Source organism: Ischnura elegans, assembly GCF_921293095.1.
Source record: "Ischnura elegans chromosome 13 unlocalized genomic scaffold, ioIscEleg1.1 SUPER_13_unloc_1, whole genome shotgun sequence".
In the NCBI taxonomy this organism is placed as follows: Eukaryota; Metazoa; Arthropoda; class Insecta; order Odonata; family Coenagrionidae; genus Ischnura; species Ischnura elegans.
Window position 1 is genome coordinate 15,616,251 of NW_025791657.1, and position 72,089 is coordinate 15,688,339.

The 72,089-nt window shown below is 38.1% G+C and overlaps 3 protein-coding genes and 1 long non-coding RNA gene across 4 annotated transcripts; 2 read left to right on the forward strand and 2 right to left on the reverse strand.

Moving 5' to 3' along the window:
* Positions 1-712: 712 nt before the first annotated feature.
* Positions 713-15,286, reverse strand: LOC124172109 (zinc finger protein 41-like). Its single transcript, XM_046551515.1, has 6 exons — positions 15,269-15,286; positions 14,605-14,709; positions 13,431-13,598; positions 8,890-9,009; positions 5,727-5,799; positions 713-1,887 (listed from the first exon to the last, which is right to left on the reverse strand). Exons 1-6 carry the CDS (start codon positions 15,284-15,286, stop codon positions 713-715), a joined length of 1,659 nt encoding a protein of 552 aa, XP_046407471.1.
* A 260-nt stretch (positions 15,287-15,546) lies between these two features.
* LOC124172312 lies at positions 15,547-21,432 on the reverse strand. Its single transcript, XR_006868122.1, has 3 exons — positions 20,997-21,432; positions 20,749-20,886; positions 15,547-15,582 (listed from the first exon to the last, which is right to left on the reverse strand). It is a non-coding gene; the product is annotated as an uncharacterized LOC124172312 (long non-coding RNA).
* A 1,166-nt stretch (positions 21,433-22,598) lies between these two features.
* LOC124172301 (zinc finger protein 3 homolog) lies at positions 22,599-50,706 on the forward strand. The gene is made up of 9 exons (XM_046551742.1): positions 22,599-22,632; positions 26,017-26,184; positions 30,703-30,822; positions 31,225-31,344; positions 33,239-33,361; positions 34,259-34,384; positions 40,871-40,996; positions 45,550-45,613; positions 48,967-50,706. Exons 2-9 carry the CDS (start codon positions 26,068-26,070, stop codon positions 50,640-50,642), a joined length of 2,472 nt encoding a protein of 823 aa, XP_046407698.1. The 5' UTR covers positions 22,599-22,632; positions 26,017-26,067; the 3' UTR covers positions 50,643-50,706.
* A 5,794-nt stretch (positions 50,707-56,500) lies between these two features.
* On the forward strand, positions 56,501-56,977 carry LOC124172110 (protein PXR1-like). The gene has a single exon (XM_046551516.1). The coding sequence runs from the start codon at positions 56,501-56,503 to the stop codon at positions 56,975-56,977; it is 477 nt and encodes a 158-aa protein (XP_046407472.1).
* The last annotated feature ends 15,112 nt before the right edge of the window (positions 56,978-72,089 follow it).

Genomic DNA, 72,089 nt, shown 5'->3' on the forward strand with positions numbered 1-72,089 from the left:
CCAGGCTTTCTTCACCAGTTATTTTCAGTCAATCTTTGGAAGTTCTCACAAGATTAGCAGATGAATTCGAATTGCTAGCAGAGAGAAACCAAATATCCTGAGAAAAATATCCCTTCATCTGTAACTGTTACAATACATTTATAGCATAACTAATAAATTGTAACTTGATATATATTTGCAAAAAAATACCCCATCAACTTCCCAGAAGCTCGGCTGCGAGGATATCGAGTTTCGCCAGAATGCAAAGTCTCCGTCGTATTTGGCATTTATTTCTTTATGTAAATGCTTAAATAAAGTAAGAAATATGTTGTGTTTGGTCTTATTCTTTTTTTACATTATGCACACATTACTAATATTTGAATCCAATAAAGGTGTAATATCAATTACCGAAAGTCATTGTTAGACACCTTTTGGGTTAGAAGATAACTCACGCAGCAGTTGACCTCCAGAAATGGGGAACTTTGAAGCAGGTGAGCAGAAAAAGGTCAGTGGGAAGAAAGAGGGAAGGGTGAAGCATGATTTTATTATTCTCCTTCAACTTGATATTTTCTTTTGAAGCTTTTCATTTATGGTCTTTGTAATATGAACCCTGCGCGAGCTGGGGCCTTTTGTTCGATTTTGGAGAGGAGGAAAGCATCGGAGAAGGGGCCGATGGCTGATGGATTGAGGGGGTAGCGGATTTTGGGAATTGTGCTATGTAGTTACTATCTCACTATCGCATTGAGGTTCTCCTGGTGGAGAGGAGGTGGAGAAAGGGCTTCTCCCCCGTGTGGGTGCGCATATGCGTCATGAGGTTGCCTTTAACAGAGAAAGACTTTGCACATTCACTACATGAAAAAGGCTTCTCTTCCGTGTGCGTGCGCATGTGTTGAGTAATGTGAGACTTCCAAGCGAAAGACTTGCTGCAGATCGTACACGGATAACGTTTTCTTTCTTTGTGCGAACGCATGTGATTGCCAAGAACGCTCCTCTGCGGGAACGACTTGTTGCAGATGCTGCAATTGAAAGGCCCTCCTTTTGCACCTCCTAGTGCATCATTTCTGAGGTTTCTCGCGCAAGAGGTCGTGGACTCTGAGGACATTTTCTGCGTGTATGGTTTCCCATCCCCATCAGAACTTCCCACTCGTTCCGCAGTTTCCCTCTCTCCAATTCCACCACAGATTTCTAACACAGGAGCTTTTACTTTTTGCATCGGCCCTCGTCTTCTCCTTTTCAATCCCGTCAATGTCTCAGAGGTGGACGACTCACGAGAATTATTACTTTCTTCTCTTGATGCGGGGACTGTGAAAGACTCATCTTTTTCTATTGATGATTCAACACTAAGATCCAAATTGCTGGTAGCAGAATGAATTTCCATGTGCTTGATCAGATCATCATTGGTGTTGAATCCATATCTGCAGTGGGAGCAATAATATAACTTTTCGTTTGAATTTTTACCATTTCTAGGACTTTTGATGAAGCAATAACTCATCTCTTTTTTGTTTTCCATTTCTGCCTCAATGCCACTTCTTCTGTTTTCACTGACTCTGATCAACCTAAGGCTACCTGTGATATTTGGTGCATCCCTTCTATCCCCTACAACAGTCATTGTGGCTCCCTTTCCACTGTTTCTAGATGCTGGAATGTGTTTCATATAACTGTGTCCATCATCAGGAATTGAGTTAGACAGTACCTTGTCAGCACGATGGGCAATGCCTTCTTTCCAATCTTTATCCATCGAATTCGTTCCATCCCAACAGGGGGATGCCACAGTCTTGGTTTGAATGTGTGTCACTGAGGCTGATGAACCAATACAATCATCATTAAGGTCAATCCATACATTTCTTTCTGCCAGCAGGTGTGAAGTTGGTGTTGTTTCTACCAGCACTTGGTCAGGAGTTGATAGCCCTAGAAAAGAAAATCATATTACAATCTAGGACTCACAGATCTAATTTTTAAAAACCATTTGATAGATTGAAACCTATTCCCTTTAATTAATATTTTTGCTGGTTGCTAAACACAAATAAGGTGTCATTCTCTTTTGGCAATATCAATATTGGTTCAATTATGTCTGAAAAGGGATGGCAGGCATCCATAATAATCACTATTGAAATTGTTGATGAAAAATGAAATCATCCCCTATACAAATTTGTTCATTCAAAAGACAAATGTGTGCTCAGTAATTTTGTATTATGTAAATTGTAATGTTCTTGAAGCTGATATTTTAAATGACAAATAATTTTTCATTTAGGAATACTTAAGGAGAGAATAATGTTTTCCTTTCATTCCTTTGCAAGTAGATCAGAAGTCAGTCTTTTTTGGTAATTTCAATAAACTATAATTTTGTCGAAAAAGAAAAGTCAGGCATCAAGAATTATCTCATATCAAGCTTGAAATTGCTGAAGAAAAATGAAATCATGCCCTTTTCAAAAATATCCATTTAAAATACAAAAACATGTGTTCAGTGGTTATGGATTATACACATCGTAATGTTCCTTAAGTTAATATTTAAAATGGCATACATTTTTCTTTTGAGAATACTTGAGGAGAATATAATGCTGTCATAATCCTTCTACATGAAGGAACAACAATTATCAAAATATTTAAGAAATATAATTCCTTTAATGTTAAAATGCTCCAGATTTTAAATATGAGTTTACTTTTAGCAGCTACATAATACTTTTCACACCAATAAGAAAATATTTTTCAAAAAGTACTCAGCAATGGAAATCACGTGTGCCATGGAAGAGGCCACAATTCATGCATTTTTATTTAAAATTTCACACCACATTTTTGTCGAAAAAGGAATGCATCAACCATGAATCAAGGGTAGTTAACAATCAGAGGTAAATTTGATTAAAAAAATAAAATTTCTTAAAAATTAAATAATTTCCTCCTTTTGTCCGTTTGAGGATAACAGTGAAAAAGTCATAAAGGGAGCAATTACATTTTTCCATGTTGAATATGATATCCATCTAAATCATTTCCTGATCAACCTCCTGATGAGATCCACATAAGTATATTGAAATATTAGGGATTATCATTTTTTTTAATCAATAGCAGCAAACTGTAACACATTATTTATTAAAATTGAGTTGTGCTGCAACTTAGCAGTATTGATTTGTCTTCTTGTATTTATTTCTGAAATCCATAATATATCTACTTACTTTCTGTTACAAAGTATTTTCTGACATGATTCACTGTTACACCTAACCAAGCAGTTGCCATGCCTACAAAAATAATTCAATAAGACTGTGCATTACAAACTTCAAGCTAATTTTATAAATTCAACATGCTAATACCACTTATGGACTTACACTCTCAGTACATTGTGTTCACTAATTTGGCTGTAATTAATGCTAGAAATCCATTTAAAATTCAAAAATACCTATATAATGCTAGTATTTCTTTTGGAAGAATAATTTTTTTTAATCAATTGCAATATTTTGTATAAAATTGCACTAGCAATGCAATGAGTTGAATGTGGATTCGTGCTAAGAAAGGGTTCTACGGTCCATTCCAGTGGTTGGAGTAAAGGACCGGCTGGGTCCCAAATAACAAGGAAAATGATACAAGGGTAACTCAACCCCAAAAATAAAAGAACTCCATGCGAAGAGGTTTCAAATATTATCATGCTACCCATAGCACAGAAAACGTTTTCCTTCCATAGACGCAGGCCAGAAAGAATTCAGAATGACATTTGCGTGTCAAAACTAGGCAAACAGTAGGCGGTGGAGTAGTGCTTAAATGGGTGGAAAGTACTACCGGTGTTATGTATTTCAACATGGATGTATCGCATTTCTGCCAAAAGAAGTCGGAAAAAATTTCATTCAGTCATTTCACTGAATTCCACCCACATGTTTTATGCAAATGCCACCCTTAGTTGCACAGGCACTGGTTTCTCATGCTAAGCACTCGTAATGGATCATTAATAATTAGAAATTTTTGTCTATCACACCAGTCATAAAGAACTCATTTGTTAAATTTCATTGACTGGACTAGTGATCAGATCTTATACGAATGTTTCACGGCCATTAACCCTTTAGCTGCGGGAGCGTCAAAATTTTTCTGCCACTGTGTGCGGGACATGAACAGGGAAGATATTTTTCCGTCGACCCCGGGCGTGTGTCTAGCAGGTAGTGGACCCTCATAATCCGGGACTACCCACCCTACCCCGTGACGACAGACCATGAATACAATTGAGCCCTTTCTAAGAATCATAATTGGAATTAAAATATTTGAACGTTACTTTTTCTAAATTGAATGTAAATGAATTTTTTTCCTCAAATTTGGCCAGCATGATATTTTTATGAGCGATTTGATATCAAACAGTAAAAAAATCCATTGATATTTAACCATATTCCTCAACATTTCAACCATACTTCAGCCGATTTGAACTTTGGGGAGCATTTGGAACGTATGTTTGGATGCGATAGGTAAAGATAATGGATAATAAAGGATAAAATAGGCATTCTCATGAAGGTGGTCCGATATTACACCAGATGAGGAGCTGTCGAACTGGAAAATCTGACGAGTAAAATCATCAGTTCTGGACCAAGAAGATGATGCGGATTCAATGTCTTCAGCCAAATTGAATGGACCACCATCGCCGGAATCATTTGCATCATCCTCATCCGTCTCAGTATCCCTGGTAGACACAGACACATCGGAAAAATTTCCGTCCTCACTCTTACAATCAGAGTCGAATAAAATATTGAGAACTTCATCCACGAGAGAAACCTTTCTCCTTTTTGACCGAGATGGCAAATTTTCACTATCCATAGTGAAAATAAATGAAGAGATTCACAAAATGTAGTCACTCGAGTAGGTACTTGATTAGGAGCAAACGTACACCACCGAAACTCTGGAAAAACTGAGCAAAGACCAATAGAGCATGTGGAAAAGACGGGAAATTCGAAGGGAAACCCATTCGGTGGGAAATCCAGAACGAGATTATAATACTCAAAGGTAAGAAATGTCCTTGGTAATTACGCAGGTGCGACAGACCCACCACCGAAAGTATAAGAAAGAATAACCAATGCTTTAAAATAAGTTTCCCCGGCTAATGGACAATGACAAGATTAAAAAATTCCTAGGAAATGCAAGGATTCATTGGAATTGTTTTCTTCGTGAATGTGCCGCGGAGAGCAGAGAGACCTCTCTCTCGAAGAAGGGATAATCTGGGTAGCGCTCCCCGTGGTGAGGGTGCCCAGTCCTCGAAAGACGCCTTTGTGCTCTCTGCCACTAGGTTGGGTCGAGTTCAAGCAACCGCGGAAAGGATGGCAATAAAATCCTAAGGGAAGTCTGCCAGTGGTAAGAAAATCTGGTCAAACGTAGAAAAACGTTTTTCCCGCACTCACCATGCAGAACGTTTAAAAACGTTCCCGCAGCCTAAGGGTTAATGCAATATGTCACTAAAATATGAAATTTTACTGGTCAATGGTCGCACAAGTTAAATATTGATAGACTTCAGCAGAACAAAATATTTTACATTAAAAGGACTTCTACTATACATAAATGTTGAAGGAAATTGTGATAATTCATTACATTAAATACATTATATTTCATATTATTAGAAATCCAGACAACACAAATGTAAAGATAAACATTCTCTCATATTTAAGCGACATGTAAACTAAATAAAACAAAAGTTACACATCGATGACTAACTTAGGTTCTTCATGCTTCAAAAAAGTTACAACACCCTCTCCACACACATATATTTGCAAGACCTAGAGTTTACTCACCTATAGCCTCAGTCAGAGAGTCATTGGTCATTTCAGAATTACCAATCACTTTTTCGTCCTCAGTAAACATATGCTGAAAGTAGGAATCAACTCATTAATCAATGCACATAAGAATCAATATTCTTTTAATACACCATTCTTTTACAATATAGAACTATCATCCACACATATACAGCAATGAACAGTTTGTAATTTCTTTGAACAATGAGACAGTCTTTGAATAATGATCATTCTAAATTGAATAACTGTGCCATTCCTGTAATCATTTATACAATTTTTATCGTTGACTTCATTTTCTCATGATTCATACCGAATGTAGAGCTACTTTTATAGCAGATAGTAATTCCATTACTCAATGGAAAAGTAGCCACCGTCCATGGAAGCGATATACATTAATAACATTACCAACCCTACAAAGGTTATAATTCCTGATTCTTCATTACTTCTGTGGGTACACATCAGACTCCCTTGAGAAAGCGACCAGAATCGGTCGGTTATTTTGGGGCATCCCAGTAATTTATGCGTGACATAGCCCAAAAGTTTTTATTCAACAGTAATAATTCCTGTGCTGCAAAGAATAAAGGCTATAGTTTGGTACAGGGCAATCCTTTTGTAAAGTAAATATCTGTGTAAACGAAGCAACAATTTTTTTTGGACCTACAGTGAGTCCTCGTTTAACATCACTTACCGTTCCTGAAAAATGTGACGATAAACGAAATGACGTTAATCGAAGCACAGTATCCCATAAGAAACAATGTAAAAAGTGAATATCGGCTCCTAGACCTCACAATTCCTACGCGAAAAAATTTTAGCGTATCATATTTGGGCCATTTCTTACGATGGGAATGCCAAACTTTGGCATAAACACGAGTCCCTGTCTTCATTGACGGCAATGCCAGCAGCGACGTACATCCTTCTCCATTTTTGTATCCTCCCGCGTTTGTTTTTTCGGCTTCGCTATGGTGGTCACCTGGGCATCATCATCGCTGAAACATCGTCGCAGTTACAGGAACCAAGATTATTGAGAACACGGCGAAAAAGTGACGACCAATACTCCGAGTTCTACACGGAAAAATTCCTAGAAATCACTTTTCAGGTTCCAGAAAACCGTTATGTCAAGTAAAATTTGCTAAAACTTTACTTGACATTTACGCACTTAACATTTGCGCACCTACCTAAGAATTCATTTTGCATAAAATTTGCTATAAACGTAATCGAAATTGACAATAAACACACCGTTTTACACTTCGTTTAGACTGACTGCATTACCGCCCACAAAACGAACAACCTGCAACGCCCGCCGCTTCGCATTTTTTCTCGCGCGAAATTTAAAAGACCTGACCAGACCTGACGTTATCGCGAAGCAAAGGTGCGATAATCGAATGACGGTCTCAAAATTTTCGTGACGTTATCGCGAAATGACGTTAAACGGGGTGACGTAGACGAGGACTCACTGTATATACAACTAGGAGACGCCATATTTATTTAAGAAAATCATTCACTTAATTGTTTACCCAACCGCGGTCTTAACCATGGTCAGTAACACCTTAGGCCAACACCATCATCTGAACAGGATTAGGATGGTTTCCTATTATTTTTTATTGCCTAAATCGAAAGATTATTACCTCTGGAGTACGCATTTAACACTTTTAGATTTTTATATGACAATATCTATTTTTTGGGATTAAATGAATTGAAAATTTTCAAGTGCGCAAAAGTGTGACAGCTAAGTATGAATGATGGGAAAAGCCCACGTGACTTCATTCTTGTTCCCGCTGCCATCGTAGGAGGTGGCCTTGTGGCGATGATATGTGAGCCGCTGTGATGCAGGCTGCTAGCAGGGAGCAGAGTACCCAGCTAGCTAGTAGTGCTTGGCTTAAGTAAGGATTATAATAACCTTATCAATCAAAGAAAACTTTCCAACTTTAGCCAGTTTTAATAGGTGATTTGTAAGACATGTTTCCTTGAGCTCTGTGCCTCGTGCATGCATTGGTAATCTCAGAGATTGTAATACTCCTATAAAAACTAGGTCCCAGTGATGTCACATGGATTGGCATCGCATGGGTGCCAATCTGGCCTTTTTCAAATCACTTTCAAATGGACCATTGCCATGCGTCTAAACTGGGATTTCTAAAACGAAATAATTTGTATATTATGAATTCACTTATGGTGGGTAATGAATTGTACCAATGCCTTTCCTTTTCTACGATGAAGGAAACTACCCGATTGGTTACCTATACATATAACAGTATTTTTAATGCTACCACCAGATTATGGTAAGCAATGTTGGTGTGGCCATTATTAGCTGGAGGTATGAAGACAAGAATGAAATTATCATTTTAAAACAATAAGTGTGATAATGTACACCAACGAAGCTTCAGCAGAAAGGAGGAGATTTTGAAGGAGGAAAAGTTAAGTTATTGGTAAAGTTATGAAATTTTCCCTTGGGATTGATGGGCCACTGGAGTGCGACTACTGCTTCAAAACTCTATATTCCGTTCACATCTGTCATAGTCAGCTCTTGGTACCGTGAATGCAAAGGATGCATGTTCCTTCAAGTGCCAACCATGCAAAGTCCAGACCCAGCCCCATGAGTTAAGTGGGATTTACTCAGATTAACTCCTGTTACGCCGCCAGGCGGTGCCCCCCCCGGGAGATGCTGCCCCCTGAAGGAGTGACCGTGAACCAACTGGGGTGGCTCAAGGGGACGCGTCGAGAAGTCGTAAGGACAGTGGAGTCGAGTGAGCCGAGGGACACGTAGTGTGTTTGGGCTGGAGAGACCCGTTTGTATAAGTGCGAAGAATAAAGTGTCATAGAAGTAAAAGAGAGCGAGGATCGTTTCGAGAGAAACCCAAGAGCACTTTAACACTCCCATGCCCCACTCTTTTCTCCCCAGATAAACATTATTCAAATCCATACGCAGAATTTAAAAGTCAGAGCAAACACTAGTTCGATATATTTATGACATTATCATCGGCAAATAAATGCATTTTACTGCTTTTTCAGGAGCAAAATTCAAACATGAAGGTAATGAACAAAAGGGACAGGTTACATTACCATGTGAGACAAAAAATGAGTGATTCTACTGAATGATGTCAAGAACGTTCCAGAGAGGAATGAATTTTTGAGACAGAAAAACTTAACATGGTAAAAGTGCACTTACCTCGTCATCAACTTCCAGGGGGTCTACAGCATCACTTGAGATGCCAACTGCATTTGGTGAGTTAAATACAGGATAACTCTCCTCATTGAGGAGCTCTTCCTTCTCCCCTTTCTCATTAAACTAAAAGGGAATGTTGAGTGTCACTCAATAAAAGCTATACAATAATTATAACATCTCTAATGCATAATAATAGAACCATGTTCTATTCCAGAGGCCACTTAAGCTGGTCCAAACTGTGGATGCCTGAGATTCTTATGACCAAACTTAACCCTTTCACTGCCAGCCATTTCAATTGGTATGTACGAAGACTGCCAAGGCTATTTTCTGAAATTAGCATCATTTCAGATTTAAAAATTTTCAGCAACTCAATTTTACTTAATGCGTCTAGATATTTTTCCAATTCTTAAGATATATTTACCTCTTATAACCATAGATAGATTATGGGGGTTTACATAAATAACAGCCATTGAAAAGGTCACAATCAGGAAAAAAAGTGAAATAATGGGGAACATGCATGAAATTTGTTCATCATGATAGTTAGTCTCATTGAATAGAAAATTTTCTCACAAGTCCAAATACATGAGCCAAAACTCTCCTAGTACTCTGCTAACGTCAATAATTGCTAATTAAAAATGCTCGAATATCGCTTGAAGTCACGTGGCCTGAAACGCCTCCTTACTTCATCGCACGGTACACCTTTCACTTCGCTAAAAGAGTAGAGTGGTAGAGCCTTGAATGCAAGATATCGAAGTAAAAATCTTCGTCGAGCTGTGTAGTAGTTCCTAAAAGGACAAATTGACTCAAGAGGGATTTAAGAAAGCAAAATACCTCAGTTTACTTTCGCTCGATTTCTTTATGGTGGCTAATTTTTTTTTTCATTCCAAATCTCTCCAAACAATCCCCTTTATTTATTTCAACAACGCCTTGGCAACCCAAAATATTCACAGTCTGCATTTTGTCGTTACAACAGCAATTATTTTCGCCAAATTTGCATTTGAACCCTCGTAGATCGATTTTCTATCCACTTCCTCAGTGTGTCACAAGTGGATACCGTGCCATGACGTCACGCTCCGATGACGTTGTGTTTTCAAGCAGCCAATGAAGATCAATTTTTAAAGACTCATAACTCAGCTGAGAAGCATTATTCATAGGCGAAATTTCGGCAAGTACATTTGAGGTAGAGGCCTTCTTATTCTAGTACTTAAAAAAAATTGTGCATGCTCCCCATTAGGGCCGATAAATTGGCCCCTGGCATTTTTCGCTCAACCAGCGAGGGCAGATATATTGGCCCCATGGCAGAGAAAGGGTTAATACACGTGCTGACTCAGCAACAGCAAGCAAACATCGTCGCCTGGCAACCCAGGGGTTGCATATTTTGTTCTTCCAGCTTCACCAACCTAGATGTTTCAACATTCTCAATGTTGGCGAAAGATGCTGGTGGTCTTGACACCAATTCTCTTTTCGCTGTTTCATTTCTTTCCACTATTTCAGGAAAATTGTCATGCATTTCGTAAAAATGGAAACATTGAGACAATCCACATGCATCCTGAAAATCTATGGGGCCAAAGTGCAGAGTTTACCCCTCATATGGATTTACGAATTTAGCTACGTCACTGGATTTACGGTGCTGCAGAGATGGAGTTTCATTTTTTTGTAAATTTCTTTCAATGTTAGCGTTTATTTACAAGTTTTCTATTGATAATGGTAAATACAGTAGACTATCGTTATTACGAAGTTTACAGGACCGAAAATCCAGAGGTTCGTAATAACGAAGTTTGTATGAACGATTCTTTCAGGAATCGTCGGAAAAACCAGTTCCTAACTTCACACCGGAATGAATGATACTTTGTTCAGATTATGCCCAGAGTACGATTTCCTCTACGCCGCATGGCGTATCAACGGCCAAATCAAAAGGCGCCAAATTCCAAATTTGAAATTTTTGAATGTTGTCATACCTGAAAGTTCGTAAATCGAATGTGCGTAGGAAGAGAACTAACTCTAGATCGAAATGACGAGCTGTAATGAGTCTGTCACCATGATTCCCCAGGAATGAAGCTTATTGTATAACGTTTCGCGAATGGTGAAGAAATAACCATAATTGACGCTCTTGGTCACAGTACACGCGGACAACTTAAACGTGGCATGATTATTAAAACTTATCGTAGTGAATATCGATCTAAATGCCGTAGCTTATGCGTGGAACTTCGTAATAAAGTTCATTTTGTAACCGCCAGGACCGGGACTGAGGTTCGTAATATCGTAAAAACGAAAATTTCGCAATAACGTTTCTTTTCCTATAGCCAGGATAGGCCTTTGTCGTTGAGACCAACGATTTTCTTTGTAAAAACGAGTACTTCGTAATAACGTTGTTCGTATTAACGGGAGTCTACTGTACATCTATTATCTTTATTTCTCACAGTGTTTTGCCAGATTTAACCCATTATTGTGGAAGTTATAACAAAAAACTTGAACGCTGCATTCTTTTCCATTTTTTACCGTAATGCTATCTATTTCTGTTCCCTGTGTCTGTTATTTTCAAATGAAAGTTAAAAATTTTTGTGCAATGGTATTTTATATATTTTTTTATGATATGCAATGCAGGAAAAATCCGCTTTTTGATGTTTATATTTTTATGTATCTAAATACTAAATATTAGGATCTCATAGAATTCGTTTATGCCCATGTGATATTATTTTGCTTCACTGCGTCCACCCATATATAATATCTTTGCAGCATATACTGAAGGCTAAGTTATTAAACATTAATAATTGGACTGGTGTAGGTAAAGTGAGAAGAGACGAGTGTTACTTTCGTGATTTTTACAGGATTACGGCAATCAAGTCAAATATTATGAATATTCTGGGAGCTAACATCCTGCATTTCAAAAAAGTAAAGTCTTATGGATTTTGAAATATAAAGAATATGGGATAATACGAGACGTGTGAAAGAACCCAATGCTGCTTTGGAGGTGGAGCTAGAAGAGCCGGTGTTTTATTTTATAATGCGGAGCCACATTCCCTCACTGAGGAGGTTTCTTTAGTGATGGACGGGTAAATTTGATGCGTGGGAGTGCACCAGATGAGGTTTTACTCCTGGATTGGTAGGAAATCCAACAAAATAACTTCTTTGAAATATGGGTTACAGGTGGAAGGGGAGAAGGAATAGGTGCCTACTCTCTGCTTGCTGAATTGCTGCTTGGCATAATTCTAAACATAGTAACCACAGGATATGCCAAAAGGTGACTATCACCATGGCAGGTAAGTAGATGCGGAGCGGAAAAGGTGCCCAAGCAAAACTAAGTCGGATGCCATGGAAAAAAACAACTTTGGCAAGCCAAGAGTTTCTATGAATAATTCTTATGAAAAGATAAAGTTCTTTCAATGAACATTATAATGAGGCGAACATTATGATTCTTAGATAAAAGAGAAAGCAAAATTTGTATTGTAATATTTTCCTTTTGTTAAACAATTTCATTTTGTCTATAAGGTTTAAAAAATTAAATAATATGATTATAAATATATTATAGCATTTCCTATGGAACATATTTGCTTTGGCATTAACATTATGAGTGCAATTCCCAATGTAGCGACCATGAAATTCTCGGTGCTGCCTCGGTGCCTTAAATCCAATGACGCATCTTTTTCATTAGAAGCAAATGAAATGTAAACTATCAACACTATGCAAACAAAATTGAATATCTAGATGAAGAATAAAAAATAGACTACTGAAAATTTCAAAATGATCCATCGGAATGGAAAATTTTTACACCACTTTTAAAACCACAAGCACCGCTAAGGTGCAGCGAATCCATATGAAGGTTAAACACCTCTGGCGACTACTTTCACATGCCTCATGAGTGTGGAGACATACAGATTGGTGAAACTGAGAGAACTATTGAAACCAATATATCAGGGCACAAACGTTGCACAAGACTTCGATACCTTGAGGGATCTACAGTAGCCAGCCACTGTATCGCACACAATTATGCCATTCTGATTAACGAAGCCATATTTTTCATCTATGCAGATGGGTATTGGAATCTGCTTAACAAAGAGGTGATTGGAATAGGACTCTCAAACAATAGAATTAATAGAGATGCAAGGTTTCAGCCAGAGCAAAATATTATTTAAGGAATGGGAAGCACCACCTTTCTAAGAGAAGATTAGCAGGATTGTACTACAAGGATCTAATCGGGTGAAAAAGATTCGTGTTTAGGCTTCCTGACATACCAAGACTTTTACCTTGAAAGTAGACAAAATAAAGTTCACCACTCGAGTACTCAATGGAATGAAACACTTTTCTGTCGGAAGAATAGTGATGTTGTACAAAAAAGATTGACTTACATGAAAATAGATAAAGAACTCAATGGTTTCGCAATATATTTTACAACTGGAAAAGTTGCACAACAGAATCTCTCACATTTGAGGGTGACTTCCCATACAAATGCATACATATACTCAACGCAATCCTAATTTTGTCATACAACTAGGAATTTTACTCAAATAAAGACCATGCTACTCCTAGATGAGAATAAAACTTACCACAATATTGGCTCTGGGTAATTGGCCGTCTTGCATGGGAATGTATATTTCAGTCATTTGAACGGAGCATGCAAACTGTGAAGTTTCTTCAATCGTATCTCGAATACATTCTTTTGCGCTAGCAGAAGATGCCGCATTGTCATTGGCTGCCTCCTCTTCTTTGATGATCTGTGCAGAAAGTAAAAGTGGTAAACAAGGCATGGGATGGCTGATGACCGGACCGCCGGGTATACCATAAGCCCACTCATATAGATCTCTATTAGATTGGGCGGAGTCATGGAGCATGAAAAAAGTAGCCACCATATTTAATGTTAGTGAATATGGAATGCTATACCATATCCAAGGAGGGGCAAAAACATAGAATAAACTACTGTGGACTCAGTTCAGTCATTTTATCAAAATGATGGGTATTCTTGCCTTATGCCAGGAATGAAAGATAAGATGAGTGTGTCCAAAAATGTCTAATAAATATCTAACAATAAGCAAAATATTAAATTCATAGTGGCAGAGTCTCAAGACTATGAACCACAGCAACAGAAAATTGAGTCAAAGTATATAAAAATTAGTTCATGTCACTAACTTTTGATGTCTTTTGGTCATCCATTTGAATTGCAAAATGTACAACACCCCATACAAAAGTGGTAAAGAAGGACAAATCCCTAGACCTTGTTTTAAACTCCTGTTCACTTTCATCAAAATATCCAAATCTGATCTGATTCCTGTGAATATCAATCTCTCATAAGGAACAAGCTATGTTGTTAGACCGTGCTAGCAGCTGCATCATGATGTCATGGTCATGCTAATAAACTGTTCCAAACTCAACAGTACTCCGCTTACCTCTCAATTCCTAATCACGCATCTACTCTGTCATGAACAGAAGTGAAAACTGTGTTATATTATCAAGAGAACAATAACTGCTCACCAATGTGAAGACAGTGAGCTCACTTGCTTAGTAAACAAATTTGAAGTGTCACTTTAGCAAAAAAAAACCGTTCATTATTACGAATAATTAAATTTAAATGACTCACTCGTGAAATTATTCTGTAGTTAGTCATTATTGATCAGGTGAGGGAGAATGGTTTCCGTTTCTGCTGAGAGGTGTTGGGAATATTCCACAAAGGAATAATATTGTGCAGTAGAAAAATAGAACTGTACAAGGCACAAGTAAACTCACCAATTCATCAGTATCTAATGGATCTGACACATCAGTTGAAATTCCTGTTGGATCTGATGTGTACAGCACAGGATAATTCCCTTTGTCCTCGTCTTTCACATGAAACTAGGAGAGAATAATGGGCTTCACTCAATAAAAGGAAAACAATAAGAACCTAATTCGATAATAAAAAATCCTCTTTTGCTTGAAACCACTTCAGCTGGTCAATGTAGTCATGAGATTCTTGCCACTCACAGATCAAACTCCAGAATATCAACGTTCATCTAAAGAGGGGGAGTTATATCACAAAGGGCATGCGGTTTGAATGAGAGTTTTGGTCACTTAGAGCAGAAGTAAAACAGCTGGAACGATAGATCGAGGTTCCACTGTACATTGAATTGTCTTCATCTTTTGTTACTCAGTCTTATAAAGAGGTGCCACAAGAGTTAGAGCTGGATCCTTCATTGAAATGAAGGAGGAAGGTGGCTTAAAACAAAGACAGGGCAATAATGAGACAAAGCCCAGTTATAGCTAAGACAAATGGCTTAAGCCGACATTTCACATAGTTATCAACAAGTATACTCCATCAGATACTCTATCCGAGGATTTCCAGTGTTGTACAAGTGATATTGACAGAAAAATATTAGTTCAGCTTTCTGCCTCATACATTACAACTGGAAAAGACCTCAACTGACAATGGCATTACTGTAACTTCCCATAAATATACTCATTTTTATAACAGGCATACTCTCTTTCTTATTGCAACTGAGAAATTTGTATAACTGAAGGTGGTTCAAATCAGGTTTCACTGTGTACTAGAACATAACTTACCAACTCATTGTCCCTGGGCAGTACCAAGTCTGGCACAGGAAGGTATATTTCAGTGGTTTGGGATGAGCAAGTGAGCTGTGAATTGTTTTCAATCACATCTTGAGTGCAGCCCTTAGTCTCCACAGAAGGCCCCGAATTGTCATCACCTACCCCTTGTTCTTCAAAACTCTGCAGAAAAAGTAATAGAAAAATCAATTATCTCCTTAAAAATGCATATATGGGATGCTCTAAAGCAATATGAAGAAGGATGTTCAACATACTGTCCATGCTTTCATATAAAAATAGTGGTGTCTGCATGCCTGTTAATCAATCACTGAAAATCTATCTTTCCGAATGAAACAAATTCTTGCAGGTAGATCCCTAATATTCTGAGTTACTGCAGTGCCTTTTTAAAATTTATTTGGGACCATAGTAGCTGGCCCTTCACTGAAAATTATACGATAGAGAATAGGGATCATTCAGCGGTATCATTTTCAGTTTTTTTTCAAATTACATGAAATCAAAGTAGAGAATGAGGATTAAAAATTTTTGCAGTTCAGAAAATGAAATGACCAAGTTTCTGATTCTTACACTTCTGATTATTTCTTCTGAAATCATAATTGTCGTATAAGTGCCTTTTAAAAGGCCAAAATCACTATTTATTCTTTTCTCGAAAGAAAAGTAGAGGAAAAAACATGTTGAACATATTTTCAATGTATTTATTATTTTCTAGACCTTCTGCTAACATTCAAGTACTAACTCTGGAAGAGAACACTCGTTGAAATACTAGGGCCGTGTTCCAATCCATAGGGTGCACTCTACGCTCTTGCGCTCTTACGCTCTAAACGGCTCTTTCGCTCTTTCCTGCTCTTATTGCAAGTAGTGCCACCACAGTCAAGTGGCAGATTTCGAAACTGAAAAAAGTTGAGTAACAAATTTGGAGGGTAAGAAAATAGTGCAATGTTGTTGTTGTTATGGAGTGAGTGTTGCAATAATTTAATGCCTTATAAACATATGTACTTATATATATGCTTACATGTAACTTATAAATGGAATCGCAGAAGTTAAAACGAATAAAATACGGCATAGGCGAGATTTATCAATTGTAGGCTACTAATTTCGTGTAGGCAACCATGTAGTGTTCGTACATTCAGACAAATTTAAGTGGTTTTTATATCTGAAAACAATTTATTAAAGATGTCGTTAAAATGAAAAATTATCACTGTAAATAGGTACCCGTCATAATATTTGAAATACGGCAGATTTAGGGCATCCAGCCAAAGCAGAAAACTTCATGCATAATTCCAGCTTCTCCAGGGAAATTTTACAAATTCCCAGATTAATCTTACGTGATTACTGCGATATATTCGAATTTTAATACACCCGAATCTCTTACATGATTTTTAAACCATTGAAGTGATTTCATGTTATATCATATTAATATATTTACAAGGAAAAGAAATCCGTTTGTTAGCATTGACATTATTCAAAGCAAGCCTGACGAGCTGCTTCAAACTCGTAACTAGATGTCGACGTCACCTGGCATTCTTTTGAGTCTTACTTGAGTTCATAGTTAGATATTTACATTCATTCAGATAGAGTACATATATTAGTATATTTCGGTTCTGTTGTCTCGTCTGACATTGCACGTTTCGTTGCGGCTGAAAAAACTCTTCTTAGCTATTGCACCTAAATCTACAACAATTACATTTTATCCAGATAATGGGCGTTGAACTGGAAAAATTATCCGTGAAATGAATTTGATATAAACGTTTCTACAGTCCCGGGTTGGATAAAAAATTCATGCATAATTCCCGACTTTCCCGGTCGCTGGACAACCTTAAATTCGCATCTATTCAAGATTCATTCGGATTCGATATTCACTCGATTCCTTATAAACGATTTAGAGAACCGAATCATTGCTCCGAATCAAATCCCATCCGAATCCACGAAAATTCCACCTCAACGGCGGTAGACGAAGGGCTGAAGAGCGAGTAAGGGTGGATCTTTGCGCCCTCTCGTGCTCTTCGATTATGCGCTCTTCAGAGCAGAGCGTAGAGCGGATTGGAATCGCACTACGTGACGTCACTTCCGAAATGTGACGATCCAAAAGTGCGGGTAAGAGCGCAAGAGCGCATTTACGGTGGATTGGAACACGGCCTAGGTCATGTAAAAGAAAAAAAAACTCAAAATCATCTTCTCTTACAAAATTATTTCATGAAACTTTTTTTAAATAAACCCTGATATTATTATCCATAAACTTGCAAAAACAATCATGCAACAACTATGTAATACGCTCCAAACAAAGTTCCTGCTATTAGTTAATAGATGGATATAGCACTGACAGATGGTCGATTTTGAAATGTTAGTAGCATCATTACTCAAGCCTAGACATTTGGTAAACAAGCTGCTCGACGACCATGATAAATTTGTCTTGGCAATGGATACTTAGTGTTGTGAGAAAATTTCTGGTTTTGAGCCAATTAACCATCATTTGCATGAGCAGTTGATTTCTTTCTGTCATTAAAATAAAATAGGATAAAGTGCATCAAGAACCCTATTAATTTAACCAAGATGCTGATCTAAGGGAGACAATGTGACATGATTGGTATCACTGCTTTAACGACGGTCATTTCAATGACGACAACCGTCCATGTGAAGGAAGACCAAATACCTTTAAAGAAACAGAATGGGAGACATGAACAGGAAGATCAATGCCAATAACTCAAGAAGAGTATGCTTTGTAGTTGGAGTTACCCACCAAGCCATTTCCTAGCGATTGCATGAGTTGGGAATTTAATATTAAGCAAGAAACTTGGGTTCCAAATGATTCAGCAGTGATTCGACAGCATAAAATGCTTGACCGAATGCCACAAAACCTAGAACATTAAACATTAAAACCTATTTGGAAACACTGTAAAACAAAGGCTGAATGCACCAGCCAAATTCCCCAGACATTGTACCAACTGATTATTATTTTTTCCATTTCATACACCTCCTTCAAGTTGGTAGCCCCAAAAAAATTAAGAATGCAATAACCTTGCCAGGCATGCATTGCATATATGCATGCATGCAAAGGTTTTCCCATTCTATAGTATTGTGTAAGGTTATTAGGGAATTCCACTGGGTCAGGTTCTCCAACTCCATCTAACAATCAGCCAAAGTTTCGGTGAACAAGTTGTCCATCGTCATCAGGGCACCTGGTACATAAAAAATTGACCTGAGACAGAGTTGAAGAGTCTGACCCAGTGTAATCCTGGGTAACCTTCTGCACACCATATCCTTAGCCAAGATTTTTAAGGCTGTTATGTAGGATAAGCATCTCCGTACCTAAAAAATGTATTTCCCAACAATGGTAACAACAAAGGTACAGGTAACTTATTAATACTAAGGTCATATTTAAACTTAAACCAAAGTATAATTTAATATAATATATAAAATAAGCTTGTTAACCACAATAGTAATACAATACTACCAAAAGTATTAATGCATTTTTAAAAACAGAATAGTGTTCATCTATAAAATTATTTAAAGAAACAAATAATTTCATAAAAGGCACAAACAGGAATGATTTTAGATATTTTGTGATCTCGTCAATCAAAATTGATGTAAATATTAAAATTATACTCAAATATTGGAAAATAGTACTTACAAATTAACTTTACAGCTACAGAAAAGATATATCACATCTAAATTCCTGATTTCTACACGATTTTACATTTTTAATGAAAATATTTTCATGGATAATTTTTTGCACTAAAATTAATTTCTACTACTTTGCCAATCTTGCCTTTGTGGCGCAATATCTGCCACAACACGCAGGAGAGAAAATCGGGAATAATCCAGGAACGCCCAAAGCAGCATTCCGCGTTCGCCGTAATATATAAGCAAGCGATATCCGCCAACAATCACTCAGTCAGTGAGTCTGTATTAGGGAGTAAGAATAATCGCTTCACAATAGAAACGACACAAGTGCATCATTTAGCGTATGAAAGTACCTATTATTCAGCATAGTAAATCTCTACACCTTCATTGTACCCACCATCCATTCATATAAGAAACCTTCAGAATAAACAACCAATTTCTGAAATTTTGCTAAGATGTTTTTAGTTGTACATAACCCTAGCCTCATGAGATCATAGTTAAACCTAAAGAAGAGGTCACCAAAAAGAAATATAATATGTTTGCATGCACTCGGTACTATATTTAACAACCGATCCACAAACTATTTTCAAGTTCTCTCACCTTTTATTATTTAGCAGCATATGGTCAGAGAATTCTGTGTTCTTAAAAAAAAAATGAGTATGGTAGAGGAGTCATTCCATGTCAAATCAACCAATATTTTGACCAAATGACACCCAATGACTCAGATTTTCCAGATACTTTCCATGGTCATACATCCTGGTATAATTAGAAATTGTGTACAATATTTGCCTCCAATTTTCAAATATTAATGAGATATGAGCAATCCGAATTTGGGAGTGACCCCTTGAGTGCCGCAACGTGCAACACATGGTGATTTTTATTTTCATCCGTAACTCCATTCCTGGGAGATGACAAGACATTTTTTTTTCTAAAGTTACGTGGTCCATAATGATCCCACGATAATCGTTAAATATTCACTGCATGAAGTCATTCATGCAGTGAATATTTCATCAACAATAGACAACTGGAGGCTTAAGTTGTACACAATTTCTAATTATATCAACCAGAATGTATGGCCATGGCAAGTTTCAAGAAAATCCGAATCGGTGGGTGTCATGGCCTGGTAGATTTGAAATGGAATGACCCAGAGCCAAGTGTGTGGATTGCCTTTCTACGTTGACAAATGGTAAATTTAAATCCCATTCTTCCCGAATATTATTGTATAGTAAACACTAAGTTTTGCCAGAAGACGATATGTCTTCAGTCTTTGACACTGAAAAACCAACTGCAACATAAATAGCATCTTGCCAAGGGCTCACATATAGGGAGAAACCGTTTATGGGATGTTGGACTTATTACACTTTTCCGTGTACCATGGACGAGGGCCTTTCATGTACCCTTTCATTGTAGATTAACAAAATGTATGCTAAATTATCTTTTGACCATTAATCGAAGTACCTTTTTAGTTATTACTCGATTTAATGGCCACCGGTAGTTCTGCAACATAATATTTCTCCAATTGTGCTACAAAGAAGTTAATCGATTACAGTATAGTTTATCCTCAAAACTTCATACCATAATTATTTCAGTCCACAAAATTTATCTTTCTACATTCCTACTGTAGTCGACAAAAACCGAAGAGTGTCACCTTAAATCTGCCATACCGATACTACGCCAGTCATCAAATAAGAAAAAAGGATAAGTACTCACCCTGCAACAATTACTCTGCAAACTTTTTCTAAGAACGGCGTCTGATTCTAAGCAAATCTTTTTGAAGACGCTGAATTCCGTAAGTTTCTTCAAACAAAGTGGACACATGGTAGTGGGCAGGCCATCTCCCACAGCAATCTGAGATATTAATAATCAAATTACACGTCAACAGAAGTCGTAATTATCTTGGAAAAAACAAAAAGAAGTAAGCACCAAAAAAGATCGATTGCATTTGATATGCCACTCACATGTAAGCCGACTAAATCATATATGGCATCCTTTACAGCTATATTGCATGCCACATTCGAAGTCAATATGTTATAATAATAATCATGATTTTTCCTACAAAGTCTGCAATTCCTTCTTGAAGATTCCGTGAAAATCCCGCTGGTGCGACTCATGTTTTCACTTCAAAATCTCATTCACTGTTTAAATCAGGTATTTCGACAATTACATCATCTACACACCGACAAAGATCTCAAAATCTCACAAGAAAACCACATTCACTACGTTGATGTTTGAAAATGAAAATGCTTATGATTATTATGCTCAACGAAAGGATCAACGACGCCAACAACAAACAACAATCGCCTTAGAGACATTTCACGACTCAATAGCATGGGCTGAGAATATTTTCATCAATTTATGACATGATTGTAAATCTTACGAACACTACATGCACGAAAGATCCATTACCAATGTTTATTTATTAATACTAGAACATGCAATCAAGCCTCAGTATAGAATTGATGATATCTAGTTGCCATTTTATCCGCAAACAGCACACCTATAGAACAGGCCAAACATCTGCGTTTCAAGATAATTTTCTTTCCATTTGAAAAAATAAAGAGGCAATTAATACATATTCATCAATTTCCTTCAATTTATGGTATAATTATTATTTATGTTTCATTAATATTCAATGCTTAGGCCAGAAGCTGAATTTAAGCCCGACTTCAGCTTTCACACTGTCACAGTTAATTTACGGCCTTTAGATATGAAAAAGGGTACAAAATATCTTGAACGGTTAACTATAAACATTATTAAAATATTCATGTTTAAAATTATGCAATAGAGCTCAATAATTTATCACTCAACGTTGCAAATACCTCATTTATCGATTGTAGGCCTACTGCGTACGTTATCCTCTAGTGCTAAAAACTGCAAATAAAATTCGGTATCTGAGCTAAACCTTGCTTATTTGATCTATTATAATTTAGTGCGTCAATAAACATGGAATTCGTTGAAATATATGCTGATTACTCTGCTGCGATGTAATTTCTTTTTGAGGTCATATTTAAATGTGAGCTTAACACGCCCCTTATGTTAGTAATTCAAATGTTTTTACATTGATGTACGCCATGGAAATGATCGTAATTTATTAGGAATTAGTGCCGTGTGGATGCTTTGGTTGAGGAGTGAACTGGTTTAGAGACTGAATTAGTTATTGCTGAGAAATCATGAGTGCTACCACTGGGAATTACTCAGAGTCTCTATACAGGAATTCCGAGGGCACCCCGTGCAGACTTTGCATGAAGAAAAATGATTATTATTATAACATATTCACTTCTATTGTAGCAAGCCAGATAACTGTAGAGGATGCCTTATATGATTTAGTCGACTTAAAAGTAAGTGGCGGGTTACATGTTATCGATTTCCTTACCTCCTGTTTTATTTCGTTCTATGAGTACGTGTTTTCCACGGTACGTCTGAAATCTCTTGCAAATGTTTTCATTCCTTTCTTAGGTTGCTGTGGGAGATGGCCTGCCTGCCACTTTATGTCCACTGTGCTTGAAAAAGCTCATCGAATTCAACGATTTCAGAAATATTTGTCACAAATCGGACGCAGAACTGAGAACATTTTCGTCCAGAAATTACTTCAGGGTGAGTGCTTGTCATTTTTTTCATTGGAAGCCTCGTGTAACTTCCACATATAATGCTAAATCATTCTCGCAAACAGATATTAACTAGCTCGTGATTATGTATCGTGTAGCCCGGTTATGGTAGTTTCAATTTCATATCGACGAGAATGAAAAATTTGGTAATATATTTGTAGTTATTGGGTGAACTGGTTATAACAATAACTGTAAAAAGTAGCTTAATTGCGTATTTGATGAATCACTTGCCACGACGGGCAAAGGATAATGCTTTATGACTGTGACAAACTGGTACATGCAACGTTTGCTAAAAATTGCTGTGATTAGGGATCAATAGTTAATGGAGCATTAAATTGGTTACTGAACAATATTAGATGGTACTAAAGGCCCTTGTGTAATGATCGACTGAGCAGTGAAAAGGTTCCAATGTCCCACATAGTGTTTCTGAATTAGTCAATCCTGACGAGGCATTCGTTGACTCGCAGTTCGTTACTCAATGTCGATGAGTGGAGTCGTTTTTTATCCTTTTGGTATAACTAAGTGATTACAATTCAATCAAAGCCAAAAAAGTGAATCATTTGAGTTCATCAATGACCAACTCAAAATAGATATGAACATGAAATTTTTCGTGGAATGTTTTCAGTGTATTTCTTTTGCTTTTTACCTCCTGTTTGGTTTTAAATTCCAACACTTACAGTTAAGAAAAAATAATAGAATCGTACCTGCGGACTTTAAGAAGTTTATTTACCATTTTTAAGTTGTAATACACGAAGATATATCCAATGGAATAATTCAACAAATTGATATAAAATGTTTAGAACAATTTTAGAAAATTTAATTTATATACCTGGCTATTTAGTGTACTTGTTCATTTCAATGTTACTATTTATATACAAGCGTAATAACATATAATAGAAATTGAAAGAAAGAGATAGAAACATGAGTACAGGACGATGACACTGTGGCGTGGAGATGGAATGAAGGCCGAAAACACATGGAAGAAAGTTCACCTGAACCGGGAATCGAACCACGGACCTTCTGCTTTCCGGGCAGATGCTCAGACCACCAAGCTATCCAGATGTGTGTAGAAGCTGAATAATTAATGATAAAAATAGCATCAGGTTCTTATGTGACAAGATATCTATATATAGATTAGATTGAAAGGAACAACTCAAACTATTTCTTCAAACTATTCAGCATTGAATATTGATTTGTTCATTTTAAGTTGGGTTTTAACCTGAGAAAGATAGGCAAATGATTAACTTATCCTTAACAGCCAACCGAAGGCTTAGGTAATGTTTTTATGTCTTCCCTAGGTATTTCGCTTGAACCCTCATTCTGTGGATAGCTGAAACATTTTTCAGTCCCGCAACATGTCCTCAGAAAGCAAACCACAGGATCACCCGATTCATTGATCTCCAGAATTTTCCTGATATAGTGAGCATCTGACATTTTACCACTGAATATAGCCAGAATCCAATCTCCACTACAATCCTGTATTTTTGGGAGTGAACCAACTATCCCAAGCGTATTTCCCTTCGAATACTATCAAAGTAGGGGCTTTGATCTCATTTGCACTTTCCGCCATTAACAATGATGCTTAAACGACCTAATAAACTAATTGTATGAGTCGAGGGAAATACACTCTTGCCAACAACTCTTGTCTTCCTTGGGTACGTAGAAAATGAAGTTTGGTCCAGATTCTATGCATACATTCTGGTTTATTATTATGGTGCAATTCATGGATTGTCTTTTGCAACAAGTCAAATTGAGCATTTATCACAAAAGGTCAGAAATCTTCTTCCTTGCATACTCTATCCTTTGAGTTTTTTAATTGAAAGTTTGTGCCATGAAATTAGACCGAAAAACCAATCTTCAGAAGGTTTGTCGTCTTTGAAAGGCATTGAATACTATTTTTAAGAGCATGATGAGCTACCATTTCCAAATCCACTTATCTAGAGAACTCTAATCCATATTTATTCATACTAGCATATTTTCTCCCCATTCTTCCAATAATAAATTCGTCTAGTGCCTTCCTTAGGTCATTGTTGCTATAAGGCAGTCCCTTTTGTGTTTTTCTTACATAATTGTGCACCATTTCACCTTGCAATAATAATTTTTGCTCATATTATGACAGCAACCCCCATAAGATGCACGAAATTATTGAATATATGCAACCAGATCTTAAACACAGTGAAGGAAATACACCCAATATGTCTACTAAAAATGTGAGCTTGATTTTGGTTGGGCTACAGGAAAGGTCTCAAGCTTAACTTTGCATAAACAATTTCACCTGAATAGAACTAAGGTTATGACACTTAAAAAGATGCAATTGTTATGGTAAGAGCAAAATGCGAGGTAATTATTTTATGAAAACTAACTAAAGAAAGCTTTCTTTATAAAAAAACCGCAAAATTAAAAGTTGATAAGAGGATTCTCATTCAACAACTTAGTTTTATAGTCCACAATGACTTGTAATATTGATATGAAAAAGTTTAACTCAAGAATTGGCAGACAGAAACTAAAAATTTAAGCCATACTACAATCACATAGCCCATATGGAAGGAATGATTGGATATGGCGGGAAATGTGCGACCCTTCCATCTAAACTAAATGTAATGACCCGAGTTCTAAAATTTAAAGTAAGCAAGAAAACTAATCCATGAAGAAGAGAAAACAAGATATAGGTCTTACCCTGCACCTCTGATACGTTGATTCTGAAGGAACTGTGGTGTTACCTGTCCTCACAACCAACAACTATGAGATGAACTGAAGGGTATATTTTCTAAGCATGTGGAAAGAGAATTTGAGGGATAAATATTTCGAAATAGTTGGCTCTGGTTCCCTTAAAATATGTGAAATATGTTGTATGACCGCGACATTCTTCGAGAACGGAAATACGAACTGCTTGAGGGATGTTGTACCTACACCACCTCACCTTACTATTTATTGTCCAAATAAATTAACCCATGAAATTACACTTGAATGAATGTACACATAAATGTAATTTACCTGTGAAAATTTTCACCCTAAATTTCTATTTTAAGAACTTGCATGTAACTTTAAAAGGAGGGAGTTAAGATACTTTGCATGACTTTGATATTCCAGGGGTAACATGAGTTTGCTGTGAATGGCACGATTTGAAGGCCTTCGCAATGATGCTGTAATAAAGCCATAATAGTACGACCTGAGTTTCACCTAGAATCTTCTTGCCCAATGTTGATTCTAACAGCCATGTAGTTTATGGCTGATTGATTTGCAGACACATTTCAATTTTCATTTAATGGCATAGATAAAATTACCAAAATCCTGTTTCATCGAGATTATCAGGATTCCTTAATTGTTGACTTTGTAGTAGATGAGTGGTTTATCAGTGTTACTCTCTTTGCAGAGTATTGGAGGAGAGGGGGCAGTTTATGACAATTTGAAATCTTCTACTGAAATGAAGGACTGCGTTCGTGATGCGATTGTAGGCTCTTCAGAGGTAGTATGCTCAGTCCAACCAAATGAAATATTCATTCGTGTGCCAGACATCCAACTGCCCTCAGCCGATATGTTGGTAAGTTTTCTTCTCATATATGTTAAAACCTGTGTTGGAAGATTCATTATTTTAGCTTTTGTTATATTGATATATCCTTTGTGTGATGAAATTAGGTTTTCCTGGCATAAGTGTATGCATTTCTATGGGGAGTCTTTTTTATCATTCCGACCATAAGTTGTATGATAGAAGGTAAAATGCTTATCCATTTACTCATATTTCAATTCAAGTTGCACAATACGGCCAATGTTAAATGGCCTTGGTTTAAAATAGAAGCGACTCTCCAGTTAACTCTCGAGCAATCAGACTCATTATAAGCCGATTTTAAATGAAGTGTGTCTCATTGATCCCGAAAGGGACTGGAGCATAGGTTGATCAAGGGGGGGCATGGGGGCCCCCTCCCCAGACCCATAAAAATATGCAAGATTTTTAATACTGTCCCATTATCAGTGCATCCTTTCTGTATTACGAGCTATTCTTTTGCCCCCCAGAACAAATTCCTGGGTATGGCTTTGCTTGTGTCCCCCCCAGAAAGAAATCCTGGATCTGCCCCTGGACTGGAGGGTCATAAAGGAAACCATTAAGTGGTCCTCTTTGGGACTTCAAGGATGATAAAGGTTATTTTATGTGCATGGCTGTGAAATAGCCACAGTAAATTCATCTTATGGTGCACAGGATTTAAATTATACTGTCTGAAATGCATCTCTCACTTACCATGGTACTTTTTGTGACAATATCTTTAGTGTTCAGTGGGAATGTCTGTTACAGTTACAAATATTAGATGGAAAGAATTTTTTGTGGGTGACCCTGATTTCGTTTTAAGAAGAAAAGTATTTCATGAGGCTCTCAACCGGTTGCAGGTTCATTAAAGGCTTTTCTCCCACATGTTGCGATCCTTGATAAACCATAGGGGCCAAACACCTAGTACCATGAGCTTTGGTAAAATTGCCCTGGCAATCTGCATTGTGATCTGCACTGTCAGCCAGCCATAGTTTCAATTGCAGTAGTCCGAGGGAAATTTTTCTTGTTGAAATTAATGTGTATTTCATTTGCGATAGGAACTAAAACTTGATGATGCAAATGTTTTCGTGAGCATGTCCTAATTGGCTTATAGGAAGGAAAAAAATGGCATTAGGTTAATTAAATGTTAAAGTTGCATTAAGCTTCTCTGTAGAAGACAATTTCATGTTAGATTTGTTGAAATTCTGTCCATCAACTACTCAAAATTTGTGCACAGGTAATCGGGAATTTATTATGTTACAAATATCATGAGTGAAAGGAACTCTCAGCTCTCATTTCCATGCTGCATGCATTTCTGTGAACCGTTTACAATGCTCCTCATATGACAACAGCAGTCAAGCTTGTATGCAATGGAATGGGGCCCCTTTTATGTTGTGTTTTTGCCAATAGTACTGAAAATACTCTTATCTATCATCCATATCTCATTCTTAATCTCGGAGAGGAGGACCGTAATAAGAAAATAGTAGAACAGGGGAAGCTGGCAACCACTCTCATTGAAACATGTGCCAATCATATGCATCAAGAGAGTTAAGAATATTTATTCTCCAACAAGCTCCAGAAGAGAAATTAAGCTCCTCCCTTTATAAATAAAGTACTATGAAACTCTATTCAGTGGATACGTATAGTTATATAATCATTTTAATGCAAATGTTTTCATTCATTGCCTTATATTATTATTTTATGGCTTGAAGAAGCGTATAAAATGTAAAAATTGTGAATTGCATGGCAAATGGTGTATCATTACTGAGGATTGGTTAGGTCCCCTATTGGCAGACCATTAAACACTTGACAGATTTGAATGAAGGCATGAAGTTTCTTTATGCTCTGGGTTTTTCAAAAGCAAATGCATCCATCCATTTCTGCTCAAGCAATAAAAATAAGAGTATGATTGTAGTGCAGTAAAAATTGGGTAATGGAGAAAAATTAGACACATTTTTTCTAGATTATTTGTAAAGACATGATAAATAATAAATAAAATGGATATAAGGGCTTACTGGAAATTTGAAAATGATGATGGAAGGGGAATTTTTATAGCTAATGACGGAGAACTGCAGAGATATGCAAAGCTTTAAGATTGCAGGGTGCATGGAAAGTAAAATTGCTGACCGTAGACCAAAGAGAACTCCTTTTTTAGGAGTGTCTATCCACCATTGGGTGACAAAAGCATCTTTGGAGGGGGTTGCAAATATACTTGATTGTAACACAATACAGCCTTTCTAGTAGCAACCAAATGCCAATGATGAATCAAGCAGTTGAAAGTCCCTCTGAGAATCCTCTCTTACTGGTGAACACTAAAGGTGACTGAAAGCATGCACGCATGAAATGGAACCAAGGAGTTTACTGCTTCACTATACATGTGTGCCACCACATCAAAAATTAGAATCTGACTTGCCTGCATATTTTTCAAGATATGAGGTATTGTTTGATAAGCTCGTATTCTACCACAGGAACAAAATGCAATATGAACTGGCTAGCTCCCATCATGATGGATTATGTCAGCCAGAAAACCTTTATTTTAAGATAATCATTAAAAATTTAAATTTGTCTTTATTCATCAGCTATGTAATTCAAGCAGCAAGAAGTAATGATGATGCTGTTGGTGCATTTGCAAATGTATTCATACACAGGAACCTATATACTGTTTGTAAAAAAAAAGCAAGATACCTGAGTTTGAGGGGCTCTATGGTCTAAATGAGGTAATCAATTTAAATGCTTAAAAAATTACGAAATAGAATTTATTTCTATGTTGAATAATTTGCTTTAAGAAATCCACCCCATGGTTTTTCCTGTACTTTATTTTTTTCTAAAAATAATACCTGTTTTTGCGTGTAAAATCAAGTTGTCCAACTTTGAGTACCTGGTATTCTCATGTTTTTCTATCCAGTTATGTGGAATTTTGCTAGAGGAAAGCCATATCTTTTGTTGAAAATTTGTAGGAAAATAATTATTTATACAAAAATTAATAGATTTGCTGTAAACAATGCAAATATTTGCTAGCATCGAAACTAATAGATCAATTGAAAATTGATTGGTGCTGATAAATGGTGTACAATGAATTTAATACTAGTATTTATAACTTTTACATTAAATACTGCTAATAAAGTCAATATCGGCTAATATTTATCTAAATGTTTTTACACCTGTACCGGCAGCTCCGTCGTGGGAGAGGGTGGAGAAAAGAGGTGCACGGTTGCCACCAACTCGGCCAAAGCACCAAGTGGGCGATTCATATACTACCAGGGTACAATGCATCGATATGGCAACTGTGCACGGCTTCGAGAGGCTTTCTCTTTCTTCTTGTTTTGTTTTGGCCTTCCTCACTAGGCAGAGCAAGACTGACTGCCAGAGTGCAAAAAAAAAAAATATCAAACAGTATTGAATATACTGCTGCCATTTAATGTGTATGATCTACGCACTTGCATTAATTACATTCGATGGCAAACAACAGTAGCAATAAATTTCCAATGGGCTAATTTGTTTAAAAGTTAACAGAGATGTTAGTTTCATTGTTATATAAATCCATTAATTTTCGTGATATAAACAATTTTTATTTTAAAATCAGTTCATAATAGATTTGGATTTCTTACATCAAAATTCCTAATTATTGGAATGAAAAAATACAGGGATATGTAACCTGCAAAGTTAGGCAACTTGATTTTACACTCAAAAATGGTGGGTACATATTTAGAAAGAACAAGTAGCGTAAGTATTATGGGGGAATTTTTTTTGACATAAATGATCCAATGTAGAAATAAATTCTCTTTCATATGCTGTTTTTTGCATTCAAATTATTTGTCATTTATGTGATAGATGCCCTGAAACTTGGGTGCATTGCATTTTTTTACGGACATAAGGTGGGGTTCGAACATTTAACCCCTGGGTTGGTGACAATTACTGGGTATATTACTACTTACTTTCTCCCATAGCCATTTACACCCTGAATTGTATTTTGCCTCGCCAACTGTCTGCCCTCCAATTTCTTATATCTTCTGCCTCCTCCTTGCTGCCTCCCATTCTCTATATCAATCAACATCTAATCCTTCCATCTTTTTTTTCGGTCTTCCTGGAGGTTGTCTTCCATCGGGGTTTTCTTCCCAGACTTGTTTTTCTAGGGCCTCTAGCTGTCTTTGTATTGTGTGCCCTGCTACTCACAATATGCAGCTCTTAAGTTTCAGCAACTATGTTTGGCAAGTTCAAATGATCCCTGAGCTCCCTTTGTGTTTTATTTTCCAGATTTCATTTTCTCTAATGGGTCCAAAAAGCTGTTCTAAAAACTTCATTTTAAAAGATACATAATTAAATTTTTTCTGTTCTTTTCTCGATAAGCCTTGGTTCAGCTCTATAAAGAAGGATCAGTCTTATTGTGGTTTCATACATTTATAGTTTGGTTCTGATGGATAAAATTTTCTATGTTAGGAGTCTGTTGAGGACATACATACTTCTATTACATTAAATGTTATTAAAAGTATTTTATTAATATTAGGACTTTATTGAGTGTTGTGCTGCATTCTTTTCCAGTGTCATGTGCAAGTGGAGAATAAAGAATCTCAAAGAGAAGAGAATAATGGAATGCTGCATGGAACAACTCCAGATGGAATTGAAAGTGATGCCGTAGACCCATTGGCAATGGATGACATGGTAAGTGAATACTCTTTCCTTGTTTAGCGCACTTTAGTTATGTTACAAATCCATTCCTCTGTGGAGCACTACTCGTATGACTGAGTAAAATAAAACAAACTTTTCCCTCACTTGATCAAGTTTGAACAAGTATTGTAGGGATTTGTCTTTCATTAAAAAATGCTCAAAATGAGTGATTCATTATGATTAACAGAATAGGTGCGTTCAAGCACAATAGTAGCCCTTCTAGGCTCAATTGGAGAGAAAAGAGCTATCATGTCAGAAATTTCATTGAAGTTGGTCATAAAAATATCAGGCATAGTTGCATTTGACTAGGATGAGTATTTTGTGATAAAAGAGGTTTTATTTTTATCATTATTATTAATTGTATTTTGTGGAGTGACACCCAGCATTCTCTTCTAGTTTCATGTAAAAGAGGAGAGCATAGACCCCCTAAGAGAAGAGAATGGTGAAGTGCTGCATGGGACAGCTCCCAATGGAATTAAAAGTGATGCTATAGACCCATTGGCAATGGATGACTTGGTGAGTCAACACTCTGTCCTTGTTCAGCCCAGTGTTTTTATAATGTATATCCCTTCCTCTGTGGAACATTGGAACATTCCCAACCGCACTTAGTAGAAACAAACAGCCTTTTCCCTGACTTCATAAACAGGGATCAAGTTCAGAAGAGTGTGTTGTGAATTCATGAATTATTCTAAACGAATCACTCATTGTAATGAGCAAAATGGGTGCAATAAACTGCACTAGCTGCTCACATTTGCTCACTAAATGAGTAAGTGTTCTGACTTCATGGCACAGTTGGCCTTTTAGTGAGAGTAGAAATACCTTGCTCACTTTTGATCAGCACGGAGCAGAAGGGAGGAAAACAAGCGAGGGTCAAGATACCTACTCTTGCAGCAAGTACGCTCTCACATGGTGATCACGATGTCATGATCAAGAAGCAAGGTGCAGCTGAATACACCTGGGGATTTGAATCATGATCCCCAGATGTTAGAGTTCAAAATGAACAAAATAATTCAACTTGAGATATTTATCCTAATCAAGTTCAATCAATCACAAAATCCATACCTGCTTCATGCATTCTGATTTTATTGAACATAAATTGCGACCCCAACATCTATTGCTCCCCGCAATGTAGGAAACGCAATCATTTAATCATTCAATTTGAGTGATGTATCCTAATCGAATTCAGCTTGTTGAATTTGGTTGTTTAGCCAGAGAATTGGATTTTGCAGCCACTAGCTGCGTCCACCAAACGTAACTCTTTCCTTATGATGATTTTGTCACGGTCTCCACCGCAAGGTCAGCTGACCTAAAATTTTATTTTTCTGTTATTCTACTATCGACAAAATGCACAAAAAACTGGTTTGGGCCTACAACTCTCCTATCCTCTCCCTCCTCTTCTTCCCTCCCTGGAATTTCCTGGATAGTCAACCTGCACGAGGCTTGCATGGTGACATGTCTTTTTGCATTCAGGCATTGCCTAAAAAGGTCCTCTCCGATGAACCACTCGATCCACCCCCATCAGTAAGTTCAGTCCCATGCCCACTCGTCGATTTCCTTGCGTCAATCTGCTCACGCCCAATCGTTTTCAGGCTGAGAGTTTTATTTCTCGCATGATGCTTCCCACCATGTGGCAGTGGAGAGGAAATCCTCATGTACCAATCTATGTTGCCAGCTGCAGGTTTATTTTGTGTTATGCCAGGAGTCATATTTTGTTTTATTTGTTTCACAATCTTACAAGTGATGTAAGGTGATAATGTTTGGAGAGAGTGACCTTTGGGGGATATTCAAGAGGAAACCAACCTAAAAGACAGCAAATTTTTGAATGGTGCCAATTATTATTTTAATCTTCAAATGACTCTGAAGTGTTATTAAATCCATAAGTAAATTATTCCTGTGTCTGTTTAAATCCAACATGCCGAAAGACAGCGTGATGTACCGTAACTTGGTGGTGCATCCTGTGCACCTGGCACCCTATTCATAAAAAAGTACTCTCAACTAAAGTTTTGAGAACCACAACCATCTCTACCATTGGTGGTGTGTTCACCTGTGCAGAGTAATGCCTGCGCAGCAGACTGCGTTAGTATGTAACTGGCTTTTCCTTCATTGTGGGGTGCAATGGATGTTGGGGTCGCAATTTATGTTCACCAAAATCAGAATGTAGTAGGTATGGATTTTGTGATAACTGAGTAAGGTTTTATTCAGTTTAATGAGAAGGCAGATAAACTATTGGGCTGTATATTGTTGGCCAAAAATTTAGTTGACCTTCCCTGAAGCAGTAGGAATCATTAATCAGGTAATTTTTTACTTCTACAGACATCTGTTAATTCAGGTTTCGGTTGTGATCAGTTTTATTTCTTGCGCAAATTGGTCAAAATGTGTATCAATTTAATGGCAATTCTCTTTCTATTAGAGTGGCACGGGAATATACACATCCTCTTCAGTAAAAATGGATAAGAGCGGTGATGATGAAGAAGAATATGATTGCACTGATTGGGCCAGTAATGACCTGATGCCACATGCCTCTGCTGATCAGGTGTGAACTATTTGTTGCATGTTCTAAATTGAATTGTACGTAAATTTTATCACCATCGTATGTCAGCATTCCTGAGGTTGGTTTCACACAGTACTCTGATACACAAGTCTTTATCTGCATACCTTTTATGTGTTAATGTATTTCTTCTCTTTAACACTTTTAATATCCTGGTCTATGAAACAAATTTAGGACCATCCATTACCTTTCTCCATGTCCACCTGTGCTTAGAATATGATCTTTATCTGGCTATCGAATCTCATGATATGGCCAATTAATTGTCCCATCTTCCTTTCAGGGGTTTCAGAAAGTTCGTTTTTTCTTCCTCCATCCTCTCTTTCTGATTACATTCACAGTTCATCTGATTTATCATCATCACGTATAAATTTATTATCACTTAATCTTGCTTGCCTACGTTATTTTAAATTACTGAAATGGATGATAATGAACTAAATGATAGCCTTAAATGCACTTAATTTTTTTCTCTGATATTGCCAATGTATGTATTTTGTAAATCTTAATGCCTACGTAGTGGCATTTTTATCTCATGAAAAGGATCTCCGTACGCAATATATCATTATTAATAACGTGGTATTTGGTGGTAACAACACCTTGGTCTATTGCTCTGTGGATTATTTCAGAGATTTTGTATTGAAAAAAAAAAGATGCGTTAGACCTATAACAAAGATACCTTTGTGACAAACTTGCAAACGTAATTTACAGAATATAAAATTCTTAGCACTACTTTCCTCAAGGCTGTGTGTGGTATAGTATGCAGATGAGTGCTGAAATGCTGAAATTGAAGTTTCTTCCTGTGACTAACTCGTAATGATTATAATTTTTATATTTCTGTATCTCTGTCTTTTATAATTCTGGTTGTGGATTCTCTTGCTACCCCAGACCTCAATGGCCTCTGGAGGCAAAGAGGTGGATGATGAGGGCAGGGGAGTCGTCCTGACAGGCCTCGACTGGAAGCTTATTGAGGCCAAGAAGGGACCATCTCCTGAGGAAGGTGACACTGCAAAGGTATTCTTGAAATATTCTTGGTAATCATAAAAATCTATTAATTAATATTAAGAAATAATATATGAAGTGATGATTGTTAGAAATAACAAACTTTAAGTTTAGTAAATGAAAGAAACTTTGACTGTGTAACTGTACCTGTTGACAACCTGAAGAGATAATGAGAGTAAGGGTGCCTTCACAGCTCTGTGTATGTCAGCTTAATGAGAGCTCCAGTCCCATTCACAAATTCTGCCATTCACAGCTTTTTGTTGCAAAAATAAATGATAGGTGAGAAGCATCGGCTCCTAAAAATTGGCACAGGTGCATCTAACCTTTTGATTTTAAGCTAATCGCATGACACACATTTTGTTTTGTGCATTTTTGCACAATATCATTCGCCATGTGATGATGTGACCTGCAATGGACTCAACAGCTCGCTTGGCAAAGTGGAACACACAGCTGCTCCCGAGAGCCATTGGCAACAATATCATTCATGTAGATATTCTTCTGAGGTATCAGTTGCATTGGTAGAAAATAGGGCGATCATGGAATCGTTAGTCATGAATTTAATGATGGTGGTTGTTCATTTTTATGGCATTTCAGTTTAATTCCCTCACCTGGATTTTTTAAAATAACAAATTACATACACTTAGTGAACATGATTAATGTGAAAAGTTATCAGAAACGTTTATTTATGTTGCACATTGATCAAATAGCTTGGCCCAGCCATGCTTTCGAAATAGCTTCTATTGAGCAGATTGTATGATAGGCACCATTGTATGATGTGAATTGGTATTAAACGGCCGTAGGCACCAGCCAACAGCTCTCATGCTGTATTTATCTGGTGATACCCATGCTGGGTACTTATAATGCTAATCTATTCTACACAATGAATTACCTTCTTGGAAGCCAAATTCTAAAGTGATTTATTATGCTGAAAAAAAGATGATATAGTTTTAATTGGTTTTTTTGAGGAGTGTTCATATTACAAAATAGGTAAGTACCTCAGAGTGACTTTGTGGCTCTTATTGCCAAGGTCAAGGAGAGAAATGTATATCTTATCTGAAAAATGTTGATCGTTTTGACTGAAAGATATAAATCATTTTCCAATGAGGTTTTGTGTGCTCTATGTTGCATAAGTCTGATGGGACACACTATTAATTTACTAGGCCACGAGGGCCACATTCCAAGTTGATGTTTTCGATGCCAACGTCTACTGAAGAATCCCGTGGCGTATTTCTTATTTACGAACAGTTGAAGGCAACTTTGATGGGCAGTACAGCGCTGCAATGCTCCTAGTGGCGTCTCACAGAGCTAGGCGAGTGTGAATCGCGCGCTACTTGCAGCGAGTGCATGGGACAGATGAATGCCCTCCGCAGGCTATATTTTGGAGACCCTTGTATTAATTGATTGATCAATCATTTGATTAATTGAATAGGTGCCCCTAGTTATTCGGTTAATTGGTGGACCAGAGTATTGAGGAGCCCACCATCTCAGACCTATCCAAGGGACTCAACTTCGCTCCAGCTCCGAGGTACATACCATATTGTGATACTATTGCTGGTGTCGAACTTGCCGTAAGAAAACTTCCCGTTGACCTAGCGGAAGAGGTGAGGGCTGAAATTTCCATGGCCCTGAAGAGGGCCAAATTACCGAAAGCAAACATCAGCAGAAGCGAGCAAGCCGCCATTCGTGCGCTACAGAGGAACAAGGCGATCAAAGTTTTGCCAGCTGACAAGGTAAACGCTACCGTCCTGATGAACTCTGAAGATAACCACCAAAAGATACTGGATATTCTACGGGACCAGGCATACAGGAAAATTCACCGCGATCCCACAGACTGCGTCACCCGGAAAACGATCGCATTGATCAAGAGTTGCGGCCTCCCCACGGACACCGCCAAGAATCTGCATCCTCCAGCACCCGCACCTCCAAGACTTTACGGCCTGCCAAAGATCCACAAGGATGGCGTGCCTCTGAGGCCAATCGTGAGCGCCATTGGATCACCCACCTATTACCTGGCGAAATTTCTCACGAACATCTTATCACCGCATGTAGGCAACTGTGATCACCACATCAAGAATTCATCAGAGTTCGTGAAGGCCCTTGCAGATTTTCAACTTGGTGAAGACGACATAATGATAAGTCTTGACGTAGTGTCTCTGTTCACCACTGAGTGTCTCTACGGGATACGCTGAGACTGCTGGAGTCCAAGTTTGAAAGTGACACGGTGAAACTTTTTCATCACGCATTAACGACTACATATTACAAGTACGACGGAGAATGCTACGAGCAAGCCGATGGAGTCGCCATGGGATCACCACTCTCCCCGCTAATTGCAAACTTCTTCATGGAGGACTTCGAGGAAAAGGCTCTCGCCACCGCCTCCCTGCGGCCGAAATGTTTTTTTCCGGTACGTTGATGATACTTTCATCGTTTGGCCACACGGACCGGATACGCTCAACCAATTTTTAGATCATATGAATACCCAGCACCCCAATATAGAGTTCACCATGGAGACGGAAAAAGACAACAGGATAACCTTCCTTGACATAATCATCTATCGGAAGGGAAATGGAAGATTAGGACATAGCGTGTATCGGAAGCCGGCCCACACCGACCTCTATCTTAACGGTCGAAGTCATCACCATCCTTCCCATAAGGCAGCAGTCATGTCCACCCTTATCCATCGGGCTGAATCAATTTGTGACTCAGAGAATCTCCCCAAGGAGTTACTTCATCTGAAGAAGACCTTCCGGCAGAATGGCCACCACGGAAGAGACATTTCCAAGGCCCTGACAAGCGCCTTCACCAACCACAACACCGCCACCTAAGAAGAAGGAGAAAAACCAATAGCATTTGCTGGCGTTCCTTTCGTCTCGACCGTCTCATGCAAAATAGCTAGAATACTCTAGAGGTATGATATTAATACCTATTTTCGCCCACCTGCAAAACTTAGAAACCAACTAGTGACGGCCAAGGACCCCTGCGGCCTCATGACACCAGGGGTCTACCAGATTCCATGCGAATGCGGCCAGGTGTAGGTCGGTGAGACAGGAAGGACTATCGCCACCAGGATGAAGGAACACCAGCGGCATTTCAGGCTCGGCCAACCCGAAAAATCCGCCGTGTCTGAGCACAGCATATCACACGACCATGCCATTCGCTGGGAGAACACGAAGGTCCTGTGCCGTGTGGACAGATTCTGGGAAAGGCTGACCAAGGAAGCTATTTTATTTCGGACGACGACTAACACCATGAACCGTGATGCTGGTTACGCCCTAAGCAATTCCTGGAAACCGGTGGTTAAATACGTCAGCGAAGCCCGGGAAAAAAGGCGGTAAAAGGCGGACCAATCACGAGTCACCTGATCTGGAGCTCATACTATATAAGTGGGATCACTCAACGCAAAGACAAGCCCTGATGACGATGGACGACTCGGCCATCGAAACGTCGGCAGAGATGGAGAGCCTTAACCGGTGGCAATCCCGAATAAAGTCCAACGCTACAGCTTAAGGATTGGAGAATGTATCTTATTAAATCGGGGAATGAGAAATTAATCTCTTTTCCTTTGTTTGTTAATGTTCGAAATATATTTTTTTTTCATTTTTATAGCTTGTGGACTACAGAGTGGAATTCAGCAAGTGGTGGGTTAATGAATTCAAGGCTGTTAAGTTTCCTTCTCAGGTTACTGTATTTGGATATTACATAGATCGTGAAACGAAGAAGTTGCCAGAGCCGGCAGAAATATAATTTCAGCTTGGCTAAATCGTCGGTTAAATTCCGAAAGCACTTTTTCTTTAAGAAATGTCGATACTTTCCCAGGCTCATTCCTAACAAAATGAAATACGTAATATGAAGCCATAGTTTAAATTAAAAAAAAAATTAATTGTTGATTCTTTCTGATTCTTGATTATTTTTAGTAATTTTATTAAAGTACATTAATCATTCAATTAATTGGTTACTTATTGTTGTTTGATTAATCGAAAGAGAAAAATCAATTATTTGGGTTAAACGATTAATCGTTGCCATCCTTATCTCTATAGCTTTTTACTTTCATCTAAAATGCTTGTATAGTACCTTCCTTTTCAATAACCCAAATGTCTGTGCTGGAAAAGGTTTTTGTTAATGGGGTAATCTCGCAGGTTATTTATAAATTTTTGCAATGCTATTTTTCAATACTGTGTAATTGTTTACTAGCCTGCATGATTGTACTCTAATTATCTCAGTATTGATGAAGCAATCAGAGTTTATTTTTAGAAAGTTAGATACTGCAAGGTAGTGGACTTTACTTAAATTATTATTTGATCATTCTTTTTTTAAATCCCTCTTCAGTTATTTTGTCCCTGGAAGCTTCTAGGTATCTCGATGTTGTTTTCTAACTTTCCAGTCTTTCAAAAAAGCATCTAATGCAATAGTTAAAGGATGGCGTCAACCCAACAAGAAGCCGTTTAAGGTCATGTGATATGGTGCTTTGACAAAAGCATCAACCCTTTCCTACCAGTGCCTACAATACGAAAATGTTTTCCATGCTACAAGCAGATTAAGAATATTTGACGTTTGTCTGTGCTAAGCTCCTTGTTGGGGTGGAGTTACCTCGGTATTTAAAACATGGTATGTGTTTTTTCCTAAAATTTACTCTTACAAATTAATTACTAATTTTTTTATAGCATTGTCGAATTTAAACAAATTTTTAGTGTTAATGACAACAAAGTTAGTAAACTAAAGGTACTAAGACTTTTTTCCGATTTCTATCATTTTTAATGATAGAATTTCATTTAAAAGTTTTTTATGCATAAAACAGAACAAAGAATTCATTTGAAAGTACAAAAAAAGTGTAATATGGGGAGGGTGGGGCATAATTGCCGAGGAGTGGCCCAAATGTCTCGGTAAGTGGAGTGACAGGCTGGGCCTGAATGCATCCGACAATGGCTGCATCAGCAGTCACTTCCCTTCCCAGTCATCTGCTTTGAAAATTCCATGACAGCTATATCCAATGTCAGATATTCCGTGTATGATATTGCCCGTTGGGTCAACCAGACGGTTGGCACAAAAAGGTTAATTAGTTTTCAATGGCATTTGTGGAGTTACCTGAGAGTTTTGTCTTTTCTGTTTGGAGTAGTTAAAAAATCTCTTGTTTAGTGAGAGGTAAAAGGAAGACGAGCAAATTGCATGTAGTTCCCTACTATGCAAGTGCTAAATTAAGTATTCCAAGAATCGAAGGTAACTAGGTGAGTGTTCAGAAAGAAGGTCTCAGATTTCAATAAAACATTATAGTGCTCTAGTGTGTCGTGTGCTGACCACAAACCTACTCCCACATGGGGTTATATAACCAATGTTTGAACAAAAAACACTGTTTAACATTTACAGGGAAACGTTTAGCCATGTAAACTGCACCTCTGATAAATTGTGTTGTGCTCCAATGGTCTTAGTGGCCGGCTACGATGCATGCTGCTCTTCCATTGTTTGACTTTGAGAGCAAATAGACAGTTATTCCTTCAGAGTAAAGATGGGAGATCCGCTGTCTATTGCATTGTGTGGCTGCAAATTAAAAACACACAAAGCCATCATCCCGCAATTGTATCGTAACATTAGTCATGCTACGAGGAACTGCTGTCTTCCATGTACCTAAGGAATACTTGCACTTGTGTTCATTTTAATCGAATTGAAAACATTCCGTGCAATGTATTGCGTTTTCTTGTTTTTGAAATGATAGTTTCAACCATTTTCCCCAAAAAAATAAAAATTTGTGTTTTTTGACATAATTCGCGATATTTTTTGAGTTTAAAAGCCATTTCCCCAGTCACTTTGTGGTATTTTGTAACTTCCTCTATAAGGACACTTTTTTGCTAAATCTACAAAATTTGAAACCGCGAAATTTTCCTATCCCTACTTATTAATTGTCCATGCAGAGTAAATGAACCTTCATATCTTCCCATTGAAGCTGTACTACCTTTATTGTATAAGGAGTATATCCACAGATTTCTCTTTTTTGTTTACTCAGAATGGTTTTCCATTTTATCTTGCCTGAGTTAGGTATTTTTATTTGTCAAAATTTTAAAACTATTATATTGGTCTCTAAACTAAATTACAAGCCAAAATACACTTAAGTTATCCTCCATTATTGACCCTATTAATTTTCCATGAATGTGTGTTATTACATTTGTGCTGTGGACTCTCATAGAAATTTCTCCCTTAAAATGAGTTTCTGTTTTGAATAAGGTTATATCTGGAGTTTTACATCTCCAGAAACCATTGCCTTGAGGATCTGCAAGTAGCTTTTGCGAGGATTTTGTAATGAAATTAAGAAGAAATAGGAGCATAGTGAAGTGGTAAATTTAACAACATAATTATACATTCCTAACATTAATTACCTTGAGGTAGCTTGCAGGGTAGTGAAGAATATATCCATTTAAAACTAACTTTAATTTTATTCGTGTGAGGAATTCTCGAAAGATTTTCCATTTTTCTGTATCTCAATGATGATGATTGGGGTTTATTTTGCAGCTCAATACTTTATCTGCTTCCCAAGACGAAAAGGTGGAAGCTCAGTGCAGGGGAGCCATGGTGGCAGACCTGGACTGGACGCTGGTCGGGACAAAGGAGGAACCATCTCCCAAGGAGAATGCCCAGGTACGTGTGGAATTTAATTAATTGTTGAAGGATAAATTGGGTAAAAATGTCAATCATAGAAACTGCTAGGACATTTTGATTTTTACACAGCTTTAAAGGTAACCCATTTGATTCAAAGTTACTAATTGCTCGAATATGTTTTCTCATCTTAATAAAGCTGTTTTTTTCCTATTTATGTTGTACCTTTTTGTTTTAGTTTTCTTTCCTTATATTTTACTATATAAAATCCTGGGACGGATAAACTAAACCTTATTAGCCCTCCAGTGGGGACGTGGGGCTCCTCGGTGGCCCATAGTGTTTCATGTGGTTGCTGTTATGTATTCAAATGATGACATAAAATACCTGTGATTTTCAGAAGCTACCCATTATTTTTGTGTCAAGTGCCTTATATAGATACTTGTTAGTAACTGGTTATCGTTCAATAGCGCACAAAAGGAAGGGGAAATGTATTGGCCACTAGCTAACAGTGAGTGGCACGTTTATGCTACTTTTATTGGTACCTCAGCAAGTGGCCTACTTGTTTGCCTTCATCACAAGGGAGGGGGGTGAGATGCAAATGACCTAAAGCTGTAGCTTTATAAGAGACCAAGCTCCACTTTTTTCCCTGTGTTGAATAACAGAGAGCCGTATTACTGCAATGCAGGAGTCTGGATTCCTAGTGGTACTGTTTATTGGAAGTATAGCGACCCTTCTTCAGATTCCATTCATCTTACAAGGGGAGATAATGAAACTTGCTCTGCCTTTTTCAATGCCGTATTTTTTATGGCCTTCGGAATGGTGAACACATCCCTGAACTAGTAGTGGTTCTGTTGAATGGGCATTAGATTGGCTGTACTTAATTAATTTTCATGTGGTTCTTTTCACAAGCCACGTATACTTCCAAAATATGGCACTACTCAGCATACGGGTCAGGTGGGGTAGTGGTTGCGATTATGGCTACCACTCAGGGGACCAGGGCTCGGGGCTTTGTCATGGCTATATATTTTGTTGTCGTCATTGTGACCATACCGCATCATCTTTTTCATTAATTTTAATTGCAACCAACATAGACATGAGACTATATTTTTATCATCATAATGGTGTTTAGGTATTGAAGCAGTGTCATTTTCAACACAGAGAAGTGAAGGCTCCACTTGCTACTATTTATCCTCAAAAACATACCGAAAGATAAATGGGGGCCTATAACAGTTGCTTTTTTTAAGAAATGACATTTGTTGGTGGGCCTTTGTTATTGTAATGGAAGGGCCATGAAATATTTTGGGAAGCGGCGAGCACAAGACACATTTGGTGTAATTGTTTGTTGCTTTTAACCCTCTAGAAGGTGCGACTGTTATTTCTACCCAACCAGGAGAATGGCATACTTTGCCCACGTTATGTGCATACATGATAACACCTGATTTTTGTTTAAATTAAACTTTATTTCTATAAAGTAGTTAAATCTTGTACATTTATAGGTGATACAGATGTATACAGGTGGTACACGGCTGGTCGCGTGGCATAATTTATACGCCATATGTGTTGGGTTCCTCTTCCTGATCTTAAAAAATTAGCTTCAATACCTCAAACTTTGAAAACTCACAATATAGACAGTTAAAGCACATTGTAGGAATACGCGAGACCATTCTAGCCCAGAATATATGTACAATGTTGAAATCCTTGGTTTTCGAGGATTGACGTATTTTTTTATGCCAGCATGCCTGGTCCTGGGCCATCAACTTTTATTTCACCCTATTTATTAGTTGAAATTATATTTTGGAATGGTTCTTTTAGCACATAGGTACTGTGTTAGTAAACTCCCTTTGGAGTAAAGTGAATTATAAGTGTTTGAGAAACATGGCATTTTATAATCCTTTTATGTTCTTATTAATTATGTCTGTACGCATGTTGTTAATCGCTGGGAGCTTGTAATTGCATGTGCTCTCCCAGGAGTGGTTTTAATTTTTAATGAGGAAGTTGATCAGTATAAGCAATGAAAAAATTAATATTTTGGCGCACACCAACCCTTGTTAGTGTAGTCCTCGTATCTCCTTGTTTAAAATGACACTGCTTAAATACCTAAATGCTATTATGATGATAAAAAAATAGTCTCATGTCTATGCTTGTTGCAATAGGGTTGTTCACCAATTTTTTTTACGGTCTTAATTAAAAGTACACATGGAGGGGATACCGGCGGCAGTTTCAGCGCTTTTCTATTAAAAATTTAACCCTTAAAAGGCTAAGCAAAAAGTGTGGAATAGGCTGGTCAGCTCAAATGCTCCGAAAGCGTACGATAGTTGCCGTAGGCATGGTGACGGCTGGTATATTACTGGCTATCCAAAATCGGTGCGTGTGCAAGAGGCCTTTCAGTAATCTTCACAAGAATAAATATTGACAACAATTCGCAATTCTATGTTACAATGCAGATGAATTTGAGAGGAACATGATTCATTATTTTATGATATTAGTTCCCTTTAGTCGCCATAGTTTTTATAGGCTAGAAATTATCAAAAGCCTTTCAAACTTAAAATAAACGAGCATTGTGTGCCAGGGATTGTTGATATAATATGAAATGTATCCCTCGTGAACCACTTCAGTGTTTATTAGGGTATAATTCAAATAAAAATGGAAGCCAGCCAAGGCCAAGTAAATGGTAACAAAATTAAGTATTTGATACAAAATATACTCATAAGTACAATTAATATATTTTACAGTGTTATCATAGTTAATATGCATTAACTTTAACCTCGCACATTTGACTACTTGAATTTCCAGAGTGCTTAAAATGTCATCATTACATTTAAATTCTGCGTATTTAGATTTTTTCTTACCTAGACCACTATATATTGAAAATGAAAAATGAGTATCAGGCACTTAGCTCATATTAGGCGCAGTATTAGAATTAGCCCTCACAAAACCACAATCCGAAGGCATTTCTCACCACGGCATCCACAAATTCAAGTACGGCTTGGCTAACGGCGTTCACTGAAAGCATGCAGTCAGCGAAGTAGCTGTGTGTGATGTCAGAGCCATTCGAGGCTGACTTCCCGCGGAAACTGGCCATTTCAAGAGCGCAGAAATTTCAACCGAGCACAAAAGAAATTGTAATGTACCTATTGCAGAAATTTTTTCACCAATATGAATTTTTAGCCAAAACTCACGGTTAGCATCTACTTGAATGGGTAATTTCGTTTGAGGTAAACACCCCTATTAAAAGTATTGAAAAAGGTGGCACCGTATGATCACGATGAAGACAACCAAATATATAGCCATGATGAAGCCCTGGTCTCCTGTGTGGTAGCCTGAAACGCTACCACTACCCCACCTGACCCGTCTGCTAAGAGGTAAGATATTATGGATCTATAGGCGGCTTGTAAAGAGTACCGCACAAAAATTAATGAATTGCAGCCAAACTAAGGCCCATAAAACAGAACCACTACTAGTTCAGAGATGTGTTTACCATTCCGAAGGCCATAAAAATACGGCAATGAAAAAGGTGGAGTATGGTTCGTGGTCTCCCCTTGTTAGTTAGGCTTACGCACGAGTATTTACAGGCAGTCTTACCCATTCGATTCAAAGTTACATATAACTGAAAGAAGTACATATTCTTATCTCAAAATAAGTCATTTTTTCCACTTTATTTTGTATTTAATTGTTGTAGTTTTCTTGACTTATATTTTTCTATGTTAAATCTTGGTACCAATAAATAAAATATCAATATGATATTTATTTTACTATAAAATATCCTGCGACCAATAAATCATGCCTCATGAAGATGTTTATTTTACAATATGAAATCCGAGGACTGATAATTCATAGCTCATTAAGAAAATCAGGTGTCACATTTCAATCAAACTCTGTAGTGTTGTAGCTCATAGGGAGCTGTCTACAAATCTCCTCCCATATTGGGTTTTATAACCAATGGTTTTAAAAGTGGAATGCAGTTCAGCATTTATATATCTAATATATTCCCCTAGAAATTGTCTCCTTTCAAGTAGCAGTGGTAGTGTGGTGGTTATGGTGTTTGGCTACTATCTGGAGGCATTAGGTTCAACATTCACATGCAGCACTTTTTTCATCATTTGTTTGTACTTGTCATTGTGCAAAATTTTACAAATGCCTGCTTTTCATCATTGTTTCCATGATTATCACTGAAAAATTTAGTTTTCTGTGTGGAAATCTTTTTCTGCAATATAGCAGCGTCAGATTGTATCCCATTTTTTACACAGATGCCTAGTTTCCATTGCATTATTTTGGTTCATTCGTTGCGAAAGAAACCTTAATTATTATATGGTATCACATGAACTAAATTACATCCATTGCAGAGTTATCTTTTGAAGATAATATTACAATGCAGGCGGAACATAAAGAAAAGTCCGTTTACACGTTGAAAAAAAATGGAATAAAATTTGATTCCCTGAAGTGTTGAAAATATTTTTATTTTGTAAGGAAAAAATTTCTGAGGAATTCCAAATTTTGATGTAATGTGGTTTATGAAAAAGTTTAAATCAATCCTTTCAAAAAAAAGTCCTTAATCTCTATTCATGCATGATTAATATCTTGATGACTACTTCCAGCCTACTTTAAGTGTGGATGAGGACCCATTTGAGAGTTCAACTACTGCCCATGAGTCTGCATTTGGTGAGTACTCTTACAGGTTGCAAATAACTCTATACTTGGAGGGATTGATGTTAATGTGGAGGATGTATATGTTTATGCTTTTATTTAGCCAACTTTTACTGTGACAAGAGCAATTATTGAGAATTTGACAGCAGCCCATGAGTCTGCAATGGAAGCAGTGAGTGAGTGCTTTCAAGGGCTACAAATAGCTGTATACAGATAAGGCTAAAGCTACTTTCATATGGCACGGTGCCGTGCTTTCATATAACCTAATGTATGTACAGATGCCTTCAAACGAGTCAAATGACACCGTGTTCTCCACTGCGCCCATTTCTATCCAGCCAGGCACTGCACCATCAACAGCATGAACTGGTCGTGAAATTCAGACCGCTTTCAGATGAGGAAACTCTGGATTTCCTTGTGCCATGCGGAGAATGTTGGAATGTGAAAAGTTTTCTCTTCTGAAATCGGCCTTATTTTGACTGATTCAAAAGGATGAAGAGCCTGAATTAGTCATCCATCCATATTTCCTGTTGTCTTTATTTTAAAAGGCAATTGAATATGGGAGAAGTGTTATATGTTCTTACTTTATTTGTAGTCATCTGTATCGTTTTTAATGGTCTTCCCTAACAAAATATTTTAGTTTCACTGAAACTGTTGGGTATGTAACTGTCACTTAGAGTTTTTTTAATTTTAAGAATTTTTATTTAAGGCTAAGAATTTTTTCTTCATCTTCTCTATTTGGCATTTTTGGTAGTAAAAGAGTCATATCAGATGAAGAAAAAGAATGCTGCCTTGCTTCAACCAAGCTTGGAGACTAGTTTATTGAAAGAAAAAAATTACTCGTAGTATCTACACACCTTTTTTCCAGAAATGCCGGTGAAAAAGGGGGATGTGCGAATCCTCAAAATTATATACATAAAAAGCCAGAATGGAGCATTTTATTTGAGAATTGAGTATGAAAAGTAAATTTCAGGGTTGATGGAAAATGTTAACATGGAACTTGGTCAAATGAGGGCAAAAAATTAGCTTTGCTTTTTGACCATTTAAAATTCGTGGGAAAATTAGCGAAAATCTTTTAATGAGTGCATTCCTGTTCACCCTTATGTCCTTGGTATTAGCAATGGTGCTTTGTTAGGTTTTACTGACAACTAGGCAAGAAGCTTCCTTGGAGGAGAAAATATGGTTGACATAATATTAAATTTAGAGGTATGCTCCAGATATGAAATCAGTATGGCGAAGAAACAGCCAAATTCTTGATATCAATCAAATGATTCTACATTCAATCTGCATAATACCCTGAAAGGCGTGAGGTAGGGGGTGTTAGGACTTCCGTTGTTCTTACATAAAAAGGAGATGCTCTATGGGAATTAGGACTAGCGTTTATTAAAATCCTTCACGACTCGGGGGAAAAATGAATTCTCATATCTACCCGTTCCGCAAAACAACTCTTAATTTATCGCTTCTATCGGACCTGGAAATATAGTAGGGCTCTAGTATTTTGTCCTCCGTGTCGCTTTTAAAGAAATCCATTCCCAACTGTTCAAGAAATTTAAGCCTAGCATACAGCCTTCGAGTCTCCAGTGGCTCCCAGTCCAATTCAAATAACATCTGGGTAATGCTTTCTGTACAAAGGTAGCGGTTTTTGGCGAACCACACTGCCTTCCTTAGTATTTTTTCAGCTCGCTGATTAAGTCTTTCTTTGCTGGATTCCATACGCTCTTTGCATTATCGAGGTGCGGTCGGACGAGTGCAAATACCACCTATATTTACTATCTCATCTGAAAATCTTCCCACAATACGCTTGACAAATCCTAATTTCTTCAGGGCTATGCCACAAATATTTCTTATGTGTGTTCCCCACAATAGGTTCAAAGTTATCGTAACTCCCAGGTAGGGCACTTCGTATGTTGCCACTATGTTAACACCATCCGCTGCATAAACTTGGTTATAGTTGTACGAATTCCACAAGAAATTTACCGTCGTGCATTTGCTCAGATTAAGTTCGAGTGCCATCTCTTGGCTCCACAAATTAACGTTGTTTCAGTCCAATGATAGAATTTCATAGTCAGAGTGATCACTAATTTCGCGATAGATGACAGGGTCGTCAGCAAATAAACCTATTTTACTGCTAATGCGGGAGCAGAGTTCATCAATGTATATAATGAACAGCAGGGAAGAAAAATCTATTGTTCCCTTAGCCAAAATAATTGCTGAATGAAGAAGACCTACGTTGGTGCAAAAAAAAGAAATAGGTGAATTTGGAGAGAAATTTTCCCTTGCAAAAGCAAAGCAGGGGATTTATCTCTCTTTAGTTCACAGAAGAATTGTAAGATAATGTCATACGGACCCAAAATAATAAATTAGTCCTTATTCTTTCTAAAATGCATAACAACTATGCCATTGATGCTGAAAGGGATAGCCAAAATAAATCTGAAATGGTTACATCCTACAACAACGAAAATTGACGTCGATCTAACGGACCAATTCTGTGCGAAAACTATACTGCAGGACGTAATACAAGATGGCAGCCTGTGGTGTTTTTTTTTACTAATTATTGAAAATTTCTGCTTTGATTGCCCTTGGCATTTTAAAGGTTCATTAAATATCTTCTAAAGTTATAAGAACTGGTTTTCCGCAGAAGAAAGCTTGGGAAATGATTTAACTGCATATACTGAAAAAGAGTGGAAATGCTACTATCTCCACACAAATAAGAGCTCAGGCTTGCGTGCCATACTTGGAATATCTGCCCCCGGTGCCGCTCCAAACCATTGCTTATCTCATGAAAGTTGGGTATATTTCACTCAAGGGAGTTTCTTTTGGCTGTTTATTCATTGCTTTTATCTTTAAATTTTTAATTACCTCTATGAAAACTAATCCAGGAAAATTTCAAACTAATTTTTCGTACTACTCATCTGTGGTACCACAAAATTTAATGTGATTGCCATTGTTAGGAACCTTTTTAATTTAGAAAATATTCACCAATCATTAAATATTCGATTGAAAAGAAAAATATTTTTCCCTTTTTTAAGGACCAATTCTGAAAGGGGTCTAATTTTATTCTTTTTCTGCAATTGGAAGTTATACGTGTGGTGCGTATGTTTGTGCTTAATTATTTGTATACGTTTCATTTTAACCCATGATTTAGTCTTTTTTGTTCTACTACACCCCTGTTGCCCTCGTCATTTTTATGCTATGTGTTCTTTTCCCCTCCATTCATTTACATTGAGTCTCTATTCAAGTCCAACTTGGGCAGCTTTTGTACCACCTGTTTGTGCATTTTTCCGTCCATTCAATGGATTTTGTATGGAAGATGTTGTAGTCTTAAATTTCATATTTGACTGTGTTAGTTGCTATTTGAAATTTTCTTCTAGGGGTCCTGGCTGCCGAGCAAACAACATCCACTTCATATCTGCTTGCAGAAGGAAATCTAAGGAATCATTCAATTAATAAATGCATTGGTCCCACACCTTTGGTGACACAAATTGATTCCAACGCTGGATCTTCCCATGAAGAGAGAGAGAAAAATCTGATAGATGAAAACTTGGAAAAATGTGGTGCTTCTGACTCTGATAAGATATCAAGTTGCTCAATTCCTGATGACAGACAATGTAATACCAAAGACATTGAATCACTTAAAAGCAGCAGATGTGGACCCGCAATGGCTGTTGTTGGGGAGAGAAGTGGTTGTGATGCACCAAATACCTCGCATAACCTAACATTTATCAGAATAAGTAGAAATGACAGAAGTGGCTGTGAGACCATCATGGGAGGCAACAACGAGGTACTTAATTGCTTGATCGAAAATCCATGGAATAGTTACAGTTCAAACGAAGATTCATATAATTGTTTTAACTGCAGAGATGTGTTCAACAACAAAAAGGAGCTAATGAAACACATGAAAATTCATTTTGTTGCTCGTAATTTTGATGCTGCAGCAGAATCATCAATCGTAGATGTGTCTCTGGAAGCACTTCCATCAAGCGGACACATTAGTTCTTGCGAGCCTACCATCTCAAAGGCTTTAAGTGGGCTGGATAGGAAAAGACTAGAGCCTATGCAAAAAGAAAATGTGCTCATGAAGGAAATTAGTGGAGGAAAAGGGGATGAGAAAAACATAAGACGATTGACGAGAAGTTTCACAGTAGGAGAGAAATCAACTTCACAGCGTTTATCTTCAGAGTCATCTAGCGTTAGAAATGTACGCAATCACGTGGGTCCGAGAGAGGAAGAGAGACCATATTCATGCAGCGAGTGCACTGAGTCCTTCACTCAGAAAAGGGACCTCACCCTACACAAACTTACACACGCAGGAGGAAAAACGTATTCTTGTGGCACTTGCAGCAAGTCTTTCACTCATAGAGGTCATTTCAAGAGTCACGCACTGACACACGCAGTAGAAACGCCTTTTATGTGTAAGGTGTGCGGTAAGTCCTTCTCTAGGAAAAACAATCTCTACGCTCATGTACGTACTCACAGAGGAGAAAGTCCCTATTTATGCAACGAGTGTGAAAAGTCTTTCTGGAATAAGAGGGACTTAGTTAGACATGTACGCACGCACACGGGAGAGAAACCCCACTCGTGCAGAATCTGCCAGAAATCTTTCACTCGGAAGGGTAATCTCAAAAGTCACATGCGAACACACACGGGAGAGAGGCCTTTTTCATGCAATGAGTGTGAAAAGTCTTTCCCGATTAAGAACCACTTAGTTAGACATATTCGTACGCACACGGGGGATAAACCGTATCCTTGTAGCATTTGCCGCATGTGTTTCAATCAGAAGAGTATTCTCGACAGTCACTTGCGAACACATACCGGAGAGAAGCCTTTTATATGTAAGGTGTGCAGTAAGTCCTTCTCTAGGAAAGGCAGTCTCTACGCTCACGTACGTACTCACACAGGAGAAAGGCCTTTTTCATGCAACGAGTGTGAAAAGTCTTTCTCGATTAAGAGCAACTTAGTTAGACATGTACGCACGCACACGGGAGAGAAACTGTTTTCTTGCAACGAGTGTGAAGAGTCTTTCTCGAATACGAGCAACTTAGTTTGACATGTACTATGGGGGAAAAAAGTATCCCAACAAAGTTTGTGCCGCTACCATCGCTTCGCAGGAGAATGGCTTCCCTTTCTAACAGTATATAATCCTTGGAAAGAGACGAGGGAAATTCAAATACGGTCTTTTTTCAGCCACCAAGGTCGTGACGGTGAATTTGCCTGCCTCGAACCGAGGCTCGAACGTATTTCGTACTCCTCTCTACAATGATGGCGCATTTGATATCCCTAGGAATAGTGCCTTACTTTTACCCGCTATCTCGCTCTAACCCTCATTTCCTTTCCTTCTCCTCTCCTACTCCGGCACTCGTGATAAAATTCACTGAAAGCCCATCTCCACTTCCTCATTTTCTCGTCCCTGAAAATTTACAGGATAAATATTCGCAAGACGTAATCTGCAAGGCAGCAATGGCGAGGAGCGATTTTGAGCATCAGGAATTACTACTCTAAATACACTGGTCAACAAAAAACTCTTTTCTATCCTAGAGATGTTGTCGGATGATCCTTGAGGTGCTTTTCGTTCTGTTTCCAAATCTCGGCTCAGATATTTTCTATCACGTCTACTTTCTTTAGGACAACCGAACTAAATAAGGGTTCAAGAATATTTAATCAAATAAATCGTGATTTTAAAAATGTGAAAAATAGGTACTTTCGTAGGATTTTCTTATATATTTAGCTTAAAGGGCAACTTAAAAGGCAATGGTGTAACCTAGAATCTAATTGATAATGTGCAGTATATTCTCTATATTCAATTTATTTTCAATGCTTGGTTACAGAAAATTAATATATTATAGTCATAGACATTATCGAGAGGTACTTACTTAAAAGCAGTTTCTCCTTCTGCAGTGTAAATAACATCTATTGTTGCAGGTTTGTAATGACTAAAATGGTTTAAATAATTTGATAGTCTATTTATTAGCTGCATCACGTTTAACAGATTTTACGTTGATGAAAATACGTGTCTGAAGATATACAAACTATTATTAATGAAGCACACTTCAAAAGGATTTATATATTCACCATTATTCCTAGTACTTCTTTTCCACCTTCCCACATAAGATATGCTTCCTCTTTGATTTCCTTTCACTTTCCATGCATAAGAACAGAAAACTTGAAAACTCGCGCTAGCCCCGTTTCAAACATGCCGCTCGCAACACAAGAACACAGGGCTTCGGATAATAACGAAAAGAAAACTGTTGGCCTGCTGGGTCAGACGGGCTTCTTAGGTCGAGGAAAGCATAGAGGAAAAAAAACAGATGGAGGGGACCCAAGAGACGATGGAGGGGAGGTAGTGAGAGAGACTGCTGTGGGGTGAGAAGCTCTTTCACCGAGAGTGGGGGGTCATACAGCAGCGCCATGGAAGAAAAGATCGTAGGCGCTTGACGTTGAGAAAACACGCTCGGGAAATTGGGCTATAGCGTGGTTATTACAAAGATCACATTAATGAAACGTATCTTATTTCCAAGAAAAAGGAAGAATGTTCTCATTTCCCGGAAAAAAAATTCAAATCGCGCTTTCTACGTGGTAGAATTACATCGAGAAAACAGACGTTTTATTGTGTTTTTCAGCGCCAATAACTAATTAACAAATGCTTTTCAAATATTTTTTTTTCGCTTGCCGAGAACAATAATCTTAGCTTAAACCATATCCAAAACAAGTTCTCTCCAGAGTGTATAATAAGCGAGCAAATGGCGAGCAACCTGAAGTCTGCAGAGCCGTTTTTCGTGGAGGTATAGAACACCCTTAATGAAAAAACTGGAAATTTTAACACTTTAACTTAATTAAAAAAATGGCTGGATTCAAACACATTGCAAATCTACGGCGAAAGAATTGACCCAATTGCAGCCTTTCGGACGAATATGAGTTGAACGACCCCTCAATATTTAATCATCTTGTGCTCAATGTAGATTAACTGCATCAATATTGTTTTCGTTTGGTGGGTTAGTTATGTAATTATGTATCGGAAAAATTAATTAATATTGAATCATCGTATTGCAGTCCCGACTTTAAAACAGGAAGTTTTCCAGTGCACCAGCGTCCACAGAAAATAATTTACAATGTAAGTTTATTTTTTGAAAATACGAAAAAGCACAAATGCAGGCATAGCGATTCTTAAAGTCTAGATCAATATTGAATAATCAGGGTATGTGGTATGTCTATTTATATGCATTATTCTAGACGAAAAGGTTGGTTAACAATCTTCATTTTTATGCAAGTCTGGGTGCTAATGAGTTCGAAACTTCGTAGTGGCCGTAGGCTAATTTTGCTACCATTTCTTCGATCAATTCGTGTGACGGTAACATAGGTATTCAATAGATTTCATCAAATGTCATTGCCTCTCATAGAAATTGCAAAGGTTTTTGCCTGTCGAAGAATGTTTCTTCTTTGGTAATTATCCCGTAGTGAATAAATAGTTGTTTGGTTAATAATTTTTCTGTACCTGAACGGAGATATGTAAGAGTATAAATTATGAATCTTAAGGTGTTTTTCTGAACTGATATTTTTTCAGAATTGGTTAAATATTTTGAATGTCCCACCCAGTTTTCACATTAGAAGTTGAATTCTTTAACATATTCAAAATACAGAAAATTATTTCTTGTGGTTGTTTATATTATTTTCAAGTAACATACGACCGACATACCTATGTTCTCTATTACGAGAAAGCTTTGTGTTTTTAATCTACTTTACTTGCCTCTGAGATTTTGAAAATGCAGTTACTAATATGGCGATGAAACAATTACATGATTTTTAAATGTAAATATACTTCACTCGATTAGTGTTTTACATAAAAAGGTATATCTATACTCTGTAGGTTCTTAAAAGTTGCAAACTTTAAGACGCGCTTTAGCTGATTATGGCGTCGTTTATTACATGTTTTCTAATTAAGGTTTTGTATTCGTTTCTGAAACTTTTCTACCATCTACCATCATTAACTAGGCCATACTAAAAAGCTTCGATATCATAAAGCGTATTGAGAGCTAGATTTTTCTTTGATAAGTATTCTATCGGCCCATAATAAATACGACGGTTTCCAGATATTTCCGTTTCAACTCTCCACTAAGAAATCTTTGATTTGCAATGACTATATGTACGCCCGAACACGGAATAGGGTTAAAAGACTCATTATATATTGGTTATCCTTAATTCTCGGGTTCAGCCTTGTAAATAACAAGCTTGCATTTTCTTCCGTCGATTGATTTTTTTAAGAAAAGGACCTTAGGTTTGTCCAACATGATAGAGTAATTGTACTGATGTTAGATTAAATTGAATTCAGCAAAATCAGACTCCCTGCGCTCGAATGCCTGAAGTCAAAGGCATTAGAATACTTGGGCCAAGTCTAAGCCTTCGGACGGATAGGAGTGGAATGGCATGCTTATATTTATTCATTTGGTAGGAAATGTAGATTCACTCCAATCATAATTTTGTCGACAAGCGGAATATTATCGTGATTTTGCATCTGGAATCAAAGACAATATCGCCTCTTCATAATTGGAAACCGGACTTATGAGATCGACCGCTGGTAAGTCAATTGTGTTGGACTTATTAGATGGATCTCATAATTCTTGCCATATTTTGCTATTTTTTAGAGGCTATATCTATATTGAAAGAATAGAATAACTGATATTTCTATTGACTCAAATTACTCTTGACAAAAATTTTGGATAACATAATTGAATTTTATGACCGTGTGGGTACTTAATAGTTTACAACTGTGCAATGGCCTTAAGATGATAATTATATCATTTCTCCGATCATCTTTCATGATGATAATGTGAATATTTTATTAGTTTGAAACATTTGTTGTTACCGTTCATTGAAGGATATAAACCTTCATGGCGGTCGAAGAAAGTTTCTCGTCTAATAAAAGAACCTGTAACTAATAAATAATAGTTTTGTTGATTATGTTTCTTATCTCGGAGATATTTAAGAATATAAGTAATAAATCTTAAGGCGTTTTCCATTGAAAAGGAGCCAAGATACGTTCATGATTTTCTTACGTCGTTAATGTTTGTATATGTTGTTCAAATTTAACTTCAAAATGACAGCCTTACACGGGGTATAACGTAGTTAATGGATCAAAGGGGATATATAAGGCCCGCCACTCCGCCACGCCACTTATAAAACTTTGGCGAAGTAACATTTTCTGCATCCAAATGCCAGTGGACACACGTTTATCAACGAAGGCCTAGAATTTGGCCAAGTCCGTCCTATACGACCGATAGGAGTTGAACGATCCCGTAATATTTATTCGTCTGGTACGCAGTGTAGAAAAAGGGCATCAATGTAGCTTTTTACTACTGCAATAGTTATATAACTTTGGAACGAAAAATACATAAAATGTCGCTGCATTATGATCGAAACTGGACTTAAAAACAGGAACTGTGTTAGGTCATACAAGTTTGACTCACGGCATTGATCATACATCGCTGGCCTTACTTAAAAATGATATTTCTCTGAGCCGGTTGAATATTTTAAAATGCCCTCTCACAATGCGACATGAAACGTTGAAAACTATAGCATATACAAAGCACGGAAATTTATTTCCAACGGCGTTTTAAATGTTTTAAATTTACTAACGACTTAACATACCTTTGTAGTGTATTAAAATATGCATCCGTTTTTCTCTATTTGTGGTCGTATTTCAAATTTCGAAAAGCACAAGTGCCCACATAACGATTCTAACAGTCTTTATCCATATTAAATAATCAGGGTATGTCGTATTTATATTTATATGCATAACTCTTGACGAAAATGTTGCTTAAAAATTTTCGTTTTTATGCAAGTCTGGGTGCTCATGAGTTCAAAAATTCGCAGTAATAAGTTAATTTTGATACCATTTCTTCGATCAATTCGTATGATGGTAACGTAGGTATTCAATTGATTTCATCAAATGTCATTGCCTCTAATGGAAATTGCAAAGTTTTTTACTTTTCGAAGAAATCATTCGCCTTGACCGGGATTCGAACCCGCATTCCACGATTTCCGGTCGAGTGGTTTAGCCAGTTATCCTACCGAGGCGTCATTCTTCCTTGTGGATATGAATAATTCTAGAATATATGTAGAATGACGCCTCGGTAGCTTAACTGGCTAAAGCACTCTGATGGAAATCGGGGGATCCGGTTTCAAATCCCGGTCATGCGAGTGATTTTCTCTGTGGATCCTTCGTACGATTTTGCATTGCTAGTGACTCCCGTAAAAGTTATCACCGCGTTAACCCTTCGGACGGATAAGAGTGGAATGACATGCTTATATTTATTCATTTGGTACGAAATTTAGATTTACTCCATTCATAATTTTGTCGACAAGCTGAATATTAACTTAATTTTGCTTCGGGAATCACAGACAGTATCGCTTCTTCATAATTGTAAAACGGACTTATCGACCGCTAAAGATCGACCGCTGTTAGGCCAAATGTGTTGGACTTATTTGATTGATCTTATAATTGTGGTCATATTTTGAATTGATATCTAAAAATGTACTTGTTATTATTTTCAAAAATATTCAGTGCTATAAAGACGGTAAAATTTAATTATATTAAATTCGTCTGGTGTCTTCAAGGTGATTGTGCGATTTTGTTCACTTATTTCTTTGATGACTGATTGGGCGATTTTGTTCACTTATTTCTTTCATGACTTATCTAGGTGATTAGATGTTGCTAATTGTGCGTGTTTATTTGTTTGGTGTGTATTGAGAATTCGCATTCTTTTAATAAAAACAATGTAACTAGTCGCTTTAAAAGTTACACTGGTTTATGAAACGTTTTTTTTTAAATATAAACGGGTGAAGGGAGACGCCACAGATTCAGAGGTCAGTCCGCCTCACGCTTTGGACACTAGGAAAAGTGAGTTCGATGACATGACCGTAGGAAAATGTTCTCTATCCGATGATAAGAGAAAAATGAGAAAGGACCGTAAAGTAAAAGGTGAGGGGGAGGAGAAGCTGGAAGAAATTACGATTGGAGATGCAAAGGCAGACAAGGGGAGCACAGATTCGGAAGTCATTCCACCTCACGCTTCGGACACGAAAAAACGTAAATTTGATGACATGACGGACGGAAAACGTCATCAATCCGATAATAAGAAGAAAATGACGAAGGATCGCAACGAAAAATGTGAACGGGAGGAGAAGCCGGAAGACATTACGATTAGAGATGCCAAGGCCGACAAGAAGAGTGAAAAGAAGAAAAAGTCTCGCAAAGAAAAGAAGAAAAAAGATTCAGAAAGGATTTCTGAAGCCGAGGAAAACGGAGCAGCCAACGATGACAAGAAAGCAAAAAAGAAGGCGAAGAAGGAAAAAAAAGACAGGAAAGCCAACGGAATGATAAGAAAATAACTGAACACGTCCAAAACCAGACTGATTTTCAGACTAATTCAAATGTGAGGGTTGCAGGAGTTGATGCATGTGGAACGGAGGTGGTTATAAATCCTGAACTTATTTACCGAAAGAAATGTGGCCCAACCAAAAATAACGGCAATAATGCAAGGCCCTCTGTAGTATCTAGAGATGTCTCTGACTTGAATTTTGTTCCCTCACCTGACGAAGAATCTCAGAGTGAGGAGGACTTGACTGAGAACGTTGAAAAGGATATCCCTCATGTTGAGCGAAGGGATGACTCCGCCACGGATTTCGTAATCTCTACTGGTGATAAATCTCCGAGAGAGGCGGACGGACACCAGGGTTTGGTGGTACCGAGAACTTGCTCAAATCTGCCTAGCAGGAGCAGATGCATATCGAATAGAATGGCTCTGGACACAGTGGGGGCCTTGAAACCATGCCCCGTGTGCGGGAGGCGTATGAAGACACACATCGCACGGCACATAATGGCTGCTCACAAACACATTTGCTACTCCCTGGGGCGGGATAAAGTAGAATCATGTGCAAAATTTGTAACTTTCTTACACGGCAAGGGAGTATCGAGATACCCAGAGGACTATGTGAGGTACATATTTGGACCGTTATGGCAGACTAACAAAAAGATATTAATCAAAGGTCTTGCCAAACTTGGAATTCAAATTATTCCCTCAGGGACAAATTCGATAGTGGCCTGCAGCACCGAGATGAGAGAGATGGAGGAGGAAGACAGCTTTTCTCCTGTCATTAAAAATGTAATTCGATATTTTAACATTGATACGTTATTCTCTAGGCAATAAATGAATTACGATTTTTAATAATGTAGTGTTCTCTTTCTAGATCGAGGAACGCCGTTCAAAAAGGTGTGACGTTACGTCGTAAAATCTGGTTGATTTTTCACGTAAGTCCAGACAAGGGAAATACTCCAACCGTCGGTCACATGCTGGATCAGGGAAAGACTCCACAAACAAGAAAAACAGCTCACAAGAAAAAGGTAGCCAAAAATAATTTACGAGTTATTACCGTACGATATCTATTCAAAGTAGAGTATTCAAAAAATCAGAAGTAATACAGAAAACAATGATAGTAAATTCATGATCCCAAAGGAAACATTACCAGCTAAATACCAGCAGAAAATTGCTCTAAAAATCTCATGCCTCACAAGACATGTGACTCCCAGCAGGTCACGATCAGAAAGAGGGCTCTCCTATTCAGGAAAAGCCAGGATTTGAGGGGAGGGATTCTTCCAGGGAGTGGAGGGGTAGGCAGGCGAATTCAACTACGGCGCCACTCTGCATAGAACGGCCGCTCCACAAAATCAGCATTCCCTGGTTTTGAGACAACAGCACAGCACTCAGAATTTTCCCCTCAACTTCTGGGTTGGAGACATCAGAGGAATCAGTTCATTGGAACACCTGGAGGGGAGGGAGATACTGGGGTGAGGTGTTGGAGGGAGAGAGAGTTGTGATAGGACAATGGTAAAACTTCTCACTCCAAGTACAATACTAAGGCCTTAGCACCGATTTCCCCTTGCTTGCCAAGGAGTAAGTATTCCTCCGCAGTAGTCCTATATAAGTCTTGGATTGCAGGTAGGCTGGGTTCGGTGCTGGGTTCGGTGTTGGCTTCGGTGCTGGCTTCCGGTGCTGGCTTTCGGATGCTGCTTTCCGGAGGCAGCATTTTCCGGAGACAGGATTTTGCGAGACAGGGTTTTGCTACAGGCGTTTTGCGCGAAAAATCCTTTGCGCGAAAAAACCTTAGCGCGAAAAGTTCTTGGCGGGAGAAGTTCTGCGGATAAGTTCGGAGGAAGTTCGAGGAAGTTCGAAGAATTTCTGGGGGGGGAGGGGTACCAGAAATTTTGGGGGGGGGGAACACTAAAAAATGCCACATCCTCTGTGGGAAAATGACCACAAAAATTGCTTGAACTTGTGGACAAGACACGTCCACCAAGAACTGATTAATGCCAGGAAAACTTATCGAGGCATCACAGGTCCACTGGTTTTCACTGGATGAACCCCCACTGTTTAACCCCCCATGAATTTTACAAAAAACCATTATTCAGTGGTTAGAATTGAAATGAATATAAAAAAAGTTTATTGATTGAGACAATAGTTTTCAAGAAATATCACTCAAAAATAGTTTTAACCCTTTCGAGACCGCTGAGTTTTCGTCTTAGCATGACTGCTGTACCGAGCCCCAAGAAACTCTTCTTCCTCGTGGTACGGAGCATTTTTGAGGGCATTCGTTAAGAAGGGTCTAGCGGATTATCACACCCTCCGAGCTCCAACCTTTTTCGCCCCCTCGCAGCGGGGACTCCCCATTATCTCGGGCAGCGAGGGTTGATGTTCTCCCTCCTTTCCGGGTTTACGACCATGCCTGCGGCATTGGTTCGCGGTCAACTTATGGATTGCTTATATGGATTTTTCAAATGGATAATTGTTGGTTGCACGTAAATTGCAGACTTTGAATTGAATTCCTCATTTTTTTCTGAGCATTGTCAAATTTTAAACGAAGTTCTACGGTCAATTTTAACGGATTTAATGCATCAATCCTTTCAATGCCAAATATATGCTCCTAAAATTTTTCTTATCGAATTCAAACCCTTCCAAAAATCTCATTAGCTATTTCTCCGAAATGCATTACTCGAGGTAAAAAAAATCCTTGCAAGAAAAGCTCTTTGTCTGTCACAGGGCCACCTTGGTATCCCTTGGAAAGTACGCTTCACTCCGGCATTCAGAACACCTGTGGAGCTTCTCTGGAATTGCATTCATCAGTATAATTATGTTTTTTCTCGGAATTTTTTAAATCCCTCATTTTGTTTGGAAAATACGCTCCACCACGGGCTAAAATAACTCATGAAGACCTTCTCTGGAATTCCACCCATCAGTATAGAAACGTATTTCTCAGAATGGGTGAATTTATCAGAAAATGGAAATTGACTTTACAGGAAGTATTCCACAAGATCATTTGAATAAAATTCAACAAATTACGCAAAAAAATATTGAAAAAATTTCGGGTAAGAATTATCAGTAAATCATCAGTATATGATAATTACACTGAAATCGAGATATAAGTTAATATTTATCGTAGAATTTCGTTTAAAAATTGTAAACGCTGCTCAAAAGACAAACAATTCAATTCTTAGTTTATATTTCTTGAGAAATGAACAAATATTTATTTCGAAAATTGACTCTATAAACAATTGTATGACCGCTGTCCCTTACCGCTGAGAGGGGTTATAAAAGACGAAGGGTCCGGGTACCTGCTCCCGGATTCGGAGGGTTAATCCTAAACCCCGAAGCGTTGGGTCCCGAGACAAAGGCGACCCAAACCCACGACCGTCCTGGAAGGGGGAGAGCTAGAAAACGAATATATACGGGTTTCGTTTTCTTGACCGGGAAACTCTCACACGTATATATACGTCCGTGGGTTCCCGGGTCAGGAAACGTCCACACGTATATATACGTGCACGGTAGGGAAAAGGTTAACAAGAACATACATTTTATCACTCTGTAAATGATAACTTCAAGAGTGATGTTTGGAATTCAACAGAATTCTTGAGTAACATGACATAATTACAAGAGTGAGACAAGAAATAATGCTGAATGATATAGACTAAATTATTTAGCATTACATAGCAAGAAAATAAAATTAATAATCAATATGTCATAATGTGATGCTTGTTTCGGTGTACAGTGAATCAAAATTACAAATAATTATCATCAGCGACTAGAAGGAACTGGGAAGATTATTTTTGGTATAACACCAGGATATCTTTACCAAACTCAAATGTTCCTTCTCTCATCAGGGATATTTTGTGGTTTTTAAAACCAAGTAAAGCAATACAATAACCAACCACTTAGTAAATGGGCAAGATTGGGTTGGTGAAGCAGTTGGGTTCATGAGAACCCTGGGTTGTCCCATTAGTTAGGTTCAACCACCTTATCAAAAAACAACGATTGACAAAAATGGGTTTTAACTTCTACCCAAAATTCATATTGCAACCCAAGAGAAAGTTAGGGTCGACCAACAAAATATATATCCCAATTTATATAAACAATAAATACAAGGTTATTCAAATATACGGTTATTCACTAAATAATTATTAGTTATCAAAATAGCAGCAAAAATATTAGCATAATATGTGTCTCACTTAATTGATATACTTTGGCATTATTAATTCTCCATATAAACCCTCCATGTTTGTAAATATTATCAGTCCATAATTAATTATCAATAAAGAATCCTCCAAAATTCAACAAGATTTACATAAATGACAATAGATTGCACTAATTTCCTCGATTTTCCAATAATTATTAACAATTTACAAGGCATATGGTATTCATGTCAGCTATTGATCAAGTACTGACTAAATTTAATCAAGATGTGTATATATATCTCTCAGTATTAATTAAACAAGTCAAAAAAGAATCATAGGCGATGCTAACAAAATGACAACTGCATATTGCATCAACAAAAGAAATCACTCTAAATTTCACTCTTCAATTAACAATAGAAATGGCTTGAAAAGCTACGTGCTGTTTGCGACAAAATGAAAGTTCATACTTGTCGGGCGATGAAGGTCGCAACTCAACGCCAAAGCCACACTAAAACACAGTAGGCAGTCTTAAGATCAGCTGATCAATTCAATCACTCAGCCATCGATAGAATATCGAACACTGCAAAATCACGACACTTATCACTGTCCAGAATTGTGAGAATGTCCATAAGTCTTGGTGGAGGAAAGGTGACACAAAACACAATTGAATCTTAATAACTGGGGCCACCTCCACAGCTTATCTGGAAACGAGCCATCTCGGGGATTTCCCCCAAGTTATTCTCCCGTCCTCTCCCTCCAAGCACCCATAATTCCTCCACCTTACCCCATCTCACAATCACAGTAGACCAACACTAAATTACATGAGTGAATTAAGCAGATGAGAATAAGCAAGTACAATACAATATTTCAGAACAATTTCAATTACAAGCATAGAAATAGACTTATTATTCATTATTCAAAACAATATTATTAGGAATCAAGAGAAATTCAACACCGAAATCAAGCATCAAATAGTATTTGAGAAAGCAAACATTAGCATTCATTGAGAAAAATAAAAAAAATAAAAAAAAATCAATGATATTTCTCTCCTTTTAATTACTGGAATTAGCAATGCCACCATGATATGCCTTTAAATGAGAAACATGACAAATTTTCTCTTTCCCAGGAGAAACTTCCAGAATAACTGTTACAGGAGAGAGATACTTTTTAAGGACGAAAGGTCCGTTCCACAGAGGTTCCAGTTTTGCCATTTTCTGTTCACCTTTAGAACTGACAGGATGGTTTTTGCAGAGAACAAGATCTCCCACACAGAAAGTGATTTGGGAGTGAGATTTATCATAGAATTCTTTATGCCTATTTCTGGCCTTTTTTAAATTAGCAATAACATGATTCAGACATGCTTGTCTGTCATTATCGCTGAGATCATTCTCGAATAAAGATTTTGGAATGTCCCACTGATTAATTAAAGGATGCTTAAGTTCTCTGCCGAAAATTATTTTGGCAGGAGAATATCCACTGCTCTCATGTAAGGCAGTGTTCAGGGCAAAATTTAAGTCAGCCAGCATAGTGTCCCACATATGGTGAGCATTATTGCACAAAATAGCAAGTGCAGATTTTAGATTTCTATGCAATCTCTCTACCTGATTAGAACAGGGATAGTATGGAGAAACAAAAATTTGCTTAACCCCCAGTTGCAAACACATCTCCTTAACGGCATGAGATTTAAAAACTTGTGCATTATCAGACACCAAATATTTAGGAAAACCGAATTTCGGGAATACTCTTTGAGTGAGTATTGAAACAACCGAACCAGCCGTAGCCTTACGAACTGGCTCAAGAAAACAGAATTTAGAAAAACCATCAATAAGAGAAAGTATATATTGGTGTCCACCTTTAGTCAAAGGTAAAGGTCCCACAAAATCAATATAAAGTCTTTCCCAAACTTCAGAAGGATTGTGCGACGATAGCATGCCAGGAGGTGGAGCATTTCTGGGTTTACAAGTTTGACACAGATGGCATTTTCTGACCATGTCATAAACCTCTTTTTTCATGTCCTTCCACCAAAAGTGTCTGCTAATCTTATCATAAGTTTTAGCCATGCCCAAGTGAGCAGACATACTAGAGCAGTGAAAATATTGAAAAATCATAGGCCTCAAGACCGTAGGCAAAACAGCTCTTCCTCGCTTAATTTTAGAATTCCCATAACATAATAGCTGTCCCTTCAGAAAATAGTTTTTGTCGTTCAAGGAATTATTATTAATCTGATTGAAAATATCCTTTAGAACGAGATCAGTTTCTTGGTGTTTTCGAATGTCGACAAATGACAAAGGCAATTTATGTAACACACAAGAATAAGGAACAGCTGACTCCTTATGAGTGTTTGATTCCACATCTAAATGACTATTTGTAGATGAGGATGGCTCAATGCGAGAAGGACAATTTGCGACAGAATTAGATGATCCTCGAACATGATGCACAGTGAATTTATAAGAGGATAATTTAAGCACCATCCTGCCTAATTTACCCAACTGCTTAGGATGAGAGAAAAGCCATGTCAAGGCACCATTATCAGTGTACAAGTGAAATGGTTTTACTTGTAAGTAAACACTGAATTTTTGAATTCCAAAATGAATAGCGTGACACTCCAATTCATAAGAAGAAAATTTACGTTCATGTTCCAAGAGTGCCTTACTAGCGAGAGCCACAGGGACAAAATCACCATTTACTTTGTGATTCAGAACGGCACCAACCGCCAAATTACTGGCATCGACAAATAAATGAAATTCCTCGTCAAATCTAGGGAAAGATAATACTGGTGGATTGGTGAGAGCTTTCTTCAACTGGCAGAAAGCCTCATTTTCAATGGCTGTCCATTGAAAAGGAACATTTTTACGTTTCAAGCGATTCAGTGGCATAGAAATTTCAGAATACCTTGGAATAAACTTGCAGTAAAACCCACAAAGTCCAATGAATCTGGCCACTTCCTTCACGTTTCTGGGAACTGGGAATTGTTCAATTGGTCTCACTCCCTCAGGATCAACTTGCAAGGTTCCATTTGTGATGAGATGGCCCAGAAAAGTGAGTGATTCCACACCAAGCTTAACCTTGTCCTCGCACACCGTCAAACCGGCACTGCGTAGTTTGTTGAGGACAGCATTAACATGAGATACATGGTCTTCAGCAGACTTGGAATAGATATACAAGTCATCAATATATGGATAGACACATGAATATTTCAAATCGCCCAATTCTTCATTAATGAGACGAGTAAATATTTGAGGAGAATTTACAAAACCAAATGGCAATCTATTATACTGGTACACTCCGAACGGCGTCACAAAAGCAGTTAATTTCTAAAAATTCTCAGATAATGGTATTTGATGAAAGGCAGAATTGAGATCAAGAACAGTGAAATATTTTGCATCAGCAAGATATTGGAATGCATGTTCAACAGAAGGTGTTGGATAACCGTCTGATTTAACAACTTTGTTTAACTTACGGTAATCAACCACTAGTCTTTCAGATCCATCCTTTTTAGGCACAAGAAAAGCTGGCGAACACCAGTTTGAATTGGAAACCTCAATCACTTTCTTATCAAGTAAAGATTGGATGTGCTTCTTCATTAAATTAGCCTTTGGAGGTGACAACGAATAAGGATGGGATCGAATCGGAGTTGAATCTAGCAGTTCAATTTCGTATGTCATAACAGATGTGACCCCCAATTCTTGAGAAATCACATCAGGAAATTTTGACAATAAGCCCTTCAACTTATCACACAACGTGATTTCAGTGGACGACAGAACATGTGATTCGGACGAGTTACTAACTGGCGCCGATTTAAACGCTTCGCAATTGTCCGTAAAAGAAAAAAGAGAATTCGGGGCAATTTCAAAACTGACGTTCCCCGGACGAATAATCATCTTTGAATTACAAATGAAATCCACACCCAGTAACACGGGAAACGGGATTTTAGCTAGATAAAACACGTGGTTCCAAGAAAACTTGCCTATTTGAACCTTGAGTGAGACAGAGGAATTAATATGAAAAGGCTGCCCCGACACAGTGATTAAATCGACGTCAACATTCTTACGAATAACCTTTCTCCGGCAACATTTCAGAGAAGCAAAGAAATCTTCATCACACAGTGAAACTGAACACCCAGTGTCAATTAAAGCCTGGCATGGCATAGAATGAAGATTAATAGATAATATTGGCAATCGAGTCGAACACTTGTCACGGACACTCATCAAACTCACGGCAGGCTGAGTAAATCGTCGTCTTTTGCGACACTCGTTCACTTTGTGGCCAGGTTTATGACAGTAAGAACAATTAATAGGAAAAGAAACTTCCCTAGGCGCACTGGAAGAGGCAACAGAAGACGTATTCCTAGAGATACGATGGAAAGTGTTGGAATATTCAGCACAGTCCATTAAATGTTTAGAAGCCTGCGTGATAACAGAGTCCAATTCTACAAATAAGTTAGGCTGATTTGAGAACATAATTGCAGATTTTGTTAAAGGATTTAACCCTTGAATAATGAGTCGCACAATAGAAGACTCGGAATACTGCAAACCCAGCACCTGAGTGGCATTACGCACAGAACACACGAAATCGTGGGGCGTTTCGCGAGGGAACTGAAATCTCTTAACTTTCGTAGTGATCAAGCGATCAAACTCTCTGTCACTAACAATTCTAGCCCAAACTTTTTCTGTGATTTGAGACCATGCGAGATTCAAGTTTAACATAGACAACCAAAAATGACGAGAGCTGGCAGGTAGTTTAGATACTACAAGGTACAATAACGTTGACAGAGGAACCAAAGACAAAGAAACGATTTCATTAACTTTTAACATGAAATTAAACCAATTCTCACTGTTTGACACTTCAAATGGCGGAAAATCACTGAGTAATTGTTTGACAATTACTAACCCTTCAGAAACTGGCAATGTCTGAGAAGCAGACATTTCGTGAGAGACGTGAACATCACTGCTTTCCTCGTGCGTTGGGCGAGGTGGAACCACTTCTAAAGAAGATTCCCGTTCATTATTAGAAACTTCACTTCCTACGGACACATTAGCCGTACCCCTGGCCTTTCGATCCTCGCCCGTGGTTAAATAAGTTTTTTCGTACGGGTTGTCAGTACCTCCAGGCATTTTGAAAAGTGAAGTGACGACAACGAGAAAAAGAGAGAGAAAGAGCGAGAAATAAAACTATCTCTCATTATTGGAAGAGTCCAATAAGACAAAAGGGGTGCGAGAATAACTAGTTGCTATCCAAACTATCAAGAACATTACGAGCATTACGAACATTAATGTCAAATGGCATATGACCACGAGGAAAAGTCGGCAACACTAGTCACGTAATCCCACACGAGCCAAAAAGCACTTAATGGAACATAAAATAACTCACTTTTAAGAGAAGAAACAACCAGAAACTGCAAAAAGTGGAGAAATAGTGGAGAAATGTCACCATTGTCCAGCACTCGGAGACCTCGACGAGAGGACAGGAAATCGAACCACAAACTCTGCTACCAAAATGTGACGTTACGTCGTAAAATCTGGTTGATTTTTCACGTAAGTCCAGACAAGGGAAATACTCCAACCGTCGGTCACATGCTGGATCAGGGAAAGACTCCACAAACAAGAAAAACAGCTCACAAGAAAAAGGTAGCCAAAAATAATTTACGAGTTATTACCGTACGATATCTATTCAAAGTAGAGTATTCAAAAAATCAGAAGTAATACAGAAAACAATGATAGTAAATTCATGATCCCAAAGGAAACATTACCAGCTAAATACCAGCAGAAAATTGCTCTAAAAATCTCATACCTCACAAGACATGTGACTCCCAGCAGGTCACGATCAGAAAGAGGGCTCTCCTATTCAGGAAAAGCCAGGATTTGAGGGGAGGGATTCTTCCAGGGAGTGGAGGGGTAGGCAGGCGAATTCAACTACGGCGCCACTCTGCATAGAACGGCCGCTCCACAAAATCAGCATTCCCTGGTTTTGAGACAACAGCACAGCACTCAGAATTTTCCCCTCAACTTCTGGGTTGGAGACATCAGAGGAATCAGTTCATTGGAACACCTGGAGGGGAGGGAGATACTGGGGTGAGGTGTTGGAGGGAGAGAGAGTTGTGATAGGACAATGGTAAAACTTCTCACTCCAAGTACAATACTAAGGCCTTAGCACCGATTTCCCCTTGCTTGCCAAGGAGTAAGTATTCCTCCGCAGTAGTCCTATATAAGTCTTGGATTGCAGGTAGGCTGGGTTCGGTGCTGGGTTCGGTGTTGGCTTCGGTGCTGGCTTCCGGTGCTGGCTTTCGGATGCTGCTTTCCGGAGGCAGCATTTTCCGGAGACAGGATTTTGCGAGACAGGGTTTTGCTACAGGCGTTTTGCGCGAAAAATCCTTTGCGCGAAAAAACCTTAGCGCGAAAAGTTCTTAGCGGGAGAAGTTCTGCGGATAAGTTCGGAGGAAGTTCGAGGAAGTTCGAAGAATTTCTGGGGGGGAGGGGTACCAGAAATTTTGGGGGGGGGGGGAACACTAAAAAATGCCACAAAGGTTCAAAGGAAGGATGAATGACTTTTCACAAGACTGTGAAGGTGAAAAGGTGCGTTATAGATCACGTAATAAAAACTCTCGTCCTTGATTTAATTCGTAAAAACGTCTCACTTAGCATAGATGACTTCTCTTTTAGGAGTCAGACCATGATGAGGTGGCGGAAGACGATGACCTACCACCCGCTGCATTCGCATCTTCTATCGATGCCGGAGTGGCAGTGAATGCAGAGAATATATACTCATCGCCCGAAGGGGTAACAAACCAGCCGGGTATCGAGGAGGCGAAGAAGGTAAGTGTTTTCGCCAATTCCTTAACGAAACTCATTTTTCACGAATTTCGTTTTTCGACATTCTAAATGTGGTAATAACGACTGATGAACATTATTAATTTATCTCCAAGAGCCCCATTAAGTGAACAAATCTATTCATATTTCAGTCCCTCCCGACGTCAACGATAGCTGCTATGGGTCGTGATATCAAAACCGTTAGACTTGCGTTAAAAGCAACAGGCCTAAATGATAGAGGAGAATACAACGATGACCATCATTTCATCAAGCAGCTTTACGACCATTGGAAGTTACAAAGAGGAAAAGAGGACCCAAGGAACTACACCAGGAACGTAAGCCGTCTCCTTAGTTTCTCTACCAGATTGAATGGGTACACGGGCCGATATGCCTACAGGGAAGCGTTGATTCATTACGAGGGACAAATGCGGTATTTACATCTGTACGCGGAGGCCGGAGGATCATCGGCGTCGGCGAAGAATTATGTCCAGAACATTGTCCAAAGCTTGAAATTTTCAAGGACATGGGCAGTCAAAGAAAACTGGGAACAGACAATGAAGGAGAAATGACCTCTGAATCTGTTGCGTCTCCCTTCACCCGTTTATATTTCTTTTTCGCTTCACCCAGCCCATTTATTTTAACACCAACGTCACTAGGTGAAGAAACAATCGGTGTATTCAAAGTGGATGAAAGATCATGGCCATCATCTGGATCAATCAGTATCTGTTTTCGGGGAGAAATCCGTTTCATAGGGGGTACGGGTCAACCGCCGGTATATTTTCTAGCTACCGGCGAGGCTAGCCTAAGATTCTCCTCTAATTTCTTTTTCCTCATTCTCCTCTTCTTTGACGGAAATATGGGCATGGAAGACATCTGTTAAAGAAAAAAACCGTTTCATAAACCAGTGTAACTTTTAAAGGGACTAGCGTCCCTTTAAAAGTTACAGTGGTGGTAGAATATCGAATTACATTTTTAATGACAGGAGAAAAGCTGTCTTCTTCCTCCATCTCTCTCATCTCGGTGCTGCAGGCCACTATCGAATTTGTCCCTGAGGGAATAATTTGAATTCCAAGTTTGGCAAGACCTTTGATTAATATCTTTTTGTTAGTCTGCCATAACGGTCCAAATATGTACCTCACATAGTCCTCTGGGTATCTCGATACTCCCTTGCCGTGTAAGAAAGTTACAAATTTTGCACATGATTCTACTTTATCCCGCCCCAGGGAGTAGCAAATGTGTTTGTGAGCAGCCATTATGTGCCGTGCGATGTGTGTCTTCATACGCCTCCCGCACACGGGGCATGGTTTCAAGGCCCCCACTGTGTCCAGAGCCATTCTATTCGATATGCATCTGCTCCTACTAGGCAAATTTGAGCAAGTTCTCGGTACCACCAAACCCTGGTGTCCGTCAGCCTCTCTCGGAGATTTATCACCAGTAGAGATTACGAAATCCGTGGCGGAGTCATCCCTTCGCTCAACATGAGGGATATCCTTTTCAACGTTCACAGTCAAGTCCTCCTCACTCTGAGATTCTTCGTCAGGTGAGGGAACAAAATTCAAGTCAGAGTCATCTCTAAATACTACAGAGGGCCTTGCATTATTGCCGTTATTTTTGGTTGGGCCACATTTCTTTCGGTAAATAAGTTCAGGATTTATAACCACCTCCGTTCCACATGCATCAACTCCTGCAACCCTCACATTTGAATTAGTCTGAAAATCAGTCTGGTTTTGGACGTGTTCAGTTATTTTCTGATCATTCCGTTGGCTTTCCTGTCTTTTTTTTCCTTCTTCGCCTTCTTTTTTGCTTTCTTGTCATCGTCGGTTGCTCCGTTTTCCTCGGCTTCAGAAATCCTTTCTGAATCTTATTTCTTCTTTTCTTTGCGAGACTTTTTCTTCTTTTCACTCTTCTTGTCGGCCTTGGCATCTCTAATCGTAATGTTTTCCGGCTTTTCCTCCCGTTCACATTTTCCGTTGCGATCCTTCTTCATTTTCTTCTTATTATCGGATAGATGACGTTTTCCGTCCGTCATGTCATCAAATTTACGTTTTTTCGTGTCCGAAGCGTGAGGTGGAATGACTTCCGAATCTGTGCTCCCCTTGTCTGCCTTTGCATCTCCAATCGTAATTTCTTCCAGCTTCTCCTCCCCCTCACCTTTTACTTTACGGTCCTTTCTCATTTTCCTCTTATCATCGGATAGAGAACATTTTCCGACGGTCATGTCATCGAACTCACTTTTCCTAGTGTCCAAAGCGTGAGGCGGACTGACCTCTGAATCTGTGGCGTCTCCCTTCACCCGTTTATATTTCTTTTTCGCTTCACCCGGCCCATTTATTTTAACACCCACGTCACTAGGTGAAAAAACAATTGGCGCATTCAAAGTGGATGAAAGATCATGGCCATCATCTGGATCAATCAGTATCTGTTTTCGGAGAGAAATACGTTTCATAGGGGCTACGGGCCAACCGCCGGTATATTTTCTAGCTACCGGCGAGGCTAGCCTAAGATTCTCCTCTAATTTCTTCTTCCTCATTCTCCTCTTCTTTGACGGAAATATGGGCATGGAAGACATCTGTTAAAGAAAAAAAAACGTTTCAGAAACCAGTGTAACTTTTAAAAGGACTAGTTACATTGTTTTTATTAAAAGAATGCGTATTCTCAATACACACTAAACATAAGTAAACACGCACAATTAGCAACATCTAATCATCTAGATAAGTCATGAAAGAAATAAGTAAACAAAATCGCCCAACCGCGGTGCATTCACGATGAAAACAATTCCAACTTATCCTTGCATTTCCTAGGAATTTATTTATCTTGCTGTTGCACATTAGCCAGAGAAACTTATTTGAATGCATTGGTGTCTTCTTCTTGTACTATCGGCGGTGGGTCTTTCGTCCCCGCGTAATAACCAAGGACATATTACTTTTACGGTCTGTCGTTAGGGGGTAGGGTGGGCAGTCCCGAACTGAGAGGGTTCACCACCTGCTAGATACACACCCGGGGTCCACGAATAAATATCTTTCCTGCTTAGGTCCCGCACACAGTGGCAGACAAATTTTTGCAGTGGCAGACAAACGCTCTTGCAGTTAACCCTCTGGAACGCGCAATCAAAAAATTACGTGGGAACGCGCAACGACCTCAGAGGTCGTTTTCGTATTTCCCCGCAGAAACTAAATTTTATTTTTCAAGTATTGCGAAATTCTGTTAATTTAAACTTAAGAACCGTTGCGTATTACTTTTTTTGTGGTTGAAGTCTTCTCTGGTCTTCCACCAGGTCAGGTATTCAGCTACCGCCGATGTTTTACTGGATGACATCGTCGTCCTAGGAGCGATGACGCCGTAATTGACGACGCCCGAACATCTTCACTGGTCGAAGACCCGGGAGAGATTACCCACATCTTATGCCGGGAAAACGACAAATCCTTCATTACTTTATTGAAAAATGGATAAACTCTAAAATTTACAATACTAATGGAAGTTACACGGAATGAAATAAATTGTTGAAGGAACAATTAGTGCGACCAGGAAGACAAAATAGTAGATTTCACCGAGGAGTGTAGAATTTGAAAACAAAGTTCAAAATATCATTTTTATGGTAATAAAATGGCATAAATATGTTTAAAGGACATTTACAGGAAACATTACTGAAGAATAATTATCATGTTACCATTCTTATGAGCTTACATATTGTTTATGTTTACATCATACTCTTTTCTTTGGCATTTCAATTGAAATTAAAATCACACTTTATGCCCTAAAAATCACAACAATATATGTAAAAGAAACACATCAATAAATCATTATGGTTATTTATAAAAATTACTTCTTAGAGCAAGAATTACATATGATTACCGCATGCTCAAGGCACAAATACGTGTCACAAAACTTGCAGCTGAATCTCGTTGATTTTTCCTTTTTTTCATGCTTGCAAGGCATGCACTTTTTGCTCTTTACCCCAGGTGTTACAGAATTTGAAGCATTACCACCTGTCTCAAATCTTCCTTTTACATCAGGCTCTAGGCTCCTTGCCCCTCCTGAAGACTCTTGTCGGTTGGCTCCTCCACCTTCCATTGACTCAGCGCCTTGGTGGCTTTTTTGAGATTCTTGGCTGATTTTGGAGCTGTAGGGTGTAGGTTCAGCAGTGGCTAGCGTGTGTTCATCGGCAGTGATTTCTTGGAGTGGTTTACTCTCC

Excerpts from the sequence above, each read along its gene's own strand:
- LOC124172110 (XM_046551516.1), top strand. The coding sequence starts at position 56,501 with ATGACCGTAGGAAAATGTTCTCTATCCGATGATAAGAGAAAAATGAGA.
- LOC124172301 (XM_046551742.1), top strand. The coding sequence starts at position 26,068 with ATGAAGGACTGCGTTCGTGATGCGATTGTAGGCTCTTCAGAGGTAGTA. Across the intron at positions 33,362-34,258 it reads CACATGCCTCTGCTGATCAG|ACCTCAATGGCCTCTGGAGG; the intron begins GTGTGAACTATT and ends TTGCTACCCCAG. Across the intron at positions 34,385-40,870 it reads AGGAAGGTGACACTGCAAAG|CTCAATACTTTATCTGCTTC; the intron begins GTATTCTTGAAA and ends TTTATTTTGCAG.
- LOC124172109 (XM_046551515.1), bottom strand. Across the intron at positions 13,599-14,604 it reads CATTAGATACTGATGAATTG|ATCATCAAAGAAGAGGAGGC; the intron begins GTGAGTTTACTT and ends CTTTCTGCACAG. Across the intron at positions 5,800-8,889 it reads CCCTGGAAGTTGATGACGAG|CATATGTTTACTGAGGACGA; the intron begins GTAAGTGCACTT and ends TCCTACTTTCAG.